The sequence below is a fragment of the Papaver somniferum genome, unplaced genomic scaffold, assembly GCF_003573695.1.
Source record: "Papaver somniferum cultivar HN1 unplaced genomic scaffold, ASM357369v1 unplaced-scaffold_10, whole genome shotgun sequence".
NCBI lineage: Eukaryota > Viridiplantae > Streptophyta > Magnoliopsida > Ranunculales > Papaveraceae > Papaver > Papaver somniferum.
Window position 1 is genome coordinate 17,688,669 of NW_020618825.1, and position 72,089 is coordinate 17,760,757.

The 72,089-nt window shown below is 37.8% G+C and overlaps 6 protein-coding genes and 1 long non-coding RNA gene across 7 annotated transcripts; 3 read left to right on the plus strand and 4 right to left on the minus strand.

The window, feature by feature from the left end:
* Nucleotides 1-24,042: 24,042 nt before the first annotated feature.
* LOC113326105 (18.1 kDa class I heat shock protein-like) lies at nucleotides 24,043-27,935 on the plus strand (the record flags this gene model as incomplete). Its single annotated transcript, XM_026573902.1, has 3 exons — nucleotides 24,043-24,059; nucleotides 27,309-27,394; nucleotides 27,658-27,935. Coding segments are annotated over 3 exons (381 nt in total), but the record flags the coding sequence as incomplete, so codon positions are not given.
* A 1,203-nt stretch (nucleotides 27,936-29,138) lies between these two features.
* LOC113326479 (alpha carbonic anhydrase 7-like) lies at nucleotides 29,139-30,624 on the plus strand. The gene is made up of 7 exons (XM_026574202.1): nucleotides 29,139-29,232; nucleotides 29,332-29,549; nucleotides 29,637-29,749; nucleotides 29,883-29,991; nucleotides 30,065-30,235; nucleotides 30,360-30,413; nucleotides 30,526-30,624. The coding sequence occupies exons 1-7, from the start codon at nucleotides 29,139-29,141 to the stop codon at nucleotides 30,622-30,624; spliced, it is 858 nt and encodes a 285-aa protein (XP_026429987.1).
* Nucleotides 30,625-32,515: 1,891 nt separating this feature from the next.
* Nucleotides 32,516-33,311, plus strand: LOC113326480 (16.9 kDa class I heat shock protein 2-like). Its single transcript, XM_026574203.1, has 2 exons — nucleotides 32,516-32,747; nucleotides 33,034-33,311. Exons 1-2 carry the CDS (start codon nucleotides 32,516-32,518, stop codon nucleotides 33,309-33,311), a joined length of 510 nt encoding a protein of 169 aa, XP_026429988.1.
* A 2,961-nt stretch (nucleotides 33,312-36,272) lies between these two features.
* LOC113326481 lies at nucleotides 36,273-36,839 on the minus strand. Its single transcript, XM_026574204.1, has one exon. The coding sequence runs from the start codon at nucleotides 36,837-36,839 to the stop codon at nucleotides 36,273-36,275; it is 567 nt and encodes a 188-aa protein (XP_026429989.1).
* Nucleotides 36,840-39,470: 2,631 nt separating this feature from the next.
* Nucleotides 39,471-40,134, minus strand: LOC113326483. Its single transcript, XM_026574206.1, has 2 exons — nucleotides 40,130-40,134; nucleotides 39,471-40,065 (listed from the first exon to the last, which is right to left on the minus strand). Exons 1-2 carry the CDS (start codon nucleotides 40,132-40,134, stop codon nucleotides 39,471-39,473), a joined length of 600 nt encoding a protein of 199 aa, XP_026429991.1.
* A 9,658-nt stretch (nucleotides 40,135-49,792) lies between these two features.
* LOC113326073 (bifunctional adenosine 5'-phosphosulfate phosphorylase/adenylylsulfatase HINT4-like) lies at nucleotides 49,793-51,746 on the minus strand. The gene is made up of 7 exons (XM_026573879.1): nucleotides 51,635-51,746; nucleotides 51,416-51,530; nucleotides 51,273-51,319; nucleotides 51,051-51,127; nucleotides 50,870-50,936; nucleotides 50,322-50,399; nucleotides 49,793-50,193 (listed from the first exon to the last, which is right to left on the minus strand). The coding sequence occupies exons 2-7, from the start codon at nucleotides 51,521-51,523 to the stop codon at nucleotides 50,109-50,111; spliced, it is 462 nt and encodes a 153-aa protein (XP_026429664.1). The 5' UTR covers nucleotides 51,524-51,530; nucleotides 51,635-51,746; the 3' UTR covers nucleotides 49,793-50,108.
* A 2,625-nt stretch (nucleotides 51,747-54,371) lies between these two features.
* LOC113326788 lies at nucleotides 54,372-54,864 on the minus strand. The gene is made up of 3 exons (XR_003348531.1): nucleotides 54,740-54,864; nucleotides 54,515-54,615; nucleotides 54,372-54,418 (listed from the first exon to the last, which is right to left on the minus strand). It is a non-coding gene; the product is annotated as an uncharacterized LOC113326788 (long non-coding RNA).
* Between the last annotated feature and the right edge of the window lie 17,225 nt (nucleotides 54,865-72,089).

Consider the following 72,089-nt stretch of genomic DNA (forward strand, 5'->3'; position numbering starts at 1 on the left):
TTTTAAAAAATATATTTTCTTTTTAAAAAAGAAAAATGAAAAAAGAAATAAAACTTAAGGAAAAAAATAAAAAAAATTGCGAGGAAAAATATAAAGTAAATAATTCTTTAATATTATTAATAAAGAGGAGCCTTATTTATTTATTTATTAATGAAAAAACTTAAAGGTTTACACCTTTAGTTGGCAGCCGAGCTACAAGCCGGGCACCAACCCCTTTTTGAATAGCAACACCCAATCTATGAGAAATAAAACTACCTGGACCACTACCAGCATCCTTACGAATTAAACAATTCTTCAAACGCTTGAAAAACAAATAGTATCCTCATTAAGCTCTCCTAAAGTAGTGAAAGCTAAAACACCCAAACCATAACCGTGCGAGACACATTCGTCCAAGTATTTAGTACGTTTACGTGAAATTGCCTTTGAAATAGCCTGGCCTGAGATAAATGCCTGAACCCCTTCGCTAGTGAAAGGAGAAACTCCTGTGACATCCATACACACGTCTTGGCCATTTTTTCAGTAAAGAACAAGGATGTCCGCTGGACGTAAATCCTTGTTATTATCAGACAGAAAACCTAGAGCAACTTCTTTGCGTGCAGGTACACCCGCCTTGTAGCAGATATCAGCAATTACATCACGAACCAAGTCATGTCGAAATATTAAATATTAAATTTATTTATTACACGGAGTTTCTTGGTAATCTCGCTATCAACTGAGCGCCAACGCCCTTTTGAATAGCTACTCCTATATGATAAAAAAAAAAAAGAAAATTGCCCTTGCCACAATTAGCATCATTGTGGGCGAGGCAGTTCTTCAATCGCTTCATGAATGTCATCGTATCATCACTCAATTCTCCCAAAGTAGTAAAAGCTAAAATATTAAAGCCATAACCATGCGACTCACACTTATCGAGATACTTGTTGCGTTTCCGAATAATCGCAACAAAGAGTATTACATTAACTAGTTGGAAGCCTAACAAGCTAAGCTCCAACAACATACTACTACATTAGTTGAACATCTTTCCGTGCTATCTTAGCAGCGAGCCTACATTAATTTTTATTTTTATTAGAAAAATATCATTATTTTTATTTACAAAACAACTTTTTTTAAATCAAATAATTACTAATGGTGCATTCAAACCTAGGATTCGTACAAAGCTTTAGTTGTCAACCGAGCAACAAGCTGGGCGCCGATTCCCTTTTGAATAGAAACTCCTAATCTCTGAAGATAAAACTGCCTAGATCACAACACCTAATCTGGGCGCCAACTCCCTTTTAAAAAATTACTCCCTCCATCCTAGTTTACTTGCTTAAATTGGGAATTTTTTTGTCCTAATTTAGCTGCTAAGTTTCATATTTTTCCCTATTTTAGCCTAATTTACCCCTATGTTGGAATCAGGTAATTCTATTTCCCATGCACATCTTAAATACTCCTCTCTCTACTAGACCAAAAAACTAGATGCGTCTTAAATACTAGTGTGAGAGTAATTTTGGAAAATGTTCTCCTCTCTCTACTTTCCTTAATCTGTGTGCAAAAACCATTTTAAGCAAGTAAAGTAGGACGGAGAGAGTAATAAACAAAAAAAACTTAAGTAAATAAAGAAAATATATGGGTATTAATGTAATTCCAAAGACTTAAGGGTATCTTAGTAACTTAACTTTCACTAGGACACCCCTTATAAGGATCCTGTTAGAATACGGGTATCCAACTCAAAACCAATTGGAAATGAGTGGAGAGGACCTAAGAGATTATAAACAGCAGGATCTTAGATTGCAGAACAATGTGGGACTAATAATCTCAACACGCCCCCTCACGTGTAGCCTCGTTGGGTCTAACACGTGGACAATTAAATCAGGTGACGCGAAGTAAATGCGCGGTCTAACAACTCGTCACAAATAGCCTACTCTGATACCATCTTAAAATACGGGCATCCAACTCAAAACCAATTGGCAATGAATGGAGAGACCCTAAGAGATTATAAACCGCAGGATCTTAGATTTCCCAACAATGTGGGACTAATAATCTCAACAGATCCATAAAATAGGATTATTAAGACGTATATCCCAAACTTTTCTTCTATACCCCAAATGATGGTTCCTTTTTGGGGCATACCGTGTTTTGGTTGTCAAAACTCACTGGCTGTTTAGAAGGATATATAGCTCTTTCACTACAGGTAAAAATATATTTCCTTACCAACACTGTGATGCAATCTAATAGCTACTCATATGGGGTAACCAGACTTCCAAAGTTGTTTCCACACCAAAATTTTGAGTGAAAAGGTATTCGAACCTATAGTGTTATAGGCGGACCTGCGAGGGCTAACAAATATTCCTTCCCCAGACTAAAAGATTAAGAATGATATTTTAGGATCATGGTTTTTTTTGAGGGGATCATGATTTTATTAGGCCACATTTCCTATAGTTATAAGAAGTGTCCTAAAGCATTGAAATGACTAACCTACTCTTAACCTAATTTAATTTAAAACCAATCTAATAACCACCTATATATGTATATATAACCACCACCTCCTACCACCACCGCCTCCGATTATCACAACCACCAACAACCGATTACCACCACCACCACCGCCCACCACCGCCGATTACCACCACCGCCGCCGCCGATTATCACCACCACCAACCACCGATTACCACCACCACCAACCACCACCACCTATATATATATAACTTAATTTAAAACATTAACAAAGATATTCTCACAAACCCATTACTTGTCATTCGTTTTTGGTTGAATAAATAAGAAGTAATCATCAAAATGAGTTGAAAATGGAAGTTGCAGAGAGATTTAATGGAGGTTTTTTTCAGAGAAAAGTTCGGTTACGTCGCAAAATACAAGTCTCAACCGAACTTTTAGTTCTGTTTCGTCGCAAAATTTTCGGTTATCACGAATTAATTTTTTATTAACCGAACTCAGAGTTCGGTTGATTCGCAAAAAATACTTTTAACCGAACTCCTTGATTCGCAAAAAATACTTTTAACCGAACTCCTTGTATTAAAACAACACAAGTCCATAAGTTCGGTTCCTTCGAAAAATAAGGATATCACCGAACTTCAGTTTACGAAAATGATGAGAAGTCCAAAAGTTCGGTTCGTTCGCAAAAATGTTAAGTTTTCTTTGTAACCGAACTCTACCTTTGAAACTTCGTAACCGAACTCTACCTAATTCGCCAAGAAATAAATTTCTTAGTAACCGAACGTTTGCCTAATTGCATATATGCATATATAAGCCCAGTTCGGTTGATTCGCAAAATATATTGAAGTTTGCGAACCAACCGAACTTCTAACACTAGGTTACTTTTAACATGCAGTTCGGTTGGGAACTTGGTTGCGCTGAAGTTCGAACTAACCGAACATACCTCTGTAAATCTTATTACTAAAGTTCGGCTACCTACATGTTTGAAGAAAGAAACCGAACTCTGTGTTCGGTTCTCGACATTTATTAACCGAACTCCGTGTTCGGTTACCTGTTCTTCACACTTGGTAACCGAACTACCTGAGCCTAGCAGGATTTTTTTATAAAAATTTACAGTTTTATGAATATTTGGACCAATTCAACCACCATTATCTAAGTTTGAAGCATACTTGTGGTACCCAAATACTCTTCCTCCGGTTGTGGTTGGTAAAATCCATCATTTTTATCTTGAGATTGAGTTTGTGGAAGAATACATTCACCATCTAAGAAATAACTCGTGAAGATTAACAAATACTCTGGGAGAGGATGGAGATGAAGAATCAGATGAGCTATCATCACTTGAATACTCAAGCTTAGTGAATTGAAAAAAAAATTTCCATGTTTTTCTTCTTTACCTTCTCTAACTTTACTCTCTCAATAATTCTACTTTTTTAGCTTAATCATTTCATTAATGATTTCACTAATCATTACCCAAAATTAATCATGAGGATAGTTTAGGTATTAATATAAATATCTAGATAAGGGGTGATCTAAATTTACTTCTAAATGTCTTACTAAAAATAGAACCATGTTCCAAAAAAAAAAAACAGTCGTCTCAAAAAATCGTTTAAAATTAAATGTCCTACTTAGAGTTTTAGGCCCTAAAATGCAGTTAGTGGACATGAGGGGGTGATCTAGGCTTGAGTGGATACAATATCAATATATCCTCAATTTTCCCTCACACAAGGTCCGTCCTTGAAAGTGTCCGTTGCCTTTCCATCTCATAACTGCTAGTTCTCACTATTCTCTAAGATTCTTTGATTAATAGATAGATAGTGCAAGGAAAAGTCACAACTTCTAAGCTATCAGAGCAGGCGACTGGTCACTTGATGTTTTGGTTTGGATCAGAGCTGATCCTAAGTGTCGAAGGTCCCTGTGAAAAAAAAATTGTAGGACCTTTTATAAGGTCAAATATATTTTATTTTTTTTTGTAATTTTACAACGACAGTAAGCAAAATGTGTCAACAATTTATATCTAATTTGCAAAATCATAGACAATTATGTACTGGACAAAACCTTAAGTTAAACGAGAACGGTAACTCTTATTGTTAATGTCCACCTCCACCTACAGAAATAAGAATATCCAAAAGAAACTCAAGACACACAGCTATAGATTATACCGATATTTATAGAGGGGAGGGGGTGATAACATGATAAATATGTAAGATCTAAGCCCAAGGGGCAAATAAATTGCAAGAACCCTCATTTGGGGCATATATACAAACTTTGGGGCATACATATGAATAACTCTAACTAGTGTGGGGTGATAAGGGGTGTCTAATGAGTGTTAAGTTACTTAAATACCCTTGATTAATTAATTAATTTTTAATATTACCTTTTTCAGTATTTTTTATTTTTATTTTTATTTTTTTTATAATTTTTTATAATTTTTGTTTTTGAACTTCTTTTTTTTTTGAAAATTTTTAATTTTTTTTCTTACTGCACGGATTTTTTTTTACGAAAATTACAGAGCAAAGTTCGGCTAACAATAAAATCAAAACTATCAGACGAACTTCTCTATTTTTTTCATCATGAAAGTGTCGATGAACAGTTCGGCTGATAATTAAACACGAAGATGTTAGCCGATCTTCACTTTATGAAGAATAATATTAAGTTCGGATGTCCTATTTTCTTTATTGAATTTGACTGACATATTATCAGCCGAACCTACGTATGTTTAGGTTCGACATATCATTGTCTACCGAACTTAGATTCGTAAATAAAAAAGTTAAAATTAATTATTCATTTTTAAATTAAATAAAAATATTAAAAATATTTTTTTTTATTTTAATTTAAAAATATTTAAAAAATATAAATAATAAGAGCATTTTTGCCATTATGAAAAATGGCTAGATAAGGGGCACCTTAAAAACACTATTTCCAACACTATTTTTGTCTTATCCAGTATGCCCCAAAATTTTCATGTATGTCCCAAATGATGGTTCAAACAAATTGTTGGCCTAGTGAACTGGGTTTTGAGTGAGAAACTAGGGCTATACACCATAGCTCCATAGGGGGAAATTAATGGCCCTCGACAGAGCTGGGCTCTGTGCAATCGCACGGCCTCAGGCCCGGCTCTGATTTGGATTTTAATCCAAAGTACTTATAAACATGTTTTAAGAAATGACAGAACACGCCTAGGATTCATGGGTTTGGGCATGACCGATTTTTGGGTCGTAAGACCACAAAATTGCTCAGACACTGATTTTTTCAAAATCTTCGCTCAGATTTACAACATTTCCGCTGCAAGGGGATAATGTTTTAAAATAGTAGGACACCTAGGATTTAAGACCCTTTACACTTAATTTTCATCTTCAATACAAGGTCTTAAAAAAATATGATGTGGATAAGTGAGGATCTCTCCATGACCTTGGGTCTTAAGTGCACATCCTTATTTTGTTTCACAATTTAATTAAAATTTGTTAAATAAGACACTGGAGATTGAAGATGAATTTTAGGTAAATTTTTTTTTCTTCACGTGGCCATGACCCAGAAAAAATAATTTTTGTAAGACCTCCGCTTACGATGATCTTGTCCCAGCCATTGGAGATGCTCTTAATAGGAAAAAATAGAGTATTATATAAACAGAGCGGCAAAAAGTAGCAAACACTCTATCAAAACTATCTAGAGTGAAAAAAATCAGTGGAATCTGGAGTAACTTTCCTCCTAGCAGTATCATAAAAAAAACGAAAATCTATTATTTTTCTTCCTATCTTCTTCTTTATCTTCTCCATTGCGTAGAAATGATAAAAGAAAACCAAAACTAAAAACTGTAAGAATATTTCTACACATAGAAATATTCCCTTGGGCCACGTAATAATTTTGGTTAATTATAGAATATTGCTAACTTATGTCGGTTACCATTTTTGGGATTATTTCCTAATATCTCTTCTTTGATGGACGGTCGAGAACTAATGCTATTAATTAAAGCCTAGGAACATGGTTCTCCTTCTACCTATAAGAGGAACACAATAGCCATCGGTATTGGGTTCGGAGAATTGATTATTCATAACGTAAGAGGTGAAGAAGGAGAAGCCATGACCTCCACAAGGTATTACCGCTGCTACTGAGATCATCGGGGATGTACTACGGATTAACGTTAACAGGTATTCCGTATAAACTATTCTTGTATATAATTATCGTGTGATTATCATGAAGTTCAACGATCCTAAATTAAGTATTTTAAAATTAAATCTTATAGTTGGTATCAGAGCTTGTGTTTAGAACTCATGATCGTCCGTTAATCATATACAATAATAAAATAAAATTGGGTTTGATATATTTGGTTTTCCTCTTTTGTGAACATAATTGTTCTTATGGAATTGCATTACTTTTCACATCTAATTATCTTGACCCATATCATGCTCACACTTCATGTTCTTGTTTGATTTTTTATTATCTCATCAAAATCAAATCGGTTGAAAATTATGGATTCTGTAAAATTTAAGATCATGTGGCCATTATCACTTATGATTTTCTTGTATACTTTTATATTACCTTCTTAATTTTGGAAGAAAATATATTTCAACATTAATAACCTACTTAATTTTGGAGGAAAATATATTTTAATTTAATACTAATGTCCTACCTTTTATTTTATGTAAATAAGTTAATATATCTTGCTTATTGAGTTTATTTTTGGCCTAATGGTTTTATTTTTGGCATGTAAATAAAAGAAAATCATTTTAAAAATATTATTTTTTAAATAATGGCATATAATGAGCATATGAGGTAATAATGAACGTAATAATGATGATAAATGAAATGGAAGAATGTCGACATCATATAGTCATAAACATGCATAATTGTTCCACTAAAGTCCATATATATATATATTACTTGTCTTGTATGTGGAAGAGAGGTAAATTGGAGATATGATATAAATGACAAAATATTTATTGAGCATTATATCTTTATGGCATGAATCAATAAGTGCTCCAAAGCAAATGAAGATAAACATAATATTTTCATCACGTGAATGGTTATTAAGACATTAAAAATTTGAAACATTAATATTTTCTTGTGGGCATGTATACGTGTTAGTTAATATTAACATAACGAGACAATATTAATTTTAAACTAATGAAACCAATTTTTATTGTAAATTAACTTACGCTTCCGCTTTATCGAAACACTAACACGATTTTTTATCGAGTTTCATTGTAAATTTTATGATCAAAACCCTTTTTTGACACCATTAAATTTGTGTGCGCATTATGATATGGTTTGTGTGTGTGCTTGTGCGTTATGATATAGTTTCTCTCGCATTATTGTTTTTCTTTAAATTTTATGGGATTATACTTAAAATTATTATGGGACTCTTTAGTTATCACCACAGTGATACTAGATTGTTATATCTCGGTATAATCATAATGTTATTGCAAGCATGAATTTGCACACCGTAAAGTGTAGGTTTAGCAGTTATCGACATCATGTGATAATGACATTATTTTAGTTGATTGGCTATCACCACAATGACGTCAAATAACTTTTGGTCATGATCAAAAATTTTGTCAAATGCTTGTAATCCTGTTTTTCTTAAATATATCAGAACAAAATTTACCCACAGGAAATTGGAGTTCACATATTTAAGAAAACACTGATTGATATGATTGTTGATCATATGGATATGAACTGATTTGAATCTTGAGGGTGTCTAGTCTCATTATGATTCACTTTTCTCCCAATGTTGATGATAATTTTAGTTGTACGTATAAAATTATTGTGCTTAAGATTCTTAGGCCATAATTCTTTAGTTATCACCACAGTAATACTAGAGTATTTTATCTTAGCAATAGTAATAATTTTATTGTAAGCACGAATACGCCAAGGAAAGGTTTAGTAGTTATTATGGCATTTTTGAGTTGTTTGGCAATCACCACAGTGATGCCAGATAATTTTTCCAGTCATAATCGTTATTATGTCAAGTGCTTATAATGTTGTTTTTCTTAAATGTATTAGAACAACAATTACCCACAGGTAATTTGAGTTCACATGTTTAAGATAACATTGAAGTGTACAATATCTGATCATACATTATGGTAATTAAATAATTGGCACATGATTAAACGTTATTTCTTAAAAGTGCATAAAAGAAAATTTACATAAATTAACTCATTATCGAGTTGAGTAACCTATTACGATTTTTTTTTTCATATTTTCATGAATATTTTTATTATGTTGTCCAAAACTTATTGCATCCTCTATGAAATTGAGGTTTTATTTTTGATAAATTTCTTCATATTTCTGAAAATGATATCGTTGACTATTTAAACCTTTCATATTAATTCATCATATATTATTTATCATGATCTTTAAGTTGTACATATTTAAATGAGCGATGCATCAAAGAATTTTTCATTTGAATTATACTTATAGACTTGATTAATGCTCGATTTTGTTTTACGAAAAGTTCATTATGTTTGGACATTTCAATTAAAGGGTGTTATTATTTTACAATTTATGTATGATGACATGCCTTTAGTAAAGGTTTATGATTAATGTTTTAGGGTTACTCATAATTGTTTATAATCGACTAATTTTATGATCAGATCAAGGATGTCCATATCATTGATTAGGACCATGCAATGTCACAAGAAAAGCTAGTGTGATATTTGCAATTCTACATATTTGCTGGATTGTTTAGTTATCGCCACAGTGATGCTAAATTCTTATCTTGTAAGTGTTGTATATTTTGAGTCCTCTTAGTTTGATTTAACTATTAGAACAATGCTGCTCACAAGTAGTTTTGGTTCATAAATTTAAACAAGCATTAAGGTTATCTAAATGTTTCATATACATGTGAAATAATAGCCACCCACAGGTGACTACAACTCACATTATATTAGGTTGAACATATTTAGAATTATTGGAGTTTGTTAATACATTTTAGGACGTGAGTTGCCCACAGGTGATTCTAGTTATGGTATTAAACAAACATAATGTTGTGTGTATGAGTAAAATATGTACTAATGTTTTTCATGTCTCACATTGTTCCTTGATAAGGTTTTACCCACAGGAGAATCTTATTGAAGGTATGTAACTATTGTAAGCTTAATTGTCATTTATCTCTATTATAAATTTCAGCTTTTGTTCTTATTAATTGTAGATTATGATTATTTTGTAGACTTTTAATGGTCCATTTTTGGAAGATAAAATTATTTATCACCTAATGATTTTTCGCGTTATTATGTAGATCTATCGATTGCATTATGAATCTCAATCCATGGATGTTTTATCGAACATTTATTATTGAAATTGAGAGGCAATTATAGATAAAGTGAAAAATCATAAAGTCTGACAAAGGTGGTGAATATTGTGAAAGGTATGACAAAACAGGATAATATCCTAAATCTTTTGCATAGTATCTTCAAAAGTTTGGAATTGTTTCTCAATACACAAGCCAACTTATCCTTGGCGTAATGGTGTATATCAAAGGGCTAAATAACTTTTATGAAAATGGTTAGAAGCATGATGAACCATGCATAATGGCTATACATTTGTGAATGTTTGTTCTTTCTGTAACTGTGTAATTTAAATAGATTTCCGTAGAGAAGTTTCAAAGACACACTTTGGACTAGAAAGGCTGGAAACCTAGTTTAAATCACCTTTAAGTTATGGTTGTTCAGTTGGAGGTGAGGGCTTACATTCCAAAGAATGAAAATTGGATTTGAAAACTATTACTGGATCATTGGTTTTCCTAAATAATCCAAATGGTATTCATTAATATTCTAACCGTAGTATGGGATTATTGAAATCGAAAAATAAATTTATTAATGATGGCATAATCAGTGGGAGTACGTGGATATATCTGTTCAAGAAATCATGATAATGATCCCTTTATTTAAGATTTCTACAGTATTGTGAATCTTCTCATTATCAGAATGTTAGATAATGAAAGCCACAAATTACTGATCCAATACTCCATAATATGCCAATAAAGAAATTTTTTGATAACAACATGAACCAGCATTAAGAAGGTCTCAACAGAGATTGAAAGAAAGTTATTCATGTTGTTTCAGTGATTTTCTTACAAGAATTTATTACATTTTGATATGGAATGGCAAAGACTCGGTTTTAGGTTCACAAATATTATGTGTAATAATTTTGATTAATGGATTGATGCTATGTGAGCAAAAATCATTGGTTGAAAGTCAAGTCTCGGATATTGTTTAATTGCTCGAAAGACACAAATCAGTTGTATGAAAGTGGGTCTTTCTGACCTAATACGACTGTAATAGCAATTTTAAACGGTATAAAGCAAGACTTATTGCCAAAGATTTTACTCCGAAACGATGCATTGATTATAAATAAGTTTTTCTCTCGTGTCAAAGAAAGACTTATTCAGAATTGTCATAGTATTATTAGTAGCTCAGTATGACCTAAGAGTTGCATTAATTAAATGTGAAAATAGCCTTTATTAATGATAAATTTTAGTCTACAAATTTTAGAAATCAAAGTATGAAATTTACATCCTCCCATAATGGTATATGAAATTCAACAAAACTATAAATGTTTCAAGTTTTGGATGAATTATTACAGATTTATGCATATACCTCAAGATCAGTGGGAGAAATTCATACTCTTGGTCTTGTATGTTAAGACGTACTACCTACGAGTAGTGATCTTGACTTTATGCATATCTCTATAGTTTTTTGAAGTAAAGGATATGAATGAAGCTTACCATGTGATAGTAATATCATATGGATTAATAAAGCTCTCATATAAGGCATATATCGAATATTCAAGAATTTTGAGATAATAACATATTTAACAGATTTTATTTCATGTTGGATAGAAGATATAAATTTAATCTTCATTACGTCTTAATTCTGATATGAAACTTATAACAAGTTGTTGATATGTTAAAGAATCGAAGAACAAATTACAGGAAAGCTATCAAGAATTTTGAGATACTATTTTAACTTTGTCTTATAATTAGTTAGCAAACCCAACAAGAGTTTATTGGGTTTTTCAACTTCAATTTTTATGGATGTATGGATTCTATAAAGGAAGAATCCATTAATACTAGTCCCACAATTGAGTTTGAATATTTATGACTGCGATACTTAGAGACTTAAGGTTTTCTCGACATTGCTGAAATTTATCGTCTTAGTTTCGCAGCATTAAAGCACGATATGATACAAAAGGAACAAACACATGAACCTTGAGAAATTCGATTCGATTAATTTGAGTAAAAAAACATAGCAATATCTACATACAACTTTAGTGCTATCAAAAATATCTTAATTCCTGGTTGCGAGCATGGAGATATCTTTCGACAGATGCCTAAGAATACAAAAGTTGTATGGCCAAGGATACATAGAAAAGATACATATACCTAAGAGTACATAGCAAGATCAAAATATATGTAGATAAGTTGTATGGCCATCCATAAAATATACAAAAGTTCACTTTTTGAGGAAGTGTATACAAAACTGAGTTACTTTGCCAGTTCAGTTGAATCCAGTCGGTTCAGTTAAATCCAGTATTAAGTTTAAAATTCAAATAACCACGACTCCATTACTCCTCAGTTAAGTCCAGTATTCAGTTTAAAATTCAAATAACCACGACTCATTTTCTCATACCACGTACTCAACGCCTGTAAAAATATGTGAAAGAATCCCCATAATAATAGAAAGTTACACGATAAATATGGTCCGACAACATCTTTTTGTTCTCATTGAAACCCTAGATATCTTCAGAAAAATACTTCTGGATATCCTCTTCTATTATATTTTATATTTAAAAGAGTAACTTTGCCATCTTCAGAAAGAAATCTCTCACTAACAATTCCCAATTGCAAGTTTCTGTCATCGGAAACAAGCGAAAGAAAACCAAGATTGACGCAAGTGCTTTAAGACCCAAAACTAGAATTGTTGATGAGGCAGCCAAAATAGAATCAAATGTGATGGTTGAGGCAGAGCAAGACAGAATCTGTGAGCACACAAACCTGCGAGGGGGTCCGAACGCTCACAATCAATCATTATCATCTAAAGAGATTGTGATGATGATATCCTGGTGTTGATTCATTGGCTCAAAACCTTCGGGTTTATCATGGCCTCATCTAACAACTCCATGCGAGGCGTTTGCGCATGGGATATAAGTATTAAAGAAAACAAAACATATAAGTAAACATCCATGGAGCTAACTAAATGTAAAGTGCTGAAATGTAAATAAGACCAAGGTTTACGTGGTTCGGCACTAAGGCCTACATCCACGGGGTTTGTTGTTTTACTATGTTCTTCACGGTTACATGAATAGTCGAATGACTTTTGGGTTTACATGTTTCTCTCTTCTAAGTGATTAACTTACCCTTGCAATCTCTCTCTCTCTCCTTCTCTTCCTGATTTTTCCGATCCCCCTTCCTCTTGGTGGAGATGGGGTATTTATAAGGTTAGAATGTGGGACCCATTTCTGAAGACCGTTGGAACCTTATCTTCTTGTGTCCTTGCGTCCATTACGCGGAGGTCTGCGTTAGACCCTTGATCCCGCAGAGGCATCCTCGCTCGTTCCACAGGTTGGTCGACACGTACACTGGTCAGAGTGTTTAATGCGGGTAGTTGAGGGGTCTGCTCGTGTCAGACAAGTGTCTTCTGCCCCTGTCAGTTCGTGTCATCTAACTTTCTCCCCACCGTTGATCTTAGCTTCTCTTTTGGGGATGAGATAAAGTAACTCCTCGGGGTTTATTTGGTGTTTCGTGACGCATCATGTTTTGATGTTTTGGCCTGCATGCTTTCCACGTATCTTTTTATATACACGTGTCTGATAGTGAGATATATGTGTACACAATTTACCCCTTTTCTTCGGGCTTGAATGACTAATGGGTGCCTTGAAGAAAAACTATCGTCGCATATTCTTCTCATTCCTAATAACTTCTCCTAGATACTTGGGCACGTCTTTTATTCGTGCATTAACTGCTTATGTAACGGGCACGTTTCCCATTCCTCCCTTAATTTCTTTCTCTTTCTTTCGGGTATTTTAAGGATAGAAAGAAAATTTAATTTCATTCTTCCTAAACGCTCTCTCAGTTTTCATTCTTTTTTCAGCCCTTAAATTCTCTGTCTGTCTTCATTGAACCTGTGACCTTAAATTCTCTGTCAGTCTTCATTGAACCTGTGATCTTAAATTCTCTGTCAGTCTTCATTGAACCTGTGATCTTAAATTCTCTCCACCTTAGCATTAATCACGCCCGCTTCCCCTGTTTGTTTCTTCTACTGCTGTTTTTTCCGGTAAGTTTTTCTTTTCTTTATTTCCACTGTTTCACGCTGTGTCGATTTGTAAATTCTCTGCTACTGTTGTTCCTTGTTTGTGATGAAGAACTTCTTCTGATGCTTGCATACTAGTTTGCCCCTGTTCTTCATCTGAAATTAAGGAAGCCACTATTTCGAGGGTATGAATTTTATGAAATTTTGAGCATGTATACTAATTTTAGGGTTTCTGCGTTATCGTGTGTGTATTGCTATGGATGTGGTTTTTTGATCTTTGGTAATGTTTTTGATTGTGTGTAACTTGTTCTTGATTTTAATCTTTTCGCAGCTATGTCTGACCGTCCGCGGCTTACTTATCAGACTCCTGATTCTGGGCTATCGAGATCTCCTCCGCGTAGAGAGTCTCAAGATGACGTTCGTCGGAGTCGAGTTTCTTCTGGAGCGAATGCCTCGTCCTCTAGGGAAGAGATTCCTCCGACAATTCCGTCTGGTTCCCGAAGAGTTTTCGATCGCGCAGCGGCTCGTCCTCGTGATGATACTAGGAGTACGCAGGCTCCGCCTCGTGCTGTTGCTTTTGACATTCCTCCTCTACGTTCGTTAGTGCCCGAGCATCATCTGCGGTCTCCTCCAACTTTTAAAGGGAAGAATACGAAGGGTGTAGCTCTGAGGGCTGAATCTTCTAAGAATCCCCCTGTGAAGAGAAAAGCTTCTGAAGCGTTCATTTGTTCATCTGGCCCCGCCGAGGAGGATGAGACTGCCCCCTTGATACGTAGTGTCTCGGTTAGTAGGAAAAAAGTAACCTTCAAGCATATTGATATCGAAATATTCAAGGAAAAGCATGAGCTTCAAGCCTTCGGGGTTCGTTTCTATGCCCCTGAGGATGATATTACTTATGAGCTTATCTCAAAGTATGAGTTCGATGAATTTCATTTGTTAACGACGGTTGGAGCATTCGAAGCTGGTCTTATGCTGCCGTTGTACAAATCATGGGATTCATTCTACTATGACGTGCTCGCTAGTCGTGAAGGCTCTTCCACCAACACTCACAGCCGTTCCGTATCCCAACTATCGGGGAATTATCTCCGCGCCCTGAAGGAATGCTATCTGCGGAGTAAGGGGGAAACGTCGATGACTTGCTACTTCCCCAATCCCATGGAGAAGGAATGGTATACTCCTGTGAATTTCAATAACTCCTTCGGTGATTACGTCAATAGTAGGAATCGCAAGCCATGGAGTGTTAGCCTTCGGAATCTCCCTGCTCCTCGGGGCGAGATTCGTCTGTTAAATGAGGTTAGCGATGCCAAGCTGAAGTATGTTCCTGGCACGGAGGGGTCTAGTCGTCGGAAACTCTTCCCCGCGCGAGAGAGGATCAAGCGCGATCATGACTACGAGTGGCACGCCACCGTTATCGAGATAGTTGGTCCGTGGGCTTACGGTTGGATTCCTGGTCCCCGCGGTTGGCGGCCTACCGAGAATAGTAAGCCACGCGAGTCTCCTCCTGCTCGCTATGGAGATTTCTGTCCCTGGCGTCTGAACTTTGCGGGTATGAATTTTTCTTATGCCCTTGACGTCGTAGAGGGAGACGAGGAGGAAGGTTATGGTGCTATACTTCCACCGAAGAATACCTCAACTGCTCAGGTACGCGGATTCTAGCTGCGCTTCTCTTTTAGAATTTCATCAGTCGGGAAAAATAATTCTTTTTGTGGTGTTGGTTTCAGGTGTTGAAGAAGAAAAAGATTAGGCCGAAGCAGTCTTCTACTATTGTGATGGGCGAGGCTGAAGCCCAAGAAGAAGTTACTAGTCCAGTGAACGAAGAGTTTGCTGAGGATGAGATTACAGATGGGGAGGAACGTACTGGTACCTCCCCTATCAATGTCGAAGAAGAGGTCTTCGCTGGTCATGTTGGTGATGAAGGAAGGAACAAAGCCGTGGTGGCTGATGATGTTGTTATCGGGGATGTTTCCGTCCCTGCTGGTGATGCCGCGGATACCCTTCTCGCTTCTCAAGAATTTTCTTTTGATCGGATGTACTCCACGGGGGAGTTCTTTGACGAAGCCCTTGATTTTCCCGAGGACTTCTCTTTACTTTCCCCTAATGATGATTGGGATGTTCTTGGTGGTGATGGTAATGGAGACGCTACTGTAGAAGATGGTGGTGCGGAGGAGCATGCTGCGCATGTAGGCGCGGAGGAGCATGCCAACATTTGTGCTGAGGGGGTCGTGTCAGAGAAGGGAAAATCGGTCATCGATGCGCCTGCTGATAATCTTCCACAGTCGCCGACGTCTGAGGGTGAGGACGCCATCATGGATTGGTTCAAGGAAAATAATCTTCTATTTGTCTCTCATCCCACCCCTGTTGTTGCTGGGGAAAAGGAATCAACCGCGTATACCCGTCGCATGATGGAGATGTCTTCTAAGGCGCGGGTGTCTGAAGCCTGGGGAAAAAGGTTGAGTGTTCCCGAATCTACCCTTGTGCCGGAGCCTCCTACTTCCGTTGCCGATATGATGGCCATCGCCGACGGGTATCAATATGGCTTTCCGCAGCAGCGTGTGTTGGAGGTAAATTTTCGTATATACTTTTCTGTGGTGATCAAATGCTTCGGTGAAATAACGTTTTGTTATCTTGATGTGTAGATGATGAGGAGTGAGCATTGTAACCACGTGCTGTATCATTTCTTCAAAGCGAAATCTCTGAAGCTCGAGGCTAAGCTTCGTCACAGGGAAAAGGAATTATCTGCGGCTGAGGTGGAAATAGAAGAACTGAAGAAAAGCCTTAAGGAGAAAGAAAAGCTGGGTGAAGCAGAGGCCGGTCTTCGTTCAGAGCTTGTTGTTGTGCGCGCTGAGTTAGAGCAAACTCGCATCCAAGTTTCAACTTTCACAGGTTTGGTTCTTTTCCCTCGCAGTATGTCGTCATTCTTCTATTTCTTAGTTGTTCTGTCTGAGTCTCCCCACCCTATCTCCAGTGGGTGGTGTCCCCGAGCTGATATGGCTTCGAAATGAAAGAGCTCGGCAAAAATCTCGTATTAGAGATCTGGTTGAGAAAATTAAGAATGAAGCCAAGAAATGGGATGCTCGGGCTGAGGTATGGCGCGCACGGCATATTCAGATGGTCGACATGCAAAATCTGTACAACCATGATCGTGCTTTATTTAATGGCACACTGCTGTGGACACGTGATAATCTGCGGGAAGTCCGTGAGCGTACTTCCTTGTTGGAATCTAGGATTCAGCTGCTGGAAGAAGAATTACAGACGGCTCGATCCATTCCTATTTCAGGAGTCCAGGGTAATATGCTCTGTCTTGCCAGAGAAAGAGATGATGCTCGTGCCGAAGTCTACGCTCTCAGCAATGCTCTTGCCGCGTCCCGTGCCGACGTAGCTCGTCATGCCGAGTCTGAGAGGAATCTTGAAGTGTGCATGTACAGACTTAGCAAATGGGTCTCAGAGATAAATAAAGAGGTCGACCACCTTCGTCATATGGACTCGATGAAGCAGGTAGAATTAGATGCCTGTCAATTTACTCTCACCAACCTTCAACTAGACTATAAGAAATTATCCGCGGAATATGGTCATCTTGATGAAGCGCGAGATGCGGTTGTTAATGAGTATGAAGAGGCTTCGGCTTGTGTCGAAGGTATAATCCCATTTCATCGAGTGTGACCATGTTTTTTTTTGTACGCTAACTCTGTGGTGTTGTCTTTTTCAGAGCTCGAGGGACGCCTTCGCGTCACAAATGAAAAACTTGAAAAGGCTCAATCTTCCTTAGCGCAGCAGGAAGAACAGACCAATCACTTCAAGAATTTAGCAGCAGCCCGCGAGGAGGCCGTTGGTTCTTCTTCTAGAGAAGTGAATCGGCTATCTTCGTTATTATCCCAAGCCCAACAACGGACAACAGTTATTAAGCACAAGGCTCGTTGTCAGTTGGCCAAGGAGACGAACAAGATGCTGGAGAGGATAGAACTTGGCTTAAAGAACGAGCATGGTCTTGTGAAGAAATATCCTCGTCGTCCCGTTCCTTCTGCCTTGTCCGGCTCCTCGGGACCCTCTTCTGGTGGGAGTGTCCCTTCAAGTCTTCGGAATAATCCTGCCGATGGGGCAGCAATCTAGGTAGAGACCGCAGCATTTTGTAGGGTCCGCGGCATCCTTATCCTTCCCTTTTTGTAATCATGTAACAAGAATATTTTTTGCTGATATCCTGTAAAAGGAATATTTTTTGATGTGTATCCTTGAATTGGTCTTTCACCTCTTGTAATCATCCATTATGAAATGAATCCTCTTCTTGATATACCTGCAATGTTGGTTTGTTTTTATTTTAAGCATTTGTGAAAAAACAAAACAAAAGTTTTTAAGTGTTTGGGTGCGATACTGAAGGAAGGTACCTTCGTGATCGTCTTGAGACCTGTCACCCCGCTGGCGAATCCTGGGCCAGAGGATTCCCAGACGGTGGGGTCCGGGGCAACGTTCTAGGATATGGGATTAAAATATTTACACACCCATTCCGTCGACCCGTTGCCTTAAGATTGGTTGGGTATCTCTTTCTGCTGGGTGCCTTCCCCCTGGTACTACACTTATGGACACTGATGGGGGAACCCTGAGAGATTGTAGATTAACTACTTTCCCCAATATTGTCGGTAGATTCTGCTGACTTGATAATTTGAAAGCTTGTTTGATTGATAAGTTGAGGCCTGCAATTCCTCTTCCAGAGATAGAAACATGTGGAGCGGTCAGGCTCCCTTCTTCTTCTAGTACACTCCAAGCAGATTCAAATCTGCGTTTCTCCTATGGGAAGTATGGTTTGAGCCACTTAGCATTCCAAGGATGCCGGAGGATTTCGCCTTTTAGATTACGAAGGTAGTAGGAACCGTTACCCGCAACGTCGTGTATTATAAAAGGTCCTCCCCACGTGGGTCCTAACTTTCCCCATTTCTTTTCTTGCTGATACCGTGGGATTGTTCTCAACACATACTGCCCCTCTACAAAATTCCGCAGCTTTACCTTTTTGTTGTACTCCCTTGCTAGTCTTCGTTGATAATTTTCCATCTTTTGTAATGCTACTTCCCTTCTTCCTTCCAAGTCGTCCAACCTTTCTAACATCATATCTGTTGTGAGGTTTTTCTCCCAAGCTTCGGTCTTCGTGGTTGGCATGAGGATTTCCGTAGGTATGACTGCTTCAGCTCCATAAGTTAGAAGAAACGGGGATTCCCCGGTGGCGGATCTTCGTGTTGTCCTGTATGCCCATAACACATTGTGCAGTTGTTCGCACCATCTTCCCTTATGCTCGTCTAATTGTTTTTTGAGTATAAGGGCGAGGATCTTGTTGGTAGCTTCCGCTTGTCCGTTGCTTTGGGGGTATATGGGGGTGGACTTGTTCTTTCTTATTTTGAAAGTATCGAAGAGCATGTCTATATTTTTTCCCTGTAATTGCTTGCCGTTATCAGATACAATTTCAGCGGGTATACCAAATCTGCAACTGATGTTCTGGAATATGAAAGTAAACACATCCGCGTCTCTGATCCTGTCCAAGGCCTTAGCCTCCACCCATTTACTGAAGTAGTCTGTGGCTACTATCAAAAATCGTCTCTTCCCTGATCCTTCGATGAAAGGCCCGACGATGTCTACGCCCCATTTTGCAAATGGCCACGGGCTATCGACGGAGTTTAACATTGTTTCCGGCGCGTGGATCTTTTTTGCGAAGCGCTGACATTCTTCACATCGTCGAGACATCCTCGCGGCATCTTGTATCATTGTCGGCCAGTAATATCCTTGCGTTTTTGCTTTGTCAGCTAGTGATCTCATGCCGCTATGATTCCCTGCGTCACCATAATGGATATCATTTAGAATTCGATGCCCCTCTTTCCGGGACAAGCAACGTAGTAAAGGTCCAAGGAAGGATTTCCTATACAGGACCCCATCCCGAAGATCATATCTTCCCACTTTGGAGAGTATCTTCCTAGCTTGTTTCTGATCCGCAGGTAAGCTTCCTTTTTCGAGAAAGGCATGTATTGTCACCCTCCAGTCATCTTCGTTGCTGAAGTCTTCGTCTTGATTTGCTCTTGACAGGATATCCTCTTCGTCAAAGTCATTATGGATGTCTTCTCCTACCTGGTCTTCGATATTTTCTTCCACCGTATCTTGATTGGTAGCGAAGGAGAATTGAGATGCAATCGAAGGCTCGTATACCCTTGCTATTTTAATAGCTTCGGCATTTTTATCCCTCAGCATGGATGATATATATGCTAGGGCATCCGCGTGCCTGAGGTCCCTTCTGCATAAGTGCCGGAACTTAATGTTCGGGATTTGTGATGCCAATGTTTGGACCAAGGCCATGTAAGCTGAGAGGGTGTCATCGTACACATTATACTCGAGCCCTATTTGTCGTATGACAAGCTGCGAATCACTTGTCAGCCTTACATCGGTTACCCCCATCTCTATTATTATACGTAGGGCGTGTACGACAGCTTCGTATTCAACAATGTTGTTGGTATGCTCTTTGAATTCTAATCTAAGTGCCTGTATAATCCTTTCTCCAGTTGGGGTGATAATGACAATGCCTATTCCTGCTCCTTCCTTATTTTTAGATCCGTCGACAAAGACTTCCCATTGTCTTTGACTCGCAGGTTCGAGGATATCCATTGGATCCTTGATTTCTTCCTCGGCTTCTGGTATTCCATTAATCTCTTCGTCGTTGTCAAGGGGGAGGTCTGCTAAGAAATCTGCCAGAACTTGGGACTTCTGAGAATGTTGAATTTCATGAATGATGTTGAATTGGTCCAGATGGGTGTTCCATTTGGCTATTCGGCCCACTTTTCCCGTGCTTTTGAGGACTGCTTCCAATGGTGATTTGCATGGTACCCTGACGAGGTGAGTTAGGAAGTAGGTTCTCAGTTTTTGGGTAGCCCATACCAGTGCGAGGATGAGTTGTTCAATCTTAGTATAATTTCTTTCCGCAGAATTGAGGGTCTTGCTGACGTAATAGATAGGCTGTTCTACCTTTGTATTGGTTTTGACTAATACCGCGCTGACTGCGTCCTCCGTTGCTGTTATGTACAGTGCCAAAACCTCATCAGGGTCTGGCTTCTGCAGGATCGGGATTGAGGCTAGATGTTCTTTGATTTTTTGGAATGCTTCCTCGCATTCAGCGGTCCATTCGAACCTGCTCCCTTTTTTGAGAATATTGAAGAAATGTTTGCATTTGTCCGAAGACCGTGCAATAAATATGCCCAACGCTGCTATAGACCCATTGAGCTTCTGCACTTCCTTTAGATTCTTTGGGGACGGCATCTCTACTATGGCTTGAATCTTTGCTGGGTCTACCTCGATGCCCCTTTTTGTTACCAGATACCCGAGAAACTTCCCCGAGGTGACCCCGAAAGTACATTTCTCCGGATTCACTTTCATGTGATGCTGTCTCATTGCTTCGAAGATATTCCTCAGGTCCTGGTGGTGATTTTTACGCAGCTTGCTTTTGACGAGCATGTCGTCCACGTAGACTTCTAGGGTTCCTCCAATCCATGGCTTGAAGATAGCATAGACCATCCTTTGGTATGTTTCCCCTGCGTTTCGAAGTCCGAAAGGGATTCTGGTATAGCAATAAAGGCCATGTGGGGTATAGAACGCTGTGTGTGGCTGATCTTCTTCTGCCAGGGCTACTTGGTTGTAGACAGAATGTCCATCCATGAATGATAGTTCTTCGTATCCTTCTACTGCTTCTACCAGCTGGTCTATGCTCGGTAGGGGATAGCTGTCCTTTGGACATGCCTTGTTGAGATTAGTAAAGTCGATGCATATTCTAACCCCTCCATTTTTCTTAGGAACAATGACCATGTTGGAGATCCAGGTAGGATACTTGACTTCCTTGATAAATCCTGCGTCTAGTAGCTTCCGAAGTTCTGTTTCTACTGCCTCATGATACTCTGGAGCCACTTTTCGTATTTTCTGCCTGAACGGGGGCGTGCCCGGTTTGATGCGTAGTTCATGTTGGATTACTTTTGGGTCAATCCCCGGCATATCTCCTAACTTCCAGGCGAACACATCCGCATATTCCTTAAGTAATTTGGTTAAGGAATGTTCTCTTCCTTCGTCCATTATGGTCCCGATTTTGATCATCTTCGGGTCTTCTTCCGTTCCTATGTTGATTTCCTTTACGGGTTCTACTGGTGTGAACACAGGCTTCGTGTTTCCGAGGACTGGGACGCTCTTTAATTGCTATTTAGCGTGTTTCTGTCCTTCGCTGGTTTTTGAGGTACTTGTTTCTGTGCTTTGGACATTACCATCTTTCGTCAAGCCCTTTCCTGTAGTTTCCTTAAGGAACAGGTCTACGGCCTTCTCTTTCGCGGTTTCTTGATTTTTTACTCTTCGGATTTTTCGCTGCTCTTCTTGCTCATTGTTGATATGATCCTGAGTGGCCTGGCACTCTCGCGTAGTGATCCGATCTCCCTTGATCTCCATTATTCCCTCAGGTGTTGGAAATCTGAGATATTGGTGGTATGTTGCCGCAACTCCTTTGAGCTTATGTATACATTTTCGTCCAATAATAGCGTTGTAGGGGGAAGGGGTGTCCACCACACTGAATCGGGTTTCCAGTTTCATGGGCCCTGCGTTAACCTGCAACACGATGTCTCCCAAGGGCTTCGTGGCTGCTCCATTGAATCCGTAGATGGTGTGATAAGAGGTCATTAACTGTTCATCATGGAGCTTCATCCGTTTGAACGCATCATAGAATAGGACGTTTACAGAGCTTCCCCCGTCTATGAGGATCTTTTTGAGGTTACATCCAGCTACTGGTAGTGTTAGGACCAAGGGATCGTTATGGTCTTCCATATCTTCTTCGATATCCTCGGCATCGAAGATGATAGGAGATTCCATCCATTCTTCGTGTTCGTCCACCGCTATCCCATCGAACTTATATAACTCGCAGCGGTCTTCGAATTGCTTTCGTAACCTTTTTCCAATATGCGCTGTGAGTGAGGGTCCTGTGGCTTCGGAACACGAGATGGTGTTGATTGTTCGGTTTCCTTCCGGAAGTTGGACTGGTTTGGTTCGCTTGGATCTGTCCTCGGTAACATCCTTTCGTATGTAATGTTTGAGCTCTCCCGCATCAATTAATTTTTGGATCATTATTTTAAGGTTCTTGCACTTTTCGGTCTGGTGTCCGTTGAAACAGTGATATTCACAGTAATCTTTAGACTTCTCGGATCTCGGGGGCTGCTTTCCCTTAGACCATGGCCACTCTAAGTTTTCCCTCCCTTTGATCTCTCGTAGGATACGATCATAGCTAGCGTTGAATTTCGTGTAAACTTGATCTTCGAATTTTTGGTCACCTGTTCTTCGTTCATCCCTTCGTTCCTTCCTATCTTCGTGAGGTTTCTCCCCTGAGCAACTCCTTTTGGCCCCATTGGTTTGTTCCGCTGAATTGGTGCGGTGAGACCTCTGCGGATATGCCCTCGGGTTTTCCCGTTGAATTTCTTCAAGTCGAGCATGCTTTTCGATAATTATTCGAAGATCTCCCTCTGTCTTGGGCACGCTCCCATGAATTTCAACAAATAGGGGACTCATTCGGTCTAAGCCCCATTTGTAGCAATTGATGCTTACCACTGGATCCACGCTCCCTATGGCTTGGCAGATCTTGTGCCATCTGTTAGTGTACTCCCTCGTGGTTTCCTTGTAGCCAATTGCTAGTGAAAAGAGCTTATCCATTCCGGTGTTTACAGTCTTGTTATACATGTATGTTCTTAAGAATTTCTCTGCGAGTTGGTCGTATGAGTGGATGGAGTTTGGTGGCAGATTATCAAACCATGATAACGCTGATCCCTTCAGGCTTGACAGGAAGTATCTGCAGAGTACGACGTCGTTCTGACCCCATCTAGCTAAGACACGGTTGTAGTACCGAATATGTGCAGCAGGGTCGCTGGATCCATCATAGCATTCGAATGTTGGGACAGGGCATTTCAGTGGAATAGGGGTGTTGGCCAAGCGATGAGTTAAGGGCGTGGAGTTAGCTTCTCTCATGACCTCTTCTAACCTCCCCCCGCCTTGTTTATTTTTTAATTGCCTGATCTCGGCCATCATCTCATCTCGTAGTTCCTCCATTGCGCGTTGGTGCTCTAAATTTTTCGGCTCATTACCGTCTGGCTCTCCATCGTCATAATCCGTGTCGGATACGCTACGTCCCCTTGTCGCGTCTTCATTAGCCGCTATGACGACTCTACAGTCTCGGTTTGGCTCTGATGCTTTGGAGCTTGCTTCATCAAGTTGTTGGCTGGTCTTCGTGCTTAGAGCAATCCGCTCCTTTAAATCTTGATTTTCTCTGGCCAACAGGGCTACAGCTTCTGCGTAAACCTGCTGGCTCTTCCTCAGTTCCTCAAGCTCAGCCATTAGTCGGTGTGATTGGTTGGACCCCTGATTGGGAGTCCCAGCGCGTGCTACTACAGCCATGGTGCCGCCCTCCTCCACGGTCTGTACTAAAGGTGGCAGGGGTTCAGCTTCGGTTGCTGGTATTTCCAAATTGGGGTGAGCGCCCCTCTGCGGTGCTTGAGGCGCCGGTATGGTTTGATTTTGATCATTTGTTAGTGGCATTCCAAAAGTTAGAAGGTGCGCGGGTTGGAATGTTCTGGATTCATCCATCCTTTCTCTTGGTTGATTAAGTTGACTCATGGCGAAGGTATTGCTAGCCTCCGCAGCCTTCGGGACTACCGCAGCCTCCCCGTATTTTGTCGCTGCTGCTCTGAGAGCCGCCGCTGCAACTGAATTAGCGTTCATAGGTGAAGTGATTTCCGCAGTATCTTGCCTTCGATTGGTCATTTTAGCTTTATCTCCTTTCTGCTTGCTTCGGGTGATGATCGGGGTTGTCCTGGGTGTTTCTTTTGACAAAGCTTTGGATTTTCCTGCTTCCTGCGTCTTTTCCATCACGTGCCCTTTTGTTGATAATGAAATCTCGCCGAAACTTGCCTTCTTTACTCACGATACGTTCTTTCTGCATAAGTTATTTCAAACAACAAAAACGGGAATATCCGCGTGAAGCGGGTTAGCTGGCGAAATACAATCTTCCAGGAGAATTAATACACGCAAGTTATAATCTACGGGTTAAAGTTTTATTAAAGGAGATCCTTAGTATAAAAACTACGAAAATTGTAAATCCGCGGATTAGAACAATAAATCTTATCGAAGATAAAAGGTGGGTTTTTGAACATAATACAGTTAACGAATGATCTATACGGTCCGAGCTGATAAATCAGAGCAATCATATGCCAATTTAAAATGAAATCACAAGACAAGATAAATCTTTTACCGGGACGAAGTCCCTGTTTCTAGCGCCAAATTGTGAGCACACAAACCTGCGAGGGGGTCCGAACGCTCACAATCAATCATTATCATCTAAAGAGATTGTGATGATGATATCCTGGTGTTGATTCATTGGCTCAAAACCTTCGGGTTTATCATGGCCTCATCTAACAACTCCATGCGAGGCGTTTGCGCATGGGATATAAGTATTAAAGAAAACAAAACATATAAGTAAACATCCATGGAGCTAACTAAATGTAAAGTGCTGAAATGTAAATAAGACCAAGGTTTACGTGGTTCGACACTAAGGCCTACATCCACGGGGTTTGTTGTTTTACTATGTTCTTCACGGTTACATGAATAGTCGAATGACTTTTGGGTTTACATGTTTCTCTCTTCTAAGTGATTAACTTACCCTTGCAATCTCTCTCTCTCTCTCCTTCTCTTCCTGATTTTTCCGATCCCCCTTCCTCTTGGTGGAGATGGGGTATTTATAAGGTTAGAATGTGGGACCCATTTCTGAAGACCGTTGGAACCTTATCTTCTTGTGTCCTTGCGTCCATCACGCGGAGGTCTGCGTTTGCCCCTTGATCCCGCAGAGGCATCCTCGCTCGTTCCACAGGTTGGTCGACACGTATACTGCTCAGAGTGTTTAATGCGGGTAGTTGAGGGGTCTGCTCGTGTCAGACAAGTGTCTTCTGCCCCTGTCAGTTCGTGTCAGCTAACTTTCTCCCCACCGTTGATCTTAGCTTCTCTTTTGGGGATGAGATAAAATAACTCCTCGGGGTTTATTTGGTGTTTCGTGACGCATCATGTTTTGATGTTTTGGCCTGCATGCTTTCCACGTATCTTTTTATATACACGTGTCTGATAGTGAGATATATGTGTACACAGAATCAGTGCCTTACCAGTCCCGATTTTGCACTACGTCGTCTCTTTTCTTCCGAGAGAGATCGTTGCCAGTACTTCTATATTATCCAAAAGGTGGAATTCCGTTTGGACTTGTGTCCCGACTCTGGATTTCAAAGAGGAAATATGTGGATTAAACACTCCTGAAAGATAAAACAATTCACGGAATGTGTGGAAGCATACCTCGTTGATCGCGACCAGGAATCAAATATACAAAAGTTCATCTTCAAGTGCAGAAGATACGTGGACACGGACCGGGTAACTTCTATAATATCCTCTGTAGTAAATCTTGATGTTCAAAAAATGATTCAGTAAAGATGAACTTTTGTATCAAGATTTACTAAAGCAGATTTATCTATTCAATAGAAGAATTTTTGTATTAAGATTTATGTACAATAAATAATTAATTAGGGTATAATAAATTTTCTAAATAAGAAAATATATTATCATTAATGTTTCAAAAAGGTTAATTATAAGTAAAAATAACTACATATTTTATTTTTCTAGATACACAATTGACAATTATAAAATGGTAAATTTTAAGTCTTCTTAAGAGGATACTAAATGATTGATGGTATAAAGAAGACTTTCAGGCCGGGCATCAGACCGGATATCATAATTAATTGTAAAGCCCGAACCCGCCTAATAAGTTAATCCAGGCCAGACCATGCGGTCCGCGACGGATCGTAACAGACTTTGAGCTACTTCGAATAACAGCAAGCTCCGACGGATATTAGCAGACTGAATATTTTCGGCTATTATTTACACCCCTACTCACATCCCTTCGTCCCTGAATATGTAGCTCTCCAAGATTCAGCCCTAACCGAGTTGTCACAGCCAATCGGAGTGGCGAAACAGCCAAAACCAGACTAAAAGAATTCCTCAAGATAACACCACATCCTGCTAATCGTGGATTGCCCAACAAACTTCCTCACAAGGTAAAGCTTTATTGTATTGATTGATTGAAGTTGTATAAAAAATGCCTTCTGGTGCCCGTTACTTATAGCCCCATTTGGCGTTAGTCCCTAGGCCCTCGAAAGGGCTCGTCCGTTTGTGGATCTACAAAAGGACAGTGGCGCCAGGCGTCGCATACGCTAAACCGAGAGAGAAATTTACAAAAAGGCCGAAACTTTGTCATATTGTACGTGTCAAAAGCTTAATCACAAGTGGCATTTAAACTCTCAACTACATTACCACGTGTACGCATGCATATTTGGGTATTCCTTATTATATAAGTGAAGCTTAGACCGTCTATGGATTATAGAATAACTAGGATTTGCAGGCGAGGCGGACAATGACCTCGTTAGGACCCTGGCTCGGTGGTGGTGGTGATTTCGACTACTTCGGCTCACCATGGTCTAGTGACATTTGGGACCCATTCGATTTCGGTGGTACAAGGCAATGGGATACGTTGAGAAGACGTGGCGGTGGTGGCACCAGTGATGATCCTGCTTTCGTCATCGCAAGAACAAACGTAGACTGGCGAGAAACAGACAACGCTCACATCTTTCGTGCTGATCTTCCTGGTATTATTATAATTAATTTTTATTTTTTTCTCATTTGCAAACGTCTACAAATGTGTGATGAAGTTGAAATCGCTTTTTGTGTAGATTTAGATTACGGTTTGAAGTGATGTTATGTGATTTACGTTTTATAGAGACATGGAAAGAGTGGAAATAGAAGCAGTAGGATGCACAATAGGGTTATGTGCATTACTGTCACCAGGGTGTATGTTAATACAGTCTATACTCACAAGAATTAATGGAATATGGAACTCGTTATCTTTCAGGAGTGAGGAAAGAAGAAGTGAAAGCACAAATAGAAGATGGGAACGTGCTTCACATTAGTGGTGAACATACAAAAGAAGAAGAACAACATGAGAGAGATAAATGGCATCGATACGAAAGGCGCCGTGGTAGTTTTTCGAGGAGGTTCCGGTTGCCGGAGAATGCCAAAGTGGATGATGTCAAATGTAGCTTGGAGAACGGGGTGTTGACTGTTTGTGTTCCAAAACATGTGTCTGATCAGGACAAGCCTAGAAATGTTAGGTCCATCGATATAGCTTAGCTTAGCCTAGCTGGAAAGAAAGCCAATGTCCTATATGATCAGTTTGTGATGTACAACTAGCCTGTGTGTCTATGTACATAAGTGAGCCTTTTTTTTTTCTTTCGGTAGACCTGCCTGAGTTTCTGTACGGAACTGTGTGTACAAATCTGTGAACAAGACGTGTATGAGCCTCCAAACAATGAAAAGAATAAATGGCTGTCTATGAATAAGGTAAATTATGTACTTGGCTGCGTAGTTTGCTTGGTCGTCTCATGTAGATATGTTAGTCGTACTTTGCTTTGTTAATGAAGTTTTATCGTTTTAGTCCCTTTGGCTGTTCTGTGGCTGCATTTTATTTTTTAAAGGTGCACGAACTCTATCCAAGTGTTTTTCAGGTTATCTCTTTCGGCGGCAGGCGTCTCTGACGTTACCTGTTCTCTACACGTATCAAAGGATTTGGCTATTTCCTTAACAGGAGGGCCTTATGAAATTACAACCTAGCAGGCTCGCATTATTTTTCAATATGTAATCAGCTCCCTAAGTAATACCATTGGTAAAGAAAAAAAAGTAATATAATTACAGTCGAAGCAATCTGTTGCAGACATCCAAAGGAACACTCCTAAAGCAATCTCTTCTAGACATCCAGTGAAAATGAGTTAGGTTTCTAACGATCAATTCCTACCATGACCATAAAAAAATGGTTTTCTCCAACACGTAGTACTATCACGTTATTTTGGTCAATTCTTCATAACTGAGTTGGATACAGGACAGTATAAATGATCAACCTTACATCAACGATTCCATTGTCAAACTAGCGTCTCATTCTCGTGTTGTGGAGAAGACCACTAAACAACACTTAAATGATTTATATATATGATGTTTGCCCAACCAAATCACTTTTAGGAAACTGACCGGAATTTCAGACTGGATGATTTTGCATCACGTTTACTTCACTGGGTATCATTTGGATTGCTCTGCATAATCCAGCTAGAATCAGGTTTTGTCGGTCCATTTTAAATTATATATGCAGTTCACGAGCTGATGTACGTATTTCCTGTCCATATTTTAAAAATCGTAATTATATTCATTGTTGATGACTATTTTCTATATGCTCCTCAAAGACCTCATGCTGAATTCCCAATAAATACAGAAGATTACTCGATTTCATATTATCTATAACCAAAGGGTTCAACTTCTCTTTCACGGATTTTTTTTTTTTGAAACATGAAGAATTTTGTAAGCAAACCAATAAACTTGGTTTATACATATCTCCTTACGGCCGTTCTTGTTTTAACTCATCAAGGCCAACATCTTCTTGGTTACAAGTTGGTAAGCAACTGTGTTATAAGTTCTTACGTAAAGTAAACATCGCACGAAATTTGTCTAATTTATAATCAACTACTGTGCCTGCATGCAGAGAACCAGGAAGATTTTAGCTATGTAATAGGGAGCCAAAACGGACCAAAGAACTGGGGAGATCTTCGTGCAGAATGGGCAACATGTAAGACTGGAACCGAACAATCTCCGATAGATTTAGCTTTTAGCAAGATGCGAGATGCACCAGAGTTGGGTGATTTGCAGACAAATTATACACCAGCATCTGGAATCCTAGAAAATATAGGCTATCGTATCAGGGTAAGTAGTTAAACTACTATCTAGATTTTTAAATAAAGAATGGTATGTACAAAAATATGTTTATGCTTTACAGATCGATGTATGCAGCTTCAGTGGGTTGTTGCAGGAAATGCTGGATCTATTCAAATAAACAATATTACCTATGTGCTTGATAATATCCATTGGCACTCACCTTCCGAGCACACTATCAATGGAATGAGGTGATTTATCTAGACCGTGAAACCTGAACCCTGTCAGTAGAATTAATGGAAGAGAATTTATCTATATCATAGGGAAGCTAAGATTATTTTGAAACAATTAACAAGGTTTTTGTGAACATTAATTTAATATCAGGTTTTCTTTGGAGCAACATTTGGTTCATAAAAATGTGCAACTTCAAAAGGTAGCTGTGGTTGCGGTTCTGTACGCCATTTCTGTTTTCAAAGACCAATTTCTTTCCAAGGTAAATACATTTCTAAACTCAATAAAAGTCACTCCTTAGTATATAAATCGTTAATCCTTTGATGGTTCATCAGTTGGAAGACAACATAGTGGATATATCTGGAACTGGGGCGCCGAGCGAAGTGAACATAGGTCTAATTGATCCGAACGATATTGACATGAGTGATAGAAGATATTACAGATACTTGGGTTCTCTCACAACTCCCCCTTGTGACGACGGAGTTATTTGGACCATCAAGAAAAAGGTACAATGATATTTATTAGTTAAGTTTTCTAAACGATTGATATCGTTCTTAGTATTGCTAGATAAATTTCTTATTTTCAGTTAGCTAGCTAGGTTTCTGATTATCCCAATTTGTTAAATTTTAGGTGATGCCTGTCAGGAGAGACCAAGTAATGTTACTTAGAAACGCCGTTCATGATGTAAGGTTCCCAAAATAATATATTTGTCACGTTTGTGCAAATACAGTTCTTAGATTAACATCAATCAAATTAGTAGCATCACGATTGATTAATGAATATTATTATGTTGCAGGGCAACGAGAATAATGCAAGACCATTGCAGCCTCTAAATAACCGAGACATACTCTACTACTCCCCATTACACACATCATCATCAGTAGACAATATGTAGTTGCAGCCAAGAATTTACCGGTCGGTTTTCTTGATGTGGAATTTTCGTGGCATATGTCAATGGCATCTATATAACAGTTGCTTATTTATTTATCTTTATTTGTTTGTCAATAAATTAAGAATTATGAACCGAATGATAGAAGTATTGAACGCATGAAGTATTGAATAAAATGAAAACCAACCAACCAAAAAAAAAAAAAAAAACAATAGAGCCAAAGTTAAGCAACCTCAAACCAAACAAGACTAACCCAAGAGCCGAAGAAGACGAAGACAACGTGGCAACTTCCCACCAGGCATTAATGTCCATGCATCTTAATAAGCTTGAAAACGAGCTTACAAAGATAGGTTGTCTAAGACTTACTAACTGCAGGTTGTTAGACTATGGATACATTTCGGGACTGCTCTTTTTTCTATAGATCACAAGTTTTCTAAAATTGACATCATCTGTCCGGTTCCAAGTTTAGTTGATGCAGTAATAACCAAAACGGTGAATTTGACAATTACATTGTGAGGGTTAAATCTCAAATAAAATGAGCCAGTATTTTTGGTGGGTTACTTGACATTACATCTTCCTATATATGTGATTTTTCCAAGAAGTTATCATTTGTCAGTCTAGGTCTGACTTGAATTGGTGCATGACTGCATGTATGACCAAAAAGATGAATTTGACAATTTCCCTAGAGTTGTTTGGAAGATGGTCTTTTGGGTGGCATAACATCATGGAATAAGGTCCACAGAAGAGTAAATTCATGAAATCCTTATGTTTAAAGTAAGGAATACAAAGAAGATGCAACCATACCTTTGGCACATATTTGAACTATAGTTTCAGAAAGCATCGAACTAATTAGTGTGACTTGCGGCCGTCCCACTTTTTGCAACCATCAACTTCTCCTACTTGCATTTTTCCTTTTCATTTTCTTCTTTGTAGCGTCTCTGACTCTTTCATCCTTCCTTCATATATAGCCTTCGACTTCTCCCTAACCTAAATAGCGCGGTATAAGATGCCGGCGCTCAAGATATTTGTGACATCCATAAGCGATAGGTATAACAACTACTACACCCGCTAGAACACTCTTGACGTTTTCCTCACGATTTTTTTTGTTTTGCTAGTTCGATTCTCATAAGCAACTCCCTTTCTATGGAAGCTCGATCCACCTCGCTCAATTTCCAAGCAGAAGACGAGAACATTCTCTTGATAACCCTAGATGTCGACGCCAGTTTTCAGATGTGCGAGGAGGGTTCTTCAGTCGGTAGCTATGTATACCCGAGTTTATCTTACCTTCTTTGATATGCAAAATTTAAAAATCCGAAACCCTAAAAGCCTTTGTAAGTTTCTTATGTCTAAACATAAACACATTGATACTTGAACCAAGCAACAGCATCAAAAATTCCTATAAGGTCCCGTGCCACTACCTATCCTGTTTGAGGTATGGCTGCATGCAGCCAGACTGCAAAATAAGCCAACTGGCGATTTTCCATGAACCCTTGTACTGCCTAATATAGCTCGTACGAAATGTCTATATTTGGCATTTTTTTACCGACATGGTGATACTCTAATCACATGGATACCAGACTTCCATCACGTTAGCCATCAGACGTAGGACAAGAAACGCGCAACTTTCCAAAAACTCTTGTGGTTGTGAAAGCACAGTGGCGTGGCATACCACTAAACCAAGAGGAGTGTCAGTTGCCATTGCATGCACCAAAGAGCAAAACTTGCATCAAAATTATACGCGTCAAAAGCTTAATCATAAGTGGCATCCAAACTCTCAACTACATTACCACGTGCATGCCTATTCAGGTATTCCCCCTGATTATATAAGTTGAAGATTAGAAGGTGTTAAAGAGTGCATCAGGGTTAATACTAACTAGGATTTGCAGGCAAGGTGGAAATGAGCTCGTTGGGACCCTGGCTTGGCGGTGGGGGTGGTGGTGGTGTTCACGACTACTTCAGCTCACCATTTTCCAGTGATATTTGGGACCCGTTCGATTGGGGAGGTAGAAGACAATTGGATGCCTCCAGAAGACTCGGCGGCGGTGATGACGCTGCTTCCGTCATCGCAAGAACAAACGTAGACTGGCGTGAAACAGACAACGCTCACATCTTTCGTGCTGATCTTCCTGGTATTATTTGTTTCTTCTTTTTTCGTTTCTCATTGAGCACTCGAGCTAAAACTCTTTGCACTCCATCTGCAAATCTGTGGTGAATAGAGACATTTTATGTGATTTAAAATGTGATTACAATTTGAAGTCATTTTATGTGATTTACGTTTTATAGAGACATGGAAAGTGTGGAAATAGAAGCAGTAGGATGCACAATAGGGTTATGTGCATTACTATCACCAGGGTGCATGTTGATACGATCTATACTAACAAGAATTAATGGATTTTGGAACTCATTATCCTTCAGGACTGAGGAAAGAAGAAGTGAAAGTACAAATAGAAGACGGGAACGTGCTTCAAATTAGTGGTGAACATAAAAAAGAAGAAGAACAAAATGAGACAGATAAGTGGCTTCGATACGAAAGGCGCCGCGGTAATTTCACGAGGAGATTTCGGTTACCGGAGAATGCTAAAGTTGATGATATCAAATGTAGCATGGAACACGGAGTACTGACTGTTTATGTTCCAGAACATGTGTCTGATCGGGACAAGCCCAGAAATGTTAGATCCATCGATATAGCTTAGCCTAGCTGGAAAAAACAAACAGAAGTTCTATGATCAGTGTGTGGCTTACAGGCTTGTGTGTTTATGTACATAAATAAGCCTGTGTATTTATGTATAAAAAAGTAAGTAGCCTTGTCTTGTGTTCAATTATAGTTAGATTATATACTTGGCAGCAGTACTTAGCACTACTTTTCTTTGTTAATGAAGTTCATCGTTTTAGCCGATTATTCTGTGGCTGCAGTCTTTTATGGACTCGGCTAAGTCAAGCACCCAAAGTCCTCTTTGGCTTGAAAATGCAGAAAGATTCCAAACAAAATAGGTCAAATCCAACATTTTGTAACTTCTTCTTGCAGGTAGGAGTTCAAGCTCATCACATTGATAGAAGACATATATATCTATGATAATAATAGAAAAAACGTATATTCATTAGAGAGCTCAATTATCTAAGCAAACTCAGATTTTCATCAAAGCAAAAGGGAAAAATATCGTATGGTCCTTTTTGTTAGGTGGGCCCATGTCTGTTTGGTCCTTTGAGAAAACGCTTTTATTGTTTGGTCCATAATTATTTAAAAATATTAAATGGACCAAAGCATCCTTCTGTGTTAATTTCAACTTATTTTTTTGTAGCAGTTCATTCTATCTGATGAAAACTGTACACTTCATTATATACTATAAAACAGACTTCATTCCAGAAATGAACTCCTGATAAAAACCTATACAAATCAGACTTCATTCCAGAAATGAACTCCATATAAAAATCTAAAAAAACAGACTTCACTCCAGAAATGAACTCCATATAAAACCTATACAAATCAGACTTCATTCCAGAAATGAACTCCATATAAAACCTATACAAATCAGACTTCATTCCAGAAATGAACTACCTATACAAATCAGACTTCATTCCACAAATGAACTCCATATAAAAACCTAAAAATACAGACCTCATTCCTGAAATGAACTCCATATAAAAACCAAAAAAAAAAACAGACTTCATTTATGGAATGAACTGCAGCATCATCATCTTCATCGTCTTTAACAGCAGTAGAAATAAATTCTTCGCCATTCAACAGCAGCAGCAACATCGAAAATTTTCTTTATCATCTTCTTTTCAATCTTCATCTTCTTTGACATCAGCAACAATAACAGAGCTTCATCTTTTTCATCATCTTCAAAAGCAGCAGCAGGAAAAAATGACGAAAAAACGAAAAATCATCGCCGTCTTCATCATTTTCATCTTCTTCATCATCAGCAGCAGCAGAGACAAAAAAATCAAGAAAAATTCATTAAAAAATCGTCTTCATCATCTCCACCATCTTCAAAAGCAAACAACAAAAAACACAAAGAAAAAACATACAAATCTTCATCGTTTCATCATCATCTTCATCTTAACACACCATCGTAAACAGTAGCAGAAGAAAAAAGAAAAAAGAAGAAGAAGAAGAAAAAAAAAGTAGATCTAGAAAAAAAAACAGGAGGTAAGAGAAAATAAATCTGAAAATTATTTTCTTCTCTCCTAATCATGAGTATATATATGGTCCCCATTAAAAGGGTATTTCTGCCACTACCATTTGAAAATTACATCATCCATGACGTCATCCTAGTACCAAATCATAATTTTTAGGACCAAACTATAATATATTTTATTAAAAAGGACCAAACAGACAATTAATTCAGTCCACTTGACTAGATTCTCTCCAGTATATCATTCCTAGGACCATATGGTATTTCCAACAAAGACAAAAACCTTACACAAAAAAGGAAATAAGTTTCAGGAACCTTACTAGAAGGTCATTAGAAAGTGGAACTAAATTCTTCCTCCAACGTCCGACTTTTCATCCTTCCTTTCTGAAGCCTCCCAAATCTCCTTTAACCTTAACTGCGGCCTAGCGTGCTGACGCTGAAGATAGTCGTGACATTGGTGCCATAAGAAACCAATCACAAAACCTACCAGAATTTTTTTGGGGTCGAGAAAGCCTTGTAGAAAATTCAGAACGATTGTTTCCTGAAGTTTTGGTTCTTTTGGTTGTTCGATTTTCACAAACACCTCCTTCTTCACAATGGAAGCACGACCCGCCTGGCTCAAATTCCTACCAATAGAGAACATCCTCTTGAAAACCCTAGATGTCGATGCCATTTGATCAGGAGCGGGAGAAGATTCTCAAGTCGGTACGACAGGATTTACTATTTAAAAAAGAAAGCCCTAAAATATATCTTGCTGAAAATAGATGGGTTTCCTAGTCTAACATAAACACATCAATACTTGGAAATCCAGAAACGGCATCATAAAGCTAGGGCGCGTGCATGACCTCACGAAGGGGAAGCAAAATCCAACTAGGGGTGCAAAAAAAAGGAAAAATGGGTTTGAAAGCCCAAAACCTAAAAGAAAAAAAAATTAGACTTGGAAACCAGTTGGGCAGGGTATGCCAGAACGTACCTGGCTGCCGATTTGTGTCTGCAACCCAACTGGGAAACAAACTAAATGACAGCTGCCATGCTCAAATAGTCTTACCTAGACTAGATAAATTTGACCATTTCTTTAAGATCCTACTCATGTGGAAATCAGTTTTTATATTCTTTTATAATGTTTTCCCGGTATCTTTAAGACTATGGATATACTAAACATTGCATATTTCGGATCTTTTCAAATTGTTGTTAGGTGTCTATGATAAGATCTGCAAAATTATTAGAAGTCAGTCTGCTATGTGTCCCACCATCATTCCAATCAATTGCACATTTCTACGTTCCGCATGCTGCATAGCTAGTACTTAAAGGCTGAAGTACTTTTCTGTATGGATTTGTTTCTAGCTTTTTTTTTTGTGGGATGAGTAATTTTTTTTGTTTTTTTTTGAAAGTTAACAAACAAAAATCAACAAAAAAACACAAAGTAAGGAGAAGAATCCTCACTAAACAAGCGAGTAATACAGGAAGGAGGAGAGGTTAACCACTGATTAGACAGTTGGTTCCAAACAGCATAAGCTGCTAAGGAGTGAGCCATGAAATTGGCTTTCTTTTTGATAAAGTTAAAATCAACAGACGTAAAGTTCCTAACTTGTCTTTGATTTTTCCAATAGTATTCTTAATACGCCAAGGGACTGGGAAATTATTGTACCTGAGAGAACTGATCATAGTGAGTGAATCACCTTCAATGATAATGTGCCTTATAGCCTTGCTGATGGCAAGCTCAATTCCCATCAAAGCACCATGAGCTTCAGCTTCTACAGGGGTGCTGAATGCGAATAATTGTGTCTGACACCCATTAAACTCACAATTGTAGTTCCTTGCCACTGCCGCGCAGGCGAACCCTCTAATTCCAGCAGCACCATCAAAATTTATTTTCATTTTTGACTGAGTGGGAGGAGACCAAACAGTCTTGGCAGAGTCTAGTAAGTCTTGTTCAGAAGGCAAAGTGGTATCGTCTTGAATGTTGGTATCACGGTGGAACCAGTAATAAGCCTCTTGAAGCATTTTCTGAATATGCACAGTGCCTTTGTTGAAGACTATGTTATTCCTGGTCTTCCATATACTCCAGAACAGACAAATCCCCATTTTTAACTTTGAGTAGTTTCCACCTTCTAATAACCAACTCTTGATATAGTGGTGAACTGAAAGATTTAGGATTGCATCAATTCTGAGAGTCAGGTGAGAAGCAAAAAGAAGAACTTGAGATACAGGGGAAGTATAGGAACAAGTGTTCCAAAGTTTCAACAGCACCATTACACATCCTGCACTCCGTATTAATATCTTTGCAGTATGTCATCATCCTGCTACCAACTGCAATACCATTATTAAGAATTCTCCAAGCAAATATTTGAAGATTAGGTGCCAGAATTTTTACCTGCCAGAATTTCTTCCAAGGTATATGTTCAATATTACCATAATGAGAAGAAGAAGGAGCTCTGTCATTTAAAGTTTTGATGAAGGATTTTGCTGTAAAGACCCCATTAGGATGGTGAAGCCAAAGTAATTTATCCTCAGTCCCTTCTTCGCTGATGTTAGGTAAGTGGATATCCAATATAGTCTCGACTTCATGCGACTGGAAGCATAGCTGGAGTTTTTTTATATCCCACCTTGGAGGGTTCTGTAGGATAAGTTCACTAACTAAAACAGGCTGCTCTGTTGAAAGCAAATTGGGGATAGGCCTCCTGTTATGAAGTTTCGGAATCCAAGGGTCATTCTTGATATGTATCTTCTCTCCATTACCAACTGCCCAGCAACACCCTTCCTTCATCTCACTTCTGCAACATAACATAGCAGACCATGTAGAGGAACATTTTTGGGGTTTCGTCATTTCCCAGAAGTTGTCTTTTTGGAGATATTTAACCCTCATAAGCTGACACCACAGACAATCATCATTTTCTAGGAATTTCCAGAAAAGTTTAGCAATCATGGCTCTATTTAAGTGTTGCAGAGTTCTAATTCCTAACCCACCTACATCTTTTGCTTTTTCAAATTGTTTCCAGTTGATAAAGTGGGTTTTCCTTACCTCTCTAGCATGGCCCCACCAGAAGTTTCTCATAGTTCTGGTAAGTCTTTCCAGCACCTTCTTAGGTATCAGGGATGTCGCCATATAGTACGGAGGTATGATCCCAAGGACATGCTTGATCATGATGGTTCTGCCTGCATAGGTTAAATGAATTCGCTTCCAACCTGCCAGCTTAGTGTCGAATTTATTATTAAGAAAATCATGGGAATCAATTTTGTAGGATGACTTTAGAAGCTGATGGCCAAGATATTTGTCGTTAATCTGCATATGTTTCACCACTAGCCTGTTAGCAATGTCAGTTCTTCTGTTGGGTCTGACTCCTTTGCTGAAGTGAATTGACGACTTCTGCATGTTTGCACATTGACCTGACCAGGCAGCATATATATCAAGAATACTTTGTAGCGTGTCGATGGTCATTTCATCAAGGTTCCCAAATAGAATGAGATCATCAACGAACATTAAATGGGACACTGAAGGAGCATTTCTACAATTCTTGTACCCGTTGTAAAGAGAATTATTCTCCATAGTTCGCACGAGCCACGAAAGACCTTGAGCGCAAAGAATGTATAGGTACGTAGATAGAGGGAAGCCCTGACGAAGACCTCTTTCACTGGTGAAATAACCCTCAGCTTGGCCATTAATAATAAGCGAAAAAGAGGCGGTCGAAACACAGTTCATAATGAGATCATGGGTCTTGCCGATAATACCAAAAACTCTCAAGCAGTGGCTTAAAAATCTCCAACTCACTTTATCATAAGCTTTACTGATGTCAATTTTAAGTGCAAAAGAACCTATTATAGAAGAAGAATTTGACATTGTATGAAATATCTCTTTTGCAGCTACAATATTGTCAATAATCATTCTTTCAGGTATGAAGGCTGGCTGTGCATTATCTACTAGATTATTTAGATGAATTCTCAGTCTTTGTGCAATAATCTTAGTAATAACCTTGTAGATGACATTAGTGAGGGCAATGGGCCTAAAATCAGCAGGCAGAGAGGGGTTTTTTACCTTTGGGATCAAGCAAATATTAGTATGATTAAGTCCTCGGGGAAGCGACGCAGAAGCAAAGCAAGTTTTGATATTTTGAGCAACTTCTTCTCCAATATGGTCCCAACAGCGTTTAAAGAAAACAGACGGCATCCCATCAGGCCCCGGAGCTTTGAGATTCTTCATTATGTTTAGCACATTCCAAATCTCTTCAGTTGTGGGAGTTTGAGCAAGCAGATCATTGTTGGCAGCATCTAGTTTGATTGGAGATTGGAACTGGATAGTGATGTTATCTTCGTTAGGGTCTCGCTTGAATAGATTAGAGAAGTGATCAACCAGATAAGCCACTACACCATCAGCATTTGTGAGCCAGCTTCCATCAGTTTGTTGTAGAGATGCAATCTGATTTTTCCTTCTTCTTTGAGTTGCAGCAAGATGAAAAATATGCGTGTTTTTATCAACATTGGGGATCCAGTTCACTTTACTCCTTTGCTCATAATATTTGTATTGTAATTGATGGAAAGACTCAATCTTATCACACATTTTTTTCTCATCCTCTTTGATGTCTCTCAAGTGAGATTCTTTTTGGATGTTGAGAAGTTCAGCCTTAGCGTGTTCCATGGCTGGAAGATGTTCCCAAAGGATTTCCTTCTCCACTTGTTTAAAGCTTTACCAACTGCATCCAGTTTACCAACAATATTCACCTACTGAGTGGACCAAGCATCAATCACCACATCTTTGAATTCTGGGTGCTCCATCCAGAAATACTCAATTTTGTTCGAAAGCTTTCTCTTGCGTTGATTTTCCCTATGAGTATTATGGTCACTACTAATTCTAGGTAGATGAAGAACCTCAGTATCTTTGAACATGAGGATCCAATTTGTAGTGCACATAGCTCTGTCTAGCTTCTCATATATAGGCTCTGATAAGGTAGCCCCATTCGACCAAGTAAAAGCTGGGCCAATATAACCCAAATCAACCAAACTTCTATCTTGGATGAAATCCTTAAAACCATTGTTAGCAGAATTAAACTTTTGACTACCACCATGCTTTTCTGAACTGGAGCAGATACCATTTAGATCACCCACCATACACCAAGGATTCTGAATCTGAGCAGTGAATAGGGAGAAATTGTGCCAAAATTCATTTCTTTTCTGACTACTAAGAGGGACATATACACAGAATAAATCCCAATCACTCTCTAATAGGTTATGAATACGGCAGTGAATAACATTTGTATTGGAACTGAGAATTTCTAGATTAACAGAATCATTCCACAGAATAACCAGACCTCCACTTCTACCAATTGCAGGAATAAAATTGTAGTTAAATCTAATGAAGAAAAAAGATTGGTTGATTTTACCTCATTCAGGAGAGTTTCATAAAGAAAAGCAATTTGGGGATTGCAAGCCCTGAGAAACTATTTAAGATTACGGACTGTCGAGACGTTTCCCAGCCCTCGACAGTTCTAGGAGAAGATTAACATTGAACTTGTGGCTGATTTTGGGCAGCCACCACACCCTTTTGAGAGTTAACTGTTGAATGAGTCTTCTTGATTGGAACATCAATATCCATAGGACAAACATTCCTTTTAACCCCAATTGAAATCTCTTCATCTTTCTTTCCAGTGCTTCCTTTCGAATTAATCCTTGCTGATCTCTTCCAACACTTATTCTTCTTCTTCGTTGAATCCGTAGAAGAAAATGAGATAGATGAGAACTCATCTGCCTCACTTGATTTCAACATTTCTCCTTGCTGAGTGAAATTCGAATTATGTTTGGTATTTGGGTGTGATGAAAGGAAAGGGGTTGAAATTGTCTGCAACTGTGATTTATCGGGTTTTAACATTGGGCTTCTTGGATCTATTATGAGCTGGGCCTTTGAACCATTTTCAAACGCTGGTAATATAGCCGACTTCATCGAAGCAAAATTACCTTCAGTATTTCTCGTACTTTCACTGTCTGTAATTTTCTTTGATGGAATCTCACAGCTAATAATTTTATGATCAAACATTTTACTTGGATCATGTGACTGCAGCTGGGAGTGGTTGTCAGGCCTTACAGTTGTGCTTGTGTTGGTGGCATACAGTTTTGTAGCTGCAGCATTTTCATTTGTCTTATTGTTGACATGACTATCAGCCTTTCCTTGCTCAGGGTACATCACCTGCTTTCCTGTAGATGTCGACACCTTGTCATCTTTAGATAAACTTATGTTTTTTAAGACCGTTGCAGTAGACGTCAAGGGCTGCCTGCACTTTTCAGAGTACCCTAAATTAGTTGTTTCCCCATTGTTGCTTGTAGTCATTCTTAATGCTGCCAAATTAAGTTGTATCTGACTGGGTGCATCCTTGCTACCGTTGATCATTTTCCCTGAGATTAACGGCCCCTGAGCATCGATGTTAGGTTTCTTCACTTGATGAAGATCTTGAGCTGGTCGTATGATTCCTGGATTGTTTTGCTTAAAAAAAGCTCAAATTTCTTCGTTATACCTGGCATATGTCTTGTCATTCATCTTGTAAGCAAACTCCTCCGGACTGAGATTTGGGATCTCTTCTATCTTTTTTGATAGGTGTGGACACTGCTTCATAATATGCCCAAAGTACCCGCAAAAGAAACACAATCTAGGGAGTTTTTCATACCTGAAAGTGATAGTGATCTTCTTTTTCGATTTTAAGGTGATAATCATATCTTTAGGCAGAGGTTTAGTGATATCCAATCTAACACGTACCTTTGCGTATTTATCCCATTTAGCTGCTAGTTTAGAGTCTATTGGATCTGGATTTCCAATTTCCTTAATGATACTGAAAACTTTTTCTTTGTTCATCATACTTAATGGTAATCCATGAATATGTATCCAGAAGTAAACGTATTTGAAATCATAGTCTTCTATAAGAAATTCTACTTTGCATCTTTCCAGTAGCATTAGGTCTTCTTTTACAGACCATGGAGTGCCTTGTAAAGCAGCTTCCATGTCGCATAAAAACTGAAACTTTGCATTGTAGTACCCACTTCCAATATCTGTGATCGAAACTGCACCTGTGGGTCTCCAAGCTTTTGACACGACTTCGTTTAAAATGTTTAGATGATACTCTTTCCCAGAGTTGAACTTGAAGAACATGTTTTTATGAGTATCAAATGAAGTTTCTTGCGCATCATCATTGTCATCATAACTGTATGTGTGAGGTTCCTCCATAAGGTTATTCATACGGTTGATGATGTCTTCAAACTCAGAGTTAGGGTTACCTTGTGAAGTTGAATCCATGAGAGAAACAACCAAGCAAAAAGGAGAAAGAAAGCAGAAGAGATAGAGGGGAATAACGAAAATAACAAATCACAGATTGATTAGATAAAACCCTAATGGGAGATATAATCCATCAATGGAGATGGAGAAAAAACCATCTAAGAAGATGGAGAGAGTAATCAACAGAGGATTTTTTATTGATGGCGGGGAAGTAGAGGCAAATAATGTAGCAGACAACTTGGGAAATGATTATGGAGCTGATAGTATGATGATGCCTACGGCAATGAGCAGATTGGTATACTCAGTTATCATATCTATATTTTCCAGATAATGAATCATTGGCCTTGTTTGGTAAAATTTATGATTATATATTTATGATTATAGATAATCATAAATTCATAAATGATTTTGATATAATCATTTTTAAAATAAATTTTTCCAAACATATTTTCATATTTTTCTATTTATGGAAATAATGGATTTTTTCAATTATAATTAAAATAATCAATTATTATGTTACCAAACAGATATAGAATCCAGTATAATTTATAATCCAATATAATGGATTATAAATCGATAATTAATTAAAATAATGGTTACCAAACAACCCCATGTTACGAAGTGTACTCAGATAATCTTTCGTTGGATGTCACAGATTATTTCCAAGCAGTTATTCACTTTGAGATCCATGGTACCGACAGATGCACTTACCTATCTACAACTAAGGCATCATATCCAAATAATTCTCGTTGTCTTTATTTACTCTGATGATCGTAACTATCCAAATAATTCTCTATGTTCTCTGTCTTATTCTCCAAACAAACACTACGAAATTATCATCACATTAATTGTAAACACCCAAAGATACAATCCAATGAAACCCATAAAGATTCCACCTTTGCACAAAAACTCCACTTTTCAAAGAGTACGAAGTTTGAGAATTTCAATTAACAAAAGGAAGCCCATTGAAGCAAAAACATACATGTATTCATAGAGAGCTTGGTATATATGTTTTTTCCAATTCAATTTTCCATCCAAAGCAAAATAGAAATATATAAGTTTTAATAAATATAAAAATTGAAAACTGAATAACTAGATGGCAAGCAAGCATGCAGCATCATCAGACTATTCAATATGACTTCTCCTAGCTGCTTTTTGGTAGTGTCGGACTCTTCCTTTTCTAGGCTCCCACTTCCCCTTAAGATAGTTGTATCCATAGCTTAAAGATAGACCAACTATTATACCTTTTAGAATTTGTTTACCGATTTCCTGATCTCTTTTTATTATTAGATTCTTCAATTTTCGCAACCACCTCCGCAGTAGAAGCACGATCTTACTCGCTCAAATTCCTGCCGGTAGTAGAAAACATTCTCCTGAAAACTCTAGATGTCGACGCCATTTCAGAAGTGGGAGGAGCCTTAAGTCGGTAAATATATTGGCCTGCCGGTAGTAGAAAACATTCTCCTGAAAACCATAGATGTCGACGCCATTTCAAAAAAAACGATTTTCTGGGGACCATGATTTTTTTGGGGACCATGGTTCTATTTTTAGTAAGACATTTAGAAGTAAATCTAGGTCACTCCTTATCTAGATATTTATATTAATAACTAAACTACCCTCCTGATTAATTTTGGGTAATGATTAGTGAAATGATTAAGCTAAAGAAGTAGAATTATTGAGAGAGTAAAGTTAGAGAAGATGAAGAAGAAAAACATGGAAAAAAATGAGTTCACTAATCTTGAGTATTCAAGTGATGTTTCAATTGATGATAGCACATTTGAATCTTCATCTCCTTCCTCGTCTAGAGTATTTGTTAATCTTCACAATGATCCGAATATGAGTTATTTCTTAGATGGTGATTGTATTCTTCCCCAAACTCAATCTCAAGATGAAACGGCGGATTTTACCAACCAGAACCGGAGGAAGACCATTTGGGTTATTAGGTATGCGTCAAACTTAGATAATGTTGGTTTAATCGCTCCAAACTTTCAAAAAAATGAAATTTTTTATGTAAATTTGGGCCAGTTCGGTTACCATATGTCAAGAACATGTAACCGAACACACCTGAAAGTGTAGTTCGGTTACGTTTTCCAAACACGCAGGTCACCGAACTCGCTTGTTAATGGAGGTTTTGGTCGTACAATGTAATGTTCGGTTTTCCTGCAATGTAACCGAACTTCAGGGTCTAGAAGTTCGGTTGCTTTGCAAACAATAACTAACCGAAATTTACGTGAAAATAAAATTTTACCAACTGTACATAGTTCGGTTGGTACGCAAATTTCATACCAACCAACTATCCAACCGAACTTTACGTTAATAAAAATTATTCCAAGTGTAAGAAGTTCGGTTGGGTCGCAAACTTTTATCCAAAAGCGTATCTAACCGAACTCACCGATAAAAAAAACAACAAAGTTACAGTGGTATATTTGGTTACCTAGTATAAAATGGTAGGTAACCGAACTTTGAACTTAACAATTTATATGGGTACATTTTGTGTGTTCGGTTACATATCAAATTGCTCTACCAACCGAACTTAAAGTTCGGTGATATCCTTATTTTGCGAAGGAACCGAACTTATGGACTTGTATTGTTCTAATACAAGGAGTTCAGTTAAAAGTATTTTTTGCGAATCAACCGAACTCTGAGTTCGGTTAAGAAAAAATTAATTCGTGATAACCGAACTTTTTGCGATGTAACCAACTAAAATTTCGGCTGAGACTTGTTTTTTGCGACGTAGCCGAAATTTTCTCTGAAAAAAAAACCCTCCATTAAACCTCTCTGCAACTTCCATTTTCAACTCATTTTGATGATTACTTCTCATTTATTCAACCAAAAACGCACGACAAGTAATGGGTTTGTGAGAATATCTTTGTTAATGTTATAAATTAAGCTATATATATATAGAGGTTGTGGTGGTTGGTGGTGGTGGTAATCGGTGGTTGGTGGTGGTGATAATCGGAGGTGGTGGTGGTGGTAATCGGCGGTGGTGGTTGGTGGTGGTGGTAATCGGAGGTGGTGGTGGTAATCGGTGGTTGGTGGTGGTGATAATCGGAGGTGGTGGTGGTAATCAGCGGTGGTGGTTGGTGGTGGTGGGAGGAGCTGGTGGTTATATATATATATATATAGGTGGTTATTAGGTTTGTTTTAAATTAAATTAGGTTAAGTGTAGGTTAGTCATTTCAACACTTTAAAACACCCCATATAACTATAGGGAAGGTGGCCTAATAAAATCATGGTCCCCTCAAAAAAATCATGGTCCTCAAAAAATCATTCTTTCAGAAGTGAGAGGAGCCTTAAGTCGGTAAATAACTAAATATATTGGATGATTATCACCACAATACTGGGCTATATTCTTATAGGGTTCACTACGTATATACGTCGTAGGGATGTGCAACGGACGTACGGTTGCGGATTAGGGGTCACTCGCAACCAAACCGTCAAAGTTGCGGATTTGAAAAATTCAATCGTGTCCGGCCCAATCACCCGCGAATTTAACATCCGCGAATCAACGGATTGTACGAGAAATGATAACCCAAAACTAGGCAAAGATATTAGTTCGCTGGGCTCAAATAATCCGAGACAAACACATTAGTTCACACAGACTCATCAGAGACTGTTTCATCCTTGCTGCCAAGATGATTACTACTCGTTTCATTTTCTATGCTGCTTTAAAAGGTTGACGCCAGTAATGTTGTTTGACTTTTTCCTAAAGTCTAAGTCACCATCTCACTCAAGCATCATGAATCATGGTCAATAAATGTGTATCTGTTGAAGAAATTTTGTGTACAGTCTCTGCAGAAGTCTATCGACAACTAATACTCAATTTAAATTTCATCTTCTTGCAGCAACTAAGTTTTCCTTTTCAACACCACTTGTTGTAACTCAATTTATTATTACCTCCAATAACAGGATAGAACAGAACCTTAGAATTAGTTTCATCGAAAATTCTCAGAAAATCCACCATTTGTGGGAGGAGGAAATGAGCTATGATTTTCTCAGACTAACTGCTAATATGCATAATAACGTACAACAGCTGCGGTGCCGGTGAATTCGCGAATTTCAAAGTCCAACCGTAACCAAACCGTTAAAAGTGCTGATTGAGAATCTCACCCGTGTCCGGTCCATTAGTCTTGTGGATTGGGTTTCACCCGCAATTTCGTGGACCGATACGGATGAAATCCGCGGTTCCGGACTTTTTGCACATCCCTAATGCGCCGCATCAATTACTTGGGAATTAAGAAACCGCATTTCTACTAGGCCCGTGCCAGAACCTACCCCTGCAGAGAGCGGTGTGGGTCTACAGCCTGACTGCAAGACAAACTCTGAATTTAGCAGATAAGTTTGGCGGATTAGCATATGCCAGATGGGTCCTCTTTTCCATTGCTGGTAAAGATTCGAATTTGACAATTTGACCAGCAGTATGTCAAAATTTATCCAGAATTTGATAAAATAACCTAACTTAATTGAGGGTCATAAATATTAAATGGGGGCCATGAGATTTTATTTGCACCCCATTAATCCGATCGTGAATATACTGTTTTATCCTTGATTAATATTCTATTTATTCAAATAATGATCCTAACTAACGACCCTTCATAAAAATTAACGGCAGTTTAGAGTCGTCACTGAAGAAATTCCAATACCATGACGACTCTAAACTGTCGTACATTTCCGCCACTAACGACGAAGATAACGACTCTTCTTAGAGACTAACGACTGTCTATAACGACACTTCTAAAACATTAACGACTGTTTACAGTTGTCATACACATAATCAAAACAATAACGACTTTCAAAGGGTCGTTAGGGAATTGATTATGTTTAAGACGACTCAAAATTTTCGTACATTTCCGCCATTAATGAATCTTCGATAGTTTAGAGTCGTCACTGAAGCAGACGAAACATTAACGACTGTTTAGGGTCGTCACTGAATTTTTTTTATATCATGACGACTTTTCATTCAGATCTGGGCCAAAGAAAAAGAAAAAAAAATTCAGTCGAAAAATTGCAGACAAAAAATATGAAAAAAAAGAAAGAATTGAACTCTAATTAAATAAGATTATCACTAATTATTTAGGGGCATTTCAGCTATTTAGAAAAAAAATTTATTAGGATGACCCAAATTAGGGTGGGATAATTTTTTTTGTCTTCTAGTGCAGGACCCCATTTAATTTTGATGGCCCCAGTTAAATCGGGTAAAATAAACCTATCTTTTCGAAATGGAGATGGTATATGTGACTAATATTCCAAAGTGTTGAGTCAATTGACTTCAGAATGCAGGTTACTCGATCGCCTTTCTCATTAGTTTCTCCAGTAACTCTTTAATTAACGCTTAGATAGTGTAGCAGAAAGTCACTTACCACTTCCAAGATGTCATGAGAGCAGGCAACAAGTCACTTGATGGCTTTAGATTTGAATCCAAAGTATGTTCTACGAAAGGGTGAAACCCAACCCATATAGTCATGGGTTCGAACATGACTATGGAGCCAAAAGACTTGGTCTTCCAAGAAAATCTTGGTTTAATTAAACTACAACAAAACTTGCTCTCGGGTAGAAATTCTAAAAATCTTCGCTCAGATTTAATTAGCTTCTCAATTGCTTACTAGAGGAACTCTACTAATTAAATCTCCGAAAATTTGCCTCCCAAGTCTTTCCGCCAATAAGTGTGAGTCAGCCATTAATGCTTATCAGTAGTTTTAATGCTGGACTCACCACCATTCCCAAAAAGATTCAACCTTCGTCTCTTGTTGTTGCAAAATTATTAGAAGTCGGTCTGATGTGTGTCCCATCATTCCAATCAATTGCACATTTGTGTGTCCTGTATGCGGCATATGTTAGTACTCAAGCACGTAGTACTGTACTAATGTTCTCATTAGCTAGTACTCGAAGGACGGAGCACTTTTCTTTATGGATTTGTTTCTAGCTTTCTTTGGTGCAATCAGTTTGTTAGATTGTTATTCTGTTGGGGAAGTGGGGTTTCAGGTTTTTTTCTTTTTTATGTTTTTGACGAAAAAAAAAAATAGTTATGTGCACTTAGATTTTCAAAAATATTCATTCTTATAATCAAGAACGAATGGAAGGGTTATTCACAGACTTTGGAGGATTTTTTATTGATGATGGGGAAGTAGAGGCAAATAACGTAGCAGACAACTTGGGAAATGATTATGGAGCTTATAGTATGATGATGCCTGCGGCAATGAGCAGTTTCAGTAATGGTACTGCTCCAGAGATGCTACACGTACCTGCAGATTGGTATACTCAGTTCTCTGATCTACATCTTCCAGATAATGAACCAATTTATGGAGTGCAGTCAGATAATCTTTCGCTGGATGTCACTGATTATTTCCAAGAAAATGATTGTCTCATCGATCAGTACATTCACGATAATGAGACATGGACTCTGCAAGTGCAAGAGCAAGCAGCTTATTGTCATGATGGTCATCATCAGCGTCAGTCTTCAACATCATTCATTCCGGATTATAATGTGTTACTCGGTATTGATAACCACGACGACCTCATAAATATTAGTAGTACTCCTGAACAGCGACAACTACCAATACAACAAGAACCACCAGGACCACGAGGACCACAACAACATCGATCAGAGTTATTTCAACTACCAGTACAAGAACTACAAGATGATGCATTACCAGGAATAGCTGAAGGTAATGCTTCTGTCAAAGGGGCAGCTATTACTCATATGAACATATGTAACGATGATAGTGATGACGAAAACTATGACGATGAAGATAATATTGGTGACGACAATCAATTATCTTCTGTTATTAGTAAAAATCTCATGTCGGAACGGAACAGAAGAAAGAGATTGAATAAGCAGTTCTTCACTTTGAGATCCATGGTACCTAACATTACTAAGGTACACTAAAATTTTATCCTTTTTTCCGACAGTACCTATGATATGTGCCGTACAGTGAATTATGTTGCTACAGATAAAGTGACCCTTCCATATTCTATTTAACGTTTATTACATATGGAGTTATAAGCAATGTGGTTCTATGGAAATGCAGATGGACAAGAGATCTGTTCTCGGTGATGCACTTACTTATCTACAAGATATACTTGACCAGACAAAAATCGAAATAAAAAATCAGAATAATCTCTCTACTGCTGCTGCTGTTGGAACTGGTGATCCTGGACATGCTGTTGTAAACACTCAAAGGCCACCTGATTCATCCACAGAAAATGCTGAAATAAATCATCCTCATTTTCATGACCAGACAGGAGCGGTTCTATTAGAGAAGAAAGTGGTTGATGTCAATGTTGAAGCTGGTCAACTCCAACTAATTACGTCGACAGAGATGCTAGAACTATCAGTACTACCCTATGAAGGTTGTGCAATTTTTCCTGCTATAACTAAGGTAAGATATAAGTCGACTTTTAATCCAGGATCTACAAAGTTAATAGTATCTATGGCACTTTCCACCTCTTAGTTTCACTAACTGAGTTGATTCGATTAGATGGAAGCTGAGAAGGTAGATGAACAGACATATGTTTTAAAGATTGTATTTAAGAAAGCCATGGGAGCAATGGGTCAAGTTCAGAGAGCTGTAGAAATGCTAAATGGATTTCACTGCATAAATGTTTCTGTTTCTGAGTACGATCAACATCACACGCAATCTTCCAGCTTTCTACGCGTAAGATGCAGTGACAGCGGATATACAAATCTTAGAAATCGACATTTTCATAGCAAGAATATGCAAAATACTTTCACCAAGAAATTAGGTCTCAACTCATAGTTGACATCATCAATTTCAATTTTTGCAGGTTAAAAAAACAAAAGGATCACTAACAGCGATGGATGAAGAATGCATACTTGACAAGATGAAAATGGCGGTTGAACAGCTGGGTCTTCTTCTTCTTCCTCCGAATCCTTCTTCAGTATAAAAGATTAATGATACAATATTGATATAATTAAAATTTGACAATTTGTATTTCTGTCACTTTGAGCACTTACGGTATCATGAACCCCAGAACCAACAGATATATAGGCACGGCAATCTGTTAGTTCAGTCCCACAATCAATGGGATATCAAATAATATAAACAATTCTCTTTTATAATACACTAGCTGTGTATTTGCATTTAGGGCTTTATCTTCTGCAACAATTTCTCTGCCTCTATGAATCCCCCAAGGGGTCCCAGCGACACATATTTTACATGTTTCCACCTGTTGAAAGCTCTTAAAAGTTAACACTGGCAGTTGCTTTGACAAGACTAAAATATGGTTCTAGTCGTGCGATGCAGAAAGCAAAAATAAGGTTTTACGTTACTATTAAATGAAATCCCATAATTTACCTAGGTATAAAAGGAAGTGCAAAACAGTGGAGATGGAGGTGGTCAACACTATTAAATGGAGGTCGATGAAATCCAAATCTGCAAAATGAGCAAGTAAGGAAGCTTATAGCGGTAGAACATCAACCAATTTAAAACAGCATTATGTAAAGAATGACCGAAACTGGAACATACAAAATTTAATACAACCTGAACATGCAGTCTGCTTTCAAAACATACAGGTACTCTAGTCACAACCTGGCACAAGTTCTAACAAGCGTATATCGGTATTCAATGATCAGAATGAAGTTCGAACTACGCAACAAGGTACTTCCCAAAAATAAGCATTATTAGAGAAAACAATGTGCTGTCATGTAGAGCATAAAAGATACAAAGTGCTACGAAAAGCCTGGGCATGTAAAAAGATCGAAACTTGCAGAATGTCTCCATAAAAAGATTTGGTACAAGTTAAGCACACAAACAATGATGACGAAGAGAAAATAGTATAAGATACAAAGGAAAAATGCTCATGGTCATAATGAAATATGGTTTGTACTTGAAATATTCATTACTTGTATTCCTCGGCCTCGGGGGCATCCCTATGTACTAGATCCTGCCCCACATTCAGCATGTGACTCACTGCAAAACTACAGAAGGCTTTCCATTACAAAAAAACTACAGTGAAAATTAGCACCAAATCTTTGGGATTTCGTAACGGGTAAGACGCATAAATTATCTACAATAGGAAATTACCCAAATCAAAATCTTCTGTACTCCTTTGGAGGTCTTTGACAGTTGCAATGTGTTTCACTGGGATCACCAAATAATGCGTGTGAAATTATTAGAGATAGGGGCGAATAGTAATGAGATTCAACCATCAGAAACATTGAAATTATTAGAGATAGGGGCGAATAATGCCTGTAAAATTTTGTGATAAATCAAATCAAAGCGGAAATTATATCAAATATAAAATACCTAAAGGCAGATGGATTGATATCTTCAAATGCAACGACCTTATCATCCTATAAGAAATCAAATCAAAATCGGGTTAATTAGGTAACTCGTTCCACGACTTACAAAATAAGCAAGTGATTTATGGATGGAGGAATCCCACTGACTGTGTGTAGGAGAGTGTTGGAAGTCAATGAACGTGCAATTTGACAGAACAAACAATTCGCTGAACCCTGAACCCTGAACAAAAAATTCGCTGCTGCTGCTCCTGCCATTTTTGACCTTATTCACATGGAGTAAAAAAAAAAATTCACAAACTCTAAGAATCTCAATCCAAGATCCAAATCATCACTACCGAGATTAACAGCAAAAAGAAAATGGAGTACCTATAGAGGTTTCTTCTTCGTCTTCCTTTGAAAATCGATTTTCTGGTTCGATTTGTACTTGTACCTCGAGATGTTGGTTTCGATTCCCAGCAGCAGCAGCAAAGCTTTTGAGGATATTATTTGCCTAGCTGAAGTCCGATAACCCAAATGGGTGAAGGCATCATAGTATATGCTCTTTTTTTACCATTACAGTATATAAAATGCTACTCTGACATTAAAACATGGGACAGCGTCACCTGAGGCGATGCCTCCTCGGCACAACATGTACAAGTTCCTTGACTTTAATGCAGTACTCGGTATCCTAGGTTGATTAGTGACTTTCCAAGTAATTGTGATGTACTGTGCTACTTTCCTAGAAGTTGTATATATAAGAACATTGAGTGGAGAAGTATTTACGCAACTTCCATTAAGAAAGATAGTATAAGCATAAAATTTAGCAGGAAGACATGGAAAACAAAAGATGCATGAGTTTATTCTTTCTGGTAGTTATGATCTTTTCAGTCTGGTTTGCTTCTGTGCATGCTTTCGATGGTTCGGGTATTGGTACATCGTGTAGGGGCGTGGGTATGAGTTGTGGATTCCCCCTTGGCTGCTGCTATGGATCGTCGTGCTCTAATTTTTGGAATCTTTGGCTTGGGGGTGTGTGCAAAGCCGATCGTTAATATTTTTTCCTTGTTCCGGAGGGATTGATGTTATAGCCAAAGAGAGCTTATGATCTGTTTCTTGTATTGTTGTGTTGCTTCACTGTTAATAAGATCATATTGAATGTTATATTGACCAGACAAGTACTAGGTAGATGGTCAAATGCAACCAACTCGACCTAGTAGTATTTGGTTGATTAATAATGTTCCTGATCATTTCTTTATTTTGTTTATGTTTTTTCCTATTTTCCTTGTCGATTGAGATGGTAGTGTTTCCTCGAAATTAAATGAAGTAATCACGTTTCTTTTTCTTCCTTTTGTTCTTTTTCTTAGATAATTAAACTAGGCAGAAAAAAATCACTAGAGCTGAACAGACCTATAAGGCTATATAACCTTCAGATACCATGAGGGGGAAACTTCTCCACTGCACAGTACTTTAAATGCATACAGCGGCTCGCTTCTCAATGCAGTTTTTCGAACTCTCCTTTAGCCAGCTGCATATCATGTGTAGTTGCAACCAGCTCAGCAACACTGCTCCAACAGATGAAAAGGTGTGTTGCATAGCAAGCAACAAAGCCTCCAATCTCATCTCTCAGAATACCAACCAGACCTGCATCATTCAAACCGGCATCGTCGCTTTTAATTGTATTTACCCATCAAAGAAATCTGAAGGTGGGTATGGAAGGACCCATTTTTTCATTCTCATTTCTATGTAAACTAAAAGAGTCTAGTTACTAGTTAGTTGCATAGCGTTGTTTATGGTAGGATCTCGACATATAAGAAAAAGAAAAAAATTTGCAGATCACGAGTTGAGTGTTGTGTTGTGTTAAGTGGAACCCACGTAATGGTGCAAAGTACACGAAAACAAGGAGAAAAACAATTCTATCTGATGCTCACGTAATCACTTGTTCCGTCTAGATTCGAAAAAAAAAAAAATTAACAATAAATAAAGATATGTTTTCTAAAAGGGTCGTAAATTTATTGGCTAATTAGGGTCTGGGTCGTAGAAAATGCATTTAATGCAAAAGCATCATAGACTTACTTTGATCATTAGAAATCTGTTAGATATTTTTCTATTGTTCCAAACACCCCAGCACCGACTAATATGAGGAGGTAGTGCAGTCAACGGGCGTAGTCCCAAGATGGGATTCTTAAATTTGGTGTTTGGCTTGGCCCAACTGCAGACATAGCAACTACGAGGTAGTCCTTGCTACCTGCAGAGGAGGGAATTGATTACACAATCCAACTACGACTTGACTAATTTTGACCCATATATTATATTTCAAAAATCATTATTTTTCACATTTTCCATCCTGTTTTCTCTCACTTTCTTCTCTCTTTTTACGTGAGAGTTGATCTTCTTCCTACCATGTATTCTTCAATAGCTCAAGATCTGTTTTTCTGAAGGCTCGAGATATGATTAACAATTATTTCATTAAATATGTAAACTTTAAGCAAAAACGAAATCAAAGACATGGCGAAGAATCAACATGAATAAACCCTAACCAACAACACAATCGAGGGAAGAATCAATAGGACAGTCACAATCAAGGTTGAGAAATCCACCTGATATATTCTTCTTCTCTATTTTTTTGTTCTTCCGATATATTTTTTTGTTTTGGAAAGTACATCAGATCTTTTTTTTAATCATAGATCAACTTTGTTAAGACATGATCTAATCTTTGCCTTGAATAATTTCAATTTGTTTCCAAAAACATGTCAAATCCTTCAGCAAAATGTTTAGGAGAATCAACCAAAATTGTCGTAATTGAAAAAAAATCCTTTCAGTACAAATGTCCATAATACTTTAAATAGGAAATAGCCTAAAATATACTCCCTCCGTTCCGATTTAGTTGACGTTGTATAGTTTTTCAAGGATATTAAGAAATATCAGAGAGAGTAAAATCATTTGACAGTTGCAATGTGTTTCACTGGGATCACCAAATAATGCGTGTGAAATTATTAGAGATAGGGGCGAATAGTAATGAGATTCAACCATCAGAAACATTGAAATTATTAGAGATAGGGGCGAATAATGCCTGTAAAATTTTGTGATAAATCAAATCAAAGCGGAAATTATATCAAATATAAAATACCTAAAGGCAGATGGATTGATATCTTCAAATGCAACGACCTTATCATCCTATAAGAAATCAAATCAAAATCGGGTTAATTAGGTAACTCGTTCCACGACTTACAAAATAAGCAAGTGATTTATGGATGGAGGAATCCCACTGACTGTGTGTAGGAGAGTGTTGGAAGTCAATGAACGTGCAATTTGACAGAACAAACAATTCGCTGAACCCTGAACCCTGAACAAAAAATTCGCTGCTGCTGCTCCTGCTCCTGCCATTTTTGACCTTATTCACATGGAGTAAAAAAAAAAATTCACAAACTCTAAGAATCTCAATCCAAGATCCAAATCATCACTACCGAGATTAACAGCAAAAAGAAAATGGAGTACCTATAGAGGTTTCTTCTTCGTCTTCCTTTGAAAATCGATTTTCTGGTTCGATTTGTACTTGTACCTCGAGATGTTGGTTTCGATTCCCAGCAGCAGCAGCAAAGCTTTTGAGGATATTATTTGCCTAGCTGAAGTCCGATAACCCAAATGGGTGAAGGCATCATAGTATATGCTCTTTTTTTACCATTACAGTATATAAAATGCTACTCTGACATTAAAACATGGGACAGCGTCACCTGAGGCGATGCCTCCTCGGCACAACATGTACAAGTTCCTTGACTTTAATGCAGTACTCGGTATCCTAGGTTGATTAGTGACTTTCCAAGTAATTGTGATGTACTGTGCTACTTTCCTAGAAGTTGTATATATAAGAACATTGAGTGGAGAAGTATTTACGCAACTTCCATTAAGAAAGATAGTATAAGCATAAAATTTAGCAGGAAGACATGGAAAACAAAAGATGCATGAGTTTATTCTTTCTGGTAGTTATGATCTTTTCAGTCTGGTTTGCTTCTGTGCATGCTTTCGATGGTTCGGGTATTGGTACATCGTGTAGGGGCGTGGGTATGAGTTGTGGATTCCCCCTTGGCTGCTGCTATGGATCGTCGTGCTCTAATTTTTGGAATCTTTGGCTTGGGGGTGTGTGCAAAGCCGATCGTTAATATTTTTTCCTTGTTCCGGAGGGATTGATGTTATAGCCAAAGAGAGCTTATGATCTGTTTCTTGTATTGTTGTGTTGCTTCACTGTTAATAAGATCATATTGAATGTTATATTGACCAGACAAGTACTAGGTAGATGGTCAAATGCAACCAACTCGACCTAGTAGTATTTGGTTGATTAATAATGTTCCTGATCATTTCTTTATTTTGTTTATGTTTTTTCCTATTTTCCTTGTCGATTGAGATGGTAGTGTTTCCTCGAAATTAAATGAAGTAATCACGTTTCTTTTTCTTCCTTTTGTTCTTTTTCTTAGATAATTAAACTAGGCAGAAAAAAATCACTAGAGCTGAACAGACCTATAAGGCTATATAACCTTCAGATACCATGAGGGGGAAACTTCTCCACTGCACAGTACTTTAAATGCATACAGCGGCTCGCTTCTCAATGCAGTTTTTCGAACTCTCCTTTAGCCAGCTGCATATCATGTGTAGTTGCAACCAGCTCAGCAACACTGCTCCAACAGATGAAAAGGTGTGTTGCATAGCAAGCAACAAAGCCTCCAATCTCATCTCTCAGAATACCAACCAGACCTGCATCATTCAAACCGGCATCGTCGCTTTTAATTGTATTTACCCATCAAAGAAATCTGAAGGTGGGTATGGAAGGACCCATTTTTTCATTCTCATTTCTATGTAAACTAAAAGAGTCTAGTTACTAGTTAGTTGCATAGCGTTGTTTATGGTAGGATCTCGACATATAAGAAAAAGAAAAAAATTTGCAGATCACGAGTTGAGTGTTGTGTTGTGTTAAGTGGAACCCACGTAATGGTGCAAAGTACACGAAAACAAGGAGAAAAACAATTCTATCTGATGCTCACGTAATCACTTGTTCCGTCTAGATTCGAAAAAAAAAAAAATTAACAATAAATAAAGATATGTTTTCTAAAAGGGTCGTAAATTTATTGGCTAATTAGGGTCTGGGTCGTAGAAAATGCATTTAATGCAAAAGCATCATAGACTTACTTTGATCATTAGAAATCTGTTAGATATTTTTCTATTGTTCCAAACACCCCAGCACCGACTAATATGAGGAGGTAGTGCAGTCAACGGGCGTAGTCCCAAGATGGGATTCTTAAATTTGGTGTTTGGCTTGGCCCAACTGCAGACATAGCAACTACGAGGTAGTCCTTGCTACCTGCAGAGGAGGGAATTGATTACACAATCCAACTACGACTTGACTAATTTTGACCCATATATTATATTTCAAAAATCATTATTTTTCACATTTTCCATCCTGTTTTCTCTCACTTTCTTCTCTCTTTTTACGTGAGAGTTGATCTTCTTCCTACCATGTATTCTTCAATAGCTCAAGATCTGTTTTTCTGAAGGCTCGAGATATGATTAACAATTATTTCATTAAATATGTAAACTTTAAGCAAAAACGAAATCAAAGACATGGCGAAGAATCAACATGAATAAACCCTAACCAACAACACAATCGAGGGAAGAATCAATAGGACAGTCACAATCAAGGTTGAGAAATCCACCTGATATATTCTTCTTCTCTATTTTTTTGTTCTTCCGATATATTTTTTTGTTTTGGAAAGTACATCAGATCTTTTTTTTAATCATAGATCAACTTTGTTAAGACATGATCTAATCTTTGCCTTGAATAATTTCAATTTGTTTCCAAAAACATGTCAAATCCTTCAGCAAAATGTTTAGGAGAATCAACCAAAATTGTCGTAATTGAAAAAAAATCCTTTCAGTACAAATGTCCATAATACTTTAAATAGGAAATAGCCTAAAATATACTCCCTCCGTTCCGATTTAGTTGACGTTGTATAGTTTTTCAAGGATATTAAGAAATATCAGAGAGAGTAAAATCATTCCAATAATACCCATATTAATTCCTGTTTAAAGGGTTAAATAACCTAGTTTTGTGTTTCTAAAATATAGGGAAAGTTATCAATCCCATAGTAATGTACTTGGGATGTACAAGATTGAATATATATCCTTCAAGGGGTATATTTAAAAATTATAGAGTAATTGTTGTTGTGTTGATTACCATGAAAATTAATTCTGTGGTGTGATTCCAAAACAGGGGTAGATTAGTGAAAATTGGGGAAAAAACTAAAACTATCATCTAATTTGGAACACAAAAAAAACCCTAAAAAAACAAGTAAAATCGAACGGAGGGAGTAGTTGATAATTACCTTGTAATAGTTAATAATATCTTTTTTGGTTCACGAGGGGAAAGAGATGGTGCTGGACCTTAAAATTTGAGAGAGTGAAGAGAGAAGGTGGCGATTATTTGTGCGACGTTGACTTAGTCAATTTCAATTTTCTTCGACAAGTTTTTACCCTGTTCTTCAATTAATTCATATGATTGTCTAATTTTCTTCTCAATCTCATGCTAGTTTATCCATAATTTTTAATTTTCTCCTTCTTTTTGCTTATTCTTAATGACTTAAATTTTTTCTTGTCTAAAAACCCTAATTTTTTATTTTAGAATTTACATGGATTAATCTTTTAGGGTTCGCTTTTTAAAGTTTTTAAAACCTAAATCTTTTTATATCATGTACAAATTTTTGTTTGTTTAGCTTATTTCTATTCTGGGTTGTCTGCTATGAATCTCTGAGTTTTCTGATAAACTTTTTCCCTTTCTGTTTTTTATTTTAGGTCATGAGCTGATGGAAGTAGCATCCACAAGGTCATGGTTTTTTCACCATCATGAGATTAATATGTGGAAGAGGAAGAGGAATTTCTGGTTAGTATACATCTGGGGTTAATTTTTTGGTAATATTTCCAATGTCTCTGGAAATTCTGGATTTCGTCAATATTGCTCGTCTAGTCAGGTTAATCAGTGAAGAATAGTCTTTGTTGGATATGTTTTTTAGCATTATGAGATCCTACTTATGTAGGGATTTGTTATAATTTTGAGATTTTTGTTCTTTTTTAAGAAGTACTTCAAAGGTAAGTGTATCTCTTTGCTCTTATTGAAACTAGAAATGGCTTGGATTCATGATGTGCTTCAAGGTTCATTGTATCTATTTGCTCTTATAAATATTAGAAATGCTTAGGATTGGAATCATGATCGCCTACTCTACTAGTCTCTTTGTCTTCTCTCTGTGTTCTTGGAAAGTGGTGGTTACTTGTGGAACTGATTTCATGATTTCCTAATTTGCTAGTCTCTTTGTCTTGTGTATTGATGTATTTTCAAAGTTGTTGTAGTAAAAAGGTTCGTTGAGACTTGTGAAGGAAGATTATTTTAGACTTAATTTTAAATAAAAATATAGGAAATTTAAATAAAAGTGATATGAAAAATATGGAGAAGACTGGGGCTATGGATTCCACTAATTACCAATATCAAAGAGAGTTTATATTCTCTAATTATAATTATGCAAATCCTTCATTCAAATTGATTCTAAATATTGCAAAAGTTGATTTTTTTTAGAAATAACAATTGTAAATCGAAAGTATGGGACATCAAAACCCTAGGCTAGCATGCTCCATCAATTGAAATAACAAAAACCATTTTTTTCTATTTATTTATCAAGGCAAATAATCATATAATAATTGCATAAATTAAATAAAATAGAGATTACCACATTTTATTGGCGAAATAGCTTCCTCCGTCGCCCCAGAGGATGGGTTTAGCTCATCATTGTATAAACTTGCTCAAAGTATTGATTCATGCTCAAAATTTGTTTACAAAGATGAAATGGAGAGAAAATAATGAAAAATCGGGTATTTGCAACGTTTATAATTGTTGCAAAACATTGTTACAAAGAACGATAAAAGAGAACTGCTGTTGTTGTCTCTCTGCGACCCTCACGTCTGTCATTATCACTGTTGATAAATGACTGTCTTCGTCATTCTGTTCTTCAGTTCTGCAGCAGCAGAAATGGTGTTCTCTGCAACTCGATTTTTCGGCTCTATGATGCTCTCTAACTCTCCCAAACTCCCCCTCTCTCTTCCTCGAAACCTCAGCAACATATTTATATCCAACAGGTGAAGAAAATCCTCCGTAATAACTCAAAATTATCTTCATATATCCGGCAGTGAAGAAAATATTTTCTGGAATATTTTCTTTCGATTCTTGATTCCTTCACGCGTCTGCGGATGTCAACTTCTCCTTTTTTACCTCGTACACGCTTCCAACAGTTGTTAGAGTCTTCCCAGCATGCGCAAACTCTCTCCAACTCATTCAAATCCCGTGAATATCTCCTCTCTTTGCACACACACCTCTGTTTTCTTCCCAACGATTATCCAGCCAAATTGGATCAATTCCAACGACCCTACCATGCCTGTTAAGCTAAATAAAGTCTTCCCATGAAGTTTCAGCCATTGAATCACATTATAACCCCTCCAAATCACGAACTGAAAACTGTGAATATTTTCCCGCCAAAATTTATATTTGAATTTGAAGAAAATGGGTGTTGTGGACAAAAATGGGTGATGTGGACGAAAATGGGCTACATATAGCCGCGGGTGACAGTTAGCAAAAATGGGGGTCCAAATGTCCTTCGGGGTGCTCCGAGCAACTTTTCGAGCCGAATTTTCCAACAATATTTATTTTCCAAAAATACCTAAAAATACATAAAAAAACAATATTAGTACAAAAATCGAGTTCCAACAATATAGACATTGAGGACAATTTAGACACAAAAATGTGTCTATCAAATACCCCCAAACTTATTATTTGCTAGTCCTCGAGCAAATCTAGAAAATAAAAATGACTACACTTAGCACGTGCAGCAAGCCATTAAACCGCTAGGTGGCCCTAGTGGCGGAGTGTTGTCTCCGGAGGGCTTACCAGAGGTATACCCACAAAAACTTTATACTCCAGACCCTAGCTATCTACACAGAACCTTGGAAGGCACTAAAGAATCTCCTTGGTTGGCATACTTATTGACTACAGGAGGAAGTACCCTGATGCGAAATTCCAATTGTTGTACACGAGTTTGCACTCAAGCATACTAAAATTCATATGAAGTGACAGAGCTCTACTCAGATAGTGACACTATGGACATCAATATCCTGAGTCAAAACTAATCACATGGATAGATCAAGAAGATGGATATAGAAAAACATATATGGTTTTGATGTTTACTAGGTGAACGGTGTTTCTCATATCTGTCTGAAGGCCTCCGCCAAAATGAACCTATCCTAATGAACTGAGATACCGGTCTGACTAATATCAGCACACTGGCATATACAAGGGCACCAGTGGTCGATAATCCTAACTCTAGGTCAACACAACTGGCATATACAAGGGTTCCAGTGGTCGACTTTATTCAATTTATTCAAGTTGGTCAAATGGTCTGGTCTTTTTTTTTTTTTTTTTTTGTATCTCAATCACTCTAATTCACCCTAGCATTGGTAACAAGTTGAATCATGAGCCCCACCTAATCACTTAGAGAAACATAGTTTAAAAACAAAACAAAATAAAAACAGAAGTGAAAAGGACTCAACGAGATATGGTGAACCTATCATGTTATTTCTAACACCTGAGTTCTGTGCTTTTATGAATAGACTCTTTAGATGTTGCCATCTAGTCAGATTGGTTCCTCAACTCCTATAACCAAAATGCTTCCATCCACTTAGATTGGTTAGTGCCATCCTTAATAGGCATAAATTTCTAGGCTCTGGAGTTTATTTATTGCAAATAAAAGCTAACAAAAAGTTTCTTCCCTACCCCCAAACTTAAATCTAACATTGTCCTCAATGTTTCTAATGAAAGAGCAATACCAAACAGTAAAATAACATGAGGAATTAGTAAAGAGAGAAGTCAGAAAGATAGTACCTGGGTGAAGAGAGAAATCAAAAACTAATATACAACAACATACAATCGCCTCGATGGTCAATCAAGGGTAAACAGGGACCTCCTCAATATCATCTGTAGGAAAGGGCTCTAAAAAGGGTTTCAATCTCTGACCGTTAACCTTTGAAGAACTACTACCATACGGTGTCTCGATCTCAACAGCTCCATGAGGAAAGACAGTGCGAACAATAAAAGGACCCGTCCACCGAGAACGTAACTTCCCAGGGAAAAGATGCAAGCAGGTATCATACAGAAGAACTTTTTGACCTGGAGAAAATGACTTTATTAAGATATTTCTATCATGCACAAGTTTCATTTTGTTCTTATACTCCTTAGCACTATCGTATGCATCTCTACGAATCTCTTCCAACTCATTGAGCTGGAGTTTCCTATGGGCTCCTGCCTTGTCAAGTGAAAAATTTAGCTGCTTAACAACCCAATAAGCTCTATGTTCTAACTCAACAGGTAAGTGACATGCCTTGCCATACACAAGTCGATAAGGTGACATTCCAATGGGGGTCTTAAACGTAGTTCGGTAAGCCCATAAGGCATCAGTAAGCTTAGACGACCAGTCTTTCCGATTAGGATTAACTGTTTTCTCTAATATACGTTTTATCTCCCTATTGGAAACTTCTACCTGACCACTAGTCTGTGGATGATACGGGGTAGCTACCTTATGTGTAATACCATATTTCTTCATCAAAAGCCTAAAAGGTCCATTACAAAAGTGCGACCCTCCATCACTAATTATAGCTCGCGGTGTACCAAAACGTGTAATTATATTATTTTCAAGAACTCAATCACAACCCTATGGTCATTGGTTTCACAAGCAGCCGCCTCAATCCACTTAGAGACATAGTCTACAGCGACAAGGATGTATAAGTTACCAAAATAATTAGGAAACGGACCCATAAAGTCAATACCCCACACATCAAAGACTTCCACAACTAAAATAGGATTCAAGGGCATCATGTTCCTATGGGAAATGGTTCCTAATTTCTGGCAACGTTCACAAGTCACACAGTAACTGTGGGAGTCTTTAAACAACGAAGGCCAATAGAATCCACACTGCAATATCTTAACAGCAGTTTTCCTAGCATTAAAGTGACCCCCACAAGCATGATCATGACAAAATGAAATAATACTGGACTGGTCACTCTCAGGTATACATCTCCTAATAATCTGGTCTGGACAATACTTAAACAAATAAGGATCATCCCAGAAGAAGTGCTTAACCTCAGCTAAAAACCTAGAACGATCTTGTTTACCCCAATGTTGGGGCATTCGACCAGTAACAAGATAGTTCACTATATTCGCATACCAAGGTAATTGGGTAACAAAGAACAATTGTTCATCAGGAAAGTTATCCCTTATAGGAAGGGAATCATCATGGGAACTAACAACTATCCTAGACAAGTGGTCTGCTACAACATTTTTGGAACCCTTTTTGTCTCTAATGTCTGGAGAAAAATCTTGCAACAAAAGGATCCACCTAATCAATCTAGGTTTTGTATCCTTCTTAGACAAAAGATATTTCAAAGCAGCATGATCAATATATATGATGATCTTAGAACCTAAGAGATAGAGTCTAAACTTTTCTAAGGCAAACACAATGGCTAAAAGTTCCTTCTCAGTAGTGGTATAGTTCAACTGGGCATCATTCAGAGTTTTGCTAGCATAGTAAATCACATGAAGTAATTTGTTTTCTCGCTGACCTAGCACTACACCAATGGCATAATCTGAAGCATCACACATGATCTCAAAGGGTAGGTTCCAGTTGGGTTCCTGGACTATAGGGGCGGTAGTGAGTAAATTCTTAAGCTTCTCAAAAGCCTCTAAACAAGCATCATCAAAGACAAACTTAACATCTTTTGCAAGCAAATTGCAAAGAGGTCTAGAAAATAAGCTAAAATCCTTAATAAATCGACGATAAAAACCTGCATGCCCTAAGAATGACCTAATATCTCTTACGGTTTTTGGGACCTGTAAAGTTTTAATAAGGTCAACTTTGGCTTTATCTACCTCTATACCCTTAGAAGATACGATATGCCCTAAAACAATTCCTGAACGAACCATGAAGTGACATTTCTCCCAATTAAGCACTAAATTATTTTCCTTACACCTAGCCAACACTAGTGACAAATGATGCAAGAACTCATCGAAAGACGAACCAAACACTGAAAAATCATCCATAAAGACCTCTAAGAACCGTTCAATCTACTATTCACCAAAATAGTGCTCATGTGTCCCTGCTGAAAGTCGCAGTGGGCACATTACAAAGCCCGAAAGCATGCGTCTATACGCAGGTACCAAAGGGACATAAAAGTGTGTCTCTCTCCACACAACGATCTGATGATATCCAGAATAGCCCATCTAAAAAGCAGTAGTGACTATGTCCAGCTAATCTCTCTAGCATCTGGTCGATGAAGGGAAGGGGAAAGTGGTCCTTCCTAGTGACCTTGTTCAATTTCCTATAGTCAATACAAACACGCCAACCCGTGGTCACTCGGGTCGGGATTAACTCATTGTTATCATTCTGGACTACAGTAATACCGGATTTCTTGGGAACAACCTGAACGGGGCTGACCCACTTACTGTCTGAAATGGGGTAGATAATGTCTGCATCTAACAACTTAAGGACCTCGTTTCGAACTACCTCTTTCATATTAGGGTTTAGTCGACGTTGCATCTCCCTAGAAGGTTTGGTATCACTATCTAAATAGATCTAATGCATACAAACAGTGGGACTTATACCCTTAATGTCAGCTATGGTCCACCCTAAAGCTTCCTTGTTGTTTTGAAGGACGGTTACTAGCCTACTTTCCTGGTCACTATCCAAGACGGAAGAAATAATCACAGGTAAAGTCTCAGACGGGCCTAAAAACCTATATTTCAGGGAATCTGGCAATGGTTTTAGGTCCAACTTAGGAGGCTCTTCTAACGAAGGAACTAGGGTAGACTCAGAATCTAGTAGTGGTTCGACTTTAGGTTTTCATCCATTACTAGTATCTAACAAAGGGGTTGAATCTAACAAAGCATTCACCTCATTAATCACATTATCATCATCAAAATCAATCCCAAAGTGAGCTAGGCATTTCTCTAATGGATCTTCTAACAAAGTGTTTGGTAATGACTCCTCGACTAATGTTCCTATCATGTTCACCTATTCTATGTTCGAATCATCTAGTTCAGAGGGTAGATTACTAATATTAAAAATTTTCATCTCAATAGTCATATTACCAAAAAACAATTTCATAATACCATTTCAACAGTTAATGATCGCATTATATGTAGCTAAAAACGGGCGACCTAAAATTATCGGTATCTGGTTCTCTGGGTCAGGGACAGGTTGGGTATCTAGGATAACAAAATCCACTGGATAAATAAACTTGTCAACCTCTATGAGAACATCCTCGATCACACGACGAGGAATTTTAACGGACCTATCAGCTAACTGAAGTGTCATCTAGGTAGGTTTCATCTCACCAAGTCCTAGCTTAAGGTACACATGATATGGTAGTAAGTTCACACTAGCTCCTAAGTCAAGCAACGCTTTCTCAACACGGTATTTACCTATTGTGCAAGAAATGGTAGGGGACCCTGGGTCTTTATACTTAGGAGTAGTGGTATTCTGAATAATAGAACTCACGTGACTAGCTAGAAAGGCTTTCTTCTGGACATTAAGCTTTCGCTTTCGCGTACACATATCCTTGAGAAACTTGGCATAAGAGGGAATCTGCTTAATTGCATCTAGTAATGGAAGGTTGATAGTTACATGCTTAAAAACCTCCAATATATCATTAAAATTGGAGTCCCTCTTAGTTGGAACTAGCAGCTGTGGGAATGGGGATCTAGGGACAAAGTCGGGCTCAATATCACCCTCATTGGTCTCTTTAATTAGAGACTCTATCAGTCTCCTCAGTTTCTGGTTCAGAAGGGTGAACTGCAGCATGTTCACTATCAGGCATGGAAACCTTGTTGTCTATATCTCTACCACTCCTAAGGGTTTTAATAGCATTCACATGATCAGATGGTCTTTCACCTATTTCATTAATTCCTCTAGGGTTGGGTTGAGTCTGACTAGGAAACTTACCTCTTTCTCTTAAAGACTCATTTATCTGACTAACCTGGGTTTTCAACTCAGAAATAGTCTGAGAGTTAGCCTGACCTATTCTCTTATTTTCTTCTAAACCTTGAGCAACAGATTGCTGAAACTGCACAGTGTTACGAGTTAACAAAGCAAGAGACTCTTCTAAACTCATAATCTTCTTATCCGAAGGGTTTTGAAACTGTGCCGGAGCTGAAGGATTCTTAGTATAGCCAAAACCTGGGGGAACCTGAGCATTACTAGACTGACCTTGATTCTGGCCCTTGGACCAAGAAAGGTTTGGATGGTTTCTCCAGCCAGGGTTATAGGTTTCTGAATATGGGTCAAACTTCTGTCGGTTATCAAACCTAGTGTTGTTATAAAGAGCATTGGCTTGCTACTCAATAGCATGGCCTTCCCAAAAAGGCTCATTTCTTCCACTACTACCACTAGAATGACCTAATTCTAAGGCTTCTAACCTTTTGGCTATAGCTGCTATTTTGGCATCTGACTCATGAGATCCTTCTACCCTATTAACATTTCCTCTACTTAAAAGAATTGTTTTCTGGGGTTCCCTACTAGTTTCCCATTGTTGGGTCTTATCGGCGATTTCATTCAAAAATGTCATCGCTTCATCAAAAGTTTTATTCTCAAACCCACCTGTGCATAAGGACTCAACCAAGGTTCGAAAAACGGGTCACGTCCCAGGTACTAGGCGTGACCGTTATAACGTGTTTTGACGGGTGTGAGCACGTTTTGGGTCAAAAACGCGTTATATAGGAATAAAACGCGTTTTTTTGACGTTTTTTTTAAAATAACGGGTGTGATAACGGTTAAATAAGAAAAATAAATAATTTGTGATCTGAATTTCCTATGTAACGGTAATTACAGTTGTGAAAACGGTTACAACGGGTCTAAATAACGTTGTTACTACGTTTTTTCATTTTTTTTGGTTTAATTTATTTATTTGATTTTTTATTTATTTGTTTATGGGTTTTTAACATACAAATTTATGGATATCTAGTAAAATTCACAACCCTAAGTCTATGACTTATAACAATGCATTGTATTTATCGTCTACCGACAATATTTATACACGCATACTATCACTATCCACTTGATATGTTCAAGTTGTCACTCGAATAGTTCAATAATGCATATTCGGATTCAAAAGCAGTCAAAACTTTGTTGTCAAATAATACTCCTAGGCTCTTAGCTACTTGCTACAAGACTAACCAACAAGGAATGCAACAGGAAGAGAGTCAAAGACTAGCTAGAGAAAAAGAGAGTGAGAGAGGGAAGTCAGGGAGTCGATTTATCTTTTTCTTTTGCATTTGGAGGTGTGTACAGTATATGCTACATGTGGTCTGTACTTTAGAGTTCAGACTCAAAAGTTAAAGAAATAAAACAAAAAAAAAGTAAAAAGAGTAGTTGGTTTCATGATCAAAGACATAGCTAGCCTGTGCTTATATACGCATGCAACGAGATTCCAAATGTTTCAAGAATATTTCGATTTGCTAGCTATTATGTCTTCTTGCCCAAAGGAATGCTTTAAAAGGACAAGAAGAGAATTGAAATGAAATCAATACCTCTGGTTCTCTGGTTCTCTGCTTCTTGCTCAAAGGAATGCTTTACATTTTGAATTTCTCAAATACAAGTTTAAGATGTAATATTAATTATTTTTTGTAGATTTTTCATTCAATTAGAGATATAATTTATTAATACGTTATTAATTTATTTATTATCGTTTTTTTCTTTCATGATGTTAGAGTAGTGAATATAGATGTTTGAGAAATATCGATGTTTTTTTCTTTCATGATGTTTGAGAAATATTTAAGAAATGTTAAGTGAAGAAATGTTTCATTCTATTAACGTATATTTACTTAATAAATGTTTCATTTTTATCTAAGAAATGTTTTAAGAAATATAGATTTTTTGTTCATTTTATTATCATTTATTTAAGAAATGTTTTAATAAATGTTAATATTCATAATTAAATAGTCCATCAACTTGAATCAGTTGGCACGTAAAAAATCATTGTTTCTTTATAAAAAAAAATGGCATGATGAATTGATATATGTCACTTATTGCTATGTGAAATTTCCTACTTACAGAATATAATGGAAGGATCAACATCTGCAAAACGAGATGTTTTTCATGCATATTGTACTGTAATGAGTGATGGTAAAAAGTTGAAGTGTAATTTTTGTGAAAAAGAAGTGTCTGCGGGAATTTCGCGTTTCAAAATGCATTTGGCACAACAAAGAGGTACAATTACTCCCTGCATGCATGTGCCACCTGAGATTAAAATTTTAGCAAAAGTATGGGTGCAAGACAGAAACAAAAATAACAGCAACGAGTACCAGAAACTGAATATGAAGATACAGAAATTCAAGATATGTATGAAAATGAACCGTGGAACCCTGTGCATGATATAGATGAAGAAGAACAAGCGCCGGTAACACAAAAGAAAATGGGCGGGTTATCGAAGTTGAAGAACCTTTTTGGACGAAAAAGTAAGAATACTAATGCCGGAGAAGGTACATCACAGCGTCCACAGGCCTCTATGGACATACCTAGTTCTTTAATGCATACACCACACCAAGCACCTAGGATGTCTTTAGATATGGGAGGACAATATAATACTAATAGGGATTCTCAACCCAGCATGGCGAATTTTGGGAGAAGTAAAACATGCCGGGAAAAAGTTGATTCTTCTGTTGGACGTTTTTTCTATGCTAATGATATTCCCTTCAATGTGGCCAACTCAACTCAGTACCACGAGGCATTCAATGCAGTTGCAAATTTCGGAAAATCATACAGAGCTCCGTCTTCCTATAAGTTGTCGAACCCATTATTAAGGCAGGAAAAACAAAGGATTCAGAAGGATGTGGTGTCCGTCCGAAGAAATTATTAGAGAGAGTATGGGTGTAGACTCATGCTGCAGCGCATTTTCTGAATCCATATTATATCTACAACCCAGCAGCCAATCTCATAAACAATAAAATTTCTCAGCCCCAAATTTGTCTCAGTGAAGTTATATCAAAAATGATTAGTAGCCCTCAAGAACAAGCGACATGCATGCTAGAGGTGTGAATTTTTATTAACAATTAATTTCGTAATTATATGAATTTCTATTCACAGTTTTTGATATTTTTAGGCGGGAAGAATGCAAATGATGCAAGGCCAATTTGCATCACCATCAACAAGATTGGCTGCTCTGCAAGGTGATCCAGTAAGCTGGTGGTTGTCATACGGTGCTCAGTTTCCATCACTCCAGAGGATCGCGGTAAAGATACTAAGCCAGACAAACACATCGTCTGGATCCGAGAGGAATTGGAGTGTGTTTGAAAGAATTCACACCAAACTACGCAACCGTTTAGTTTCGTCAAGAATAAACGATTTGGTATATGTTCAGTACAATTTAAGATTGGAGCATCAAAGAGTTCAAGGTAAAGCAAAGCGACATAACATCGATGTCCACGATGTTCATAGCCTGCTGACAGATGAAAATATGCTTGATTGGATAGCAGGGGATGATGAAACACCAGTTTTACCTCAAGAAGAACATTGGTTAAATGAATTGAAAGAGGAAGCAGCTAATAATCCAGAGCCTCTCCCTCCACCATACGAATGGCATGATCCAGAAGTTGAAATCTCATATCAAAGGTTGCCAGTGAGTAACTTTGTTTATGACTTTGGTAACCTAACATTTGGAGACAATACACAAGGTCATGAAAATGAAAATCCCATATACAATTCTCATTACACTGAAGATCGTCCAGAAGAAGATACCCGAGGAATTAATGAAGAGTATAATTCCAATATTAATATCAATAATGAAGTAGATAATCGTAATGATAATGAGGAAGAAGACTATGGTTATGAAGATGACGCTACTGTTAACTACGACAGCCAAATGCATTACGCGAACCAATATGAGGCGGAGGAAGAGGAGGAGGAATCAACTGAGAATCGTCGAGAAAACAGAAAATACTTGAATAAGTCGAAAAAAAATGCCGGTACAAGTTGGTTTGTCTAAGTTTAAAATTTCAAGCACTACTGTCACTAGGTTACTTATTGTAAGTTTATAAAATTTGAAGTGTTTAATGATTATTTATGAAATTTTAGTTGTAAGTTTGAAATTAAAAATTGTATAAGAATTTCTCCAACTCAATTTTTTTTCCTTAAAAACGGGTTTAACCGGTATGAAAACGGAAAATACGGGTGTAAAAAACGTGTGTTAAAATGTTATTTAGAAGAAAAAAACTGAAATATTAATTTTAGAAAAACGGTAATCACAGGTGTGAAAACAGTTATAACGGGTCTAAATAACGCCATTTTTTCCTATTTATCGGTGTTATTTAGGTAAGCGTGTTGGTGAGCCTCACGGGCACGGTATATGGGCGTGAGCATTATAACGGACGTTTTTTCGGAAAAAACGGCCGTTTTTCAAACCTTGGACTCAACCATGGTTGTTGTTGAATAATCTAAACCCTCGTAGAGGATCTGAACTAACCTAACCTTCTCCAAACCATGATGAGGACATTGAGATATCAAGTCATTGAACCTTTCTAAGTACCTATATAAAGATTCTCCCTCTTGTTGGGCAAAAGTACATATTTGTGTCCTAATAGACGATGTTTTGTGCCTTGGGAAGAACTTATGTATAAAGGCAGAAGTAAGTTGGTCATAGGTTTCAATTGACTCAGATTCCAAACTATACAGCCAAGATTTGGCTTTATCTTTTAAGGAAAAGAGGAATAACCTAAGTTTCAACGCATCATCACTTAGGTTTTTAATTTTCAGAGTACTACAAACTTCCTAAAATTCCCTAACATGAAAATAGGGGTTCTCATTCCCCTTCCCTAAAAACATTGGGAGCATCTGTAAAGTCCCGGGTTTCAGTTCATAATTTTCCTCGGTTTTAGCTAACTTGATACAAGACGGACGAGAGGTCCTAGTTGGGTTTAGAAAAGCTTTCAAAGTTGTCATTTATGGCACTACCAAAGGACTAGGAGTACTAGGGGTACTTTACTCATGAAGAGACAGATTCTCAAAACTGAAGTTTCCAAACTGAAGTTTCCTGTTAAGCTCGTTACCCTATCGGTCTCGTTCTAGTCAAAATTTTAGGCTTAGGTTCATGTTTGGTGTCGTTTTCCTAAGGCGGGCAAGAAGAGAACGGTGATGAAATATGAACCCTTATCTTGTATGGTCAGTCCTTGCCCTTTACTAGGAAATTAAAGCAGCCGTTTTCAAGTCCTCAACATATATGCATACGAAGGAAGACAGTAACTCGCTGACAGGGGATTCGCGAGTGTTTCGACAAACTTACCTCCCGTACCATACGGGGGATGAACCTTTGTAGTCGACTCGGGCCACGACTCCTATGTCATGTACGAACCCGAGAGGACGAGGTGATATCGTAATCACCGTCCTTCTCTGCAAACAGTTTATATATAAACCACCCTTCCGTAGGGTTTAAAAATAATGTCCCAAAATTTAAAGTCCAAAGTCCAAAAATATAAAGTGCAAAAGAAAAATAAAGTCTAAAAAAAAATAAAACTCTACAAAAATAAAAATGTCTCTCTCTTTTTTTTTTCTCTCTTTTTTTTATAAAAAAAAAAATCTTCTTCTTTCTCTCCTTTCGCTTTGCCTTTTACTCCAGTCTTTAAGTATTCACCAAAAGCTTTGGCAAAATTTTCTTTCGCTCCAAATTCAAAATCTGAAAGAAAAAGACAAAAAACCAAAAACGTAAAGAAGAACAAATAAAAATAAAAACCTAAAAAAAAATCTAAAAATTCTAGCCTAAAAACAAGTCCGCGTCGGCGGCGCCAAAAATTTGATGTATTTTCAAAGTTGTTGTAGTAAAAAGGTTCGTTGAGACTAGTGAAGGAAGATTATTCTCTAATTATAATTATAAATTATGGAGACTTAATTTTAAATAAAAATATAGGAAACTTAAATAAAAGTGATATGAAAAATATGGAGAAGACTGGGGCTATGGATTCCACTAATTACCAATATCAAAGAGATTTTATATTCTCTAATTATAATTATGCAAATCCTTCATTCAAATTGATTCTAAATATTGCAAAAGTTGATTTTTTTTTAGAAATAACAATTGTAAATCGAAAGTATGGGACATCAAAACCCTAGGCTAGCATGCTCCATCAATTCAAATAACAATTGTTTAACAAAAATCATTTTTTTTCTGTTTATTTATCAAGGCAAAAAATCATATAATAATTGCATAAATTAAATAAAATAGAGATTACCACATTTTATTGGAGAAATAGCTTCCTCCGTTGCCCCAGAGGATGGGTTTAGCTCATCATTGTATAAACTTGCTCAAAGTATTGATTCATGCTCAAAATTTGTTTACAAAGATGAAATGGAGAGAAAATAATGAAAAATCGGGTGTTTGCAACGTTTATAATTGTTGCAAAACCCTGTTACAAAGAACGATAAAAGAGAACTGGTGTTGTTGTCTCTCTGCGACCCTCACGTGTCTGTCGTTGTCATTGTTGATAAACGACTGTCTTCGTCAGTCTGTTCTTCGTATTTTTCAGTTTTGTAGCAGCAGAAATGGTGTTCTCTGCAACTCGATTTTTCGGCTCTGTGATGCTCTCTAACTCTCTCAAACTCCCCCCCCCTCCCTTCCTCGAAACCTCAGCAACATATTTATATCCAACAGGTGAAGAAATTCCTCCGTAATAACTCAAAATTATCTTCATATATCCGGCAGTGAAGAAAATATTTTCTGTTTTCTTTCG

Coding starts and splice junctions, on each gene's coding strand:
- LOC113326480 (XM_026574203.1), top strand. CDS start 32,516: ATGAGCTCGTTGGGACCCTGGCTTGGCGGTGGGGGTGGTGGTGGTGTT. Junction 32,748..33,033: donor CTTTCGTGCTGATCTTCCTG/GTATTATTTGTT, acceptor ATTATCCTTCAG/GACTGAGGAAAGAAGAAGTG.
- LOC113326479 (XM_026574202.1), top strand. CDS start 29,139: ATGAAGAATTTTGTAAGCAAACCAATAAACTTGGTTTATACATATCTC. Junction 29,550..29,636: donor ATATAGGCTATCGTATCAGG/GTAAGTAGTTAA, acceptor CGATGTATGCAG/CTTCAGTGGGTTGTTGCAGG. Junction 30,236..30,359: donor TTTGGACCATCAAGAAAAAG/GTACAATGATAT, acceptor GTTAAATTTTAG/GTGATGCCTGTCAGGAGAGA.
- LOC113326481 (XM_026574204.1), bottom strand. CDS start 36,839: ATGGGGATTTGTCTGTTCTGGAGTATATGGAAGACCAGGAATAACATA.
- LOC113326073 (XM_026573879.1), bottom strand. CDS start 51,523: ATGGCAGGAGCAGCAGCAGCGAATTTTTTGTTCAGGGTTCAGGGTTCA. Junction 51,320..51,415: donor CCAACACTCTCCTACACACA/GTCAGTGGGATT, acceptor GATTTCTTATAG/GATGATAAGGTCGTTGCATT. Junction 50,937..51,050: donor TACAGAAGATTTTGATTTGG/GTAATTTCCTAT, acceptor GTAGTTTTGCAG/TGAGTCACATGCTGAATGTG.